The sequence below is a fragment of the Artemia sp. Qi Xiang Cuo genome, chromosome 4, assembly GCF_049724085.1.
Source record: "Artemia sp. Qi Xiang Cuo chromosome 4, ASM4972408v1, whole genome shotgun sequence".
NCBI lineage: Eukaryota > Metazoa > Arthropoda > Branchiopoda > Anostraca > Artemiidae > Artemia > Artemia sp. Qi Xiang Cuo.
Genome location: NC_142797.1, coordinates 4000131 through 4072219, shown reverse-complemented (window position 1 = coordinate 4072219; position 72089 = coordinate 4000131). Strand labels below are relative to the sequence as shown.

At 35.8% G+C, this 72089-nt stretch overlaps 2 protein-coding genes across 2 annotated transcripts in view; both read left to right on the top strand.

The window, feature by feature from the left end:
- Positions 1–8609, top strand: part of LOC148952695 (transforming growth factor-beta-induced protein ig-h3-like) — a 16602-nt gene extending 7993 nt beyond the window's left edge. Inside the window, exons 3-6 of the mRNA XM_089088047.1 lie at positions 159–358; positions 3929–4121; positions 6564–6773; positions 8471–8609. Coding sequence (XP_088944173.1) covers positions 159–358; positions 3929–4121; positions 6564–6773; positions 8471–8559 — 692 coding nt within the window. The 3' untranslated portion in view covers positions 8560–8609. The remainder of the gene's footprint in view (positions 1–158; positions 359–3928; positions 4122–6563; positions 6774–8470) is intronic.
- A 6791-nt stretch (positions 8610–15400) lies between these two features.
- Positions 15401–63284, top strand: LOC148952694 (transforming growth factor-beta-induced protein ig-h3-like). Its single transcript, XM_089088049.1, has 6 exons — positions 15401–15540; positions 34405–34528; positions 48650–48849; positions 54351–54543; positions 56377–56586; positions 63131–63284. The coding sequence occupies exons 1-6, from the start codon at positions 15481–15483 to the stop codon at positions 63217–63219; spliced, it is 876 nt and encodes a 291-aa protein (XP_088944175.1). The 5' UTR covers positions 15401–15480; the 3' UTR covers positions 63220–63284.
- Positions 63285–72089: the final 8805 nt, after the last annotated feature.

Below are 72089 nucleotides of genomic sequence, written 5' to 3'. Positions count from 1 at the left end.
CATTCCTGGATATCTCTGCTATCGGATTCCAGAATATCTCTGTAGAAGGCAGCCTCTACTCCCGCGATTAGTTATCACTAACAAGTCACTCAGCCATGATTTATCCGAAAGCCTCATATGTCAACAACCCTAATTAAAACAAGATATTTTGTTTTCAGACGTTTACACAGTTTTTGCACCTGAGGATGCATCATTTGACCAAGCCTTGCTGGACAGCCTTTTGGCTGATGCTGACCTCCTCACCAATTTTTTGAACTACCACATGGTTGCTGCTAGTGTCACCTCTGATGCTCTTCAGAACGATGTCACTGTCGCTACTGTTCAAGGATCAACTATTCGCACCAATATCTATGGACAGGTAAAGAAAATGTGTAGTCTTTAAACAGATATAATTAAAGGTTAACAGAACGATTTTCGATTTCAGGGTTTTTGTAATATATTTAAATGATAATAAGTATCTATGGAAAAGGTTGCCAAGACCCCAGAAATTTTCAATTTACTCCAACGACGAAGTTTCCTTTGGTATAGAAAAAAAAATACTTCTAAGTGATAAATTTTAACTGCTTAATAGATTCGGTGCCTTTTTAAATCATAAACACCAGAAACCTTAGTTTTGTGGTACAATTTTTACTCAAGTGGCTTACATTCGTTTGGAGAAAGCTTTCACATTGAGCCAACATCATCGTGGATGGCATAGATTGCATGGCACACACATGTCACTTAATCTTGAGTGTTTGATACCCATCCATCTAATCCAGTGCTGAGGGTTTTATTTACTTTATATATGTGGTGAATGTTCAGTTAGAAACAAAATCTATATAGATAAGATCTATATAGAAACAAAATCATGAACTTAGGAGGTTAAAATTTCTTACGTCATTTGCTTTTAATTCTTATGCATAAAAATTCATAGTAGATTATATTTCGTAGGACTACTTTAACTCAATTGTGTGTACAGAAGGAGGGCTCCATATAAAACTTGACTCATCAAATCGAACGAAACAAAATTCATACTTTTTAAGGATGTAAGCTTTATTAAAACTTAATAAGCCTATCTCCAGTATAAAGCACAAGAAGTGGAGTTTTTTTTCTAAATTTATGGGAAAGAAGGTTTCAGCTTTTAGCTCTCAATCATTTATTCGAAACAAAATCAATCATATAGAAACAAAATCATGAACTTAGGAGGTTACAATTTCTTACGTCATTTGCTTTTAATTCTTATGCATAAAAATTCATAGTAGATTATATTTCGTAGGACTACTTTAACTCAATTGTGTGTACAGAAGGAGGGCTCCATATAAAACTTGACTCATCAAATCAAACGAAACAAAATTCATACTTTATAATGATGTAAGCTTTATTAAAACTTAATAAGCCTATCTCCAGTATAAAGCACAAGAAGTGGAGTTTTTTTCTAAATTTCTGGGAAAGAAGGTTTCAGCTTTTAGCTCTCAATCATTTATTCGAAACAAAATCAATCATGTAGAAACAAAATCATGAACTTAGGAGGTTACAATTTCTTACGTCATTTGCTTTTAGTTCTTATTCATAAAAATTCATAGTAGATTATATTTCGTAGGACTACTTTAACTCAATTGTGTGTACAGAAGGAGGGCTCCATATAAAACTTGACTCATCAAATCAAACGAAACAAAATTCATACTTTTTAATGATTTAAGCTTTATTAAAACTTAATAAGCCTATCTCCAGTATAAAGCACAAGAAGTGGAGTTTTTTTTCTAAATTTCTGGGAAAGAAAGTTTCAGCTTTTAGCTCTCAATCATTTATTCGAAACAAAATCAATCATATAGAAACAAAATCATGAACTTAGGAGGTTACAATTTCTTACGTCATTTGCTTTTAGTTCTTATTCATAAAAATTCATAGTAGATTATATTTCGTAGGACTACTTTAACTCAATATTGTGTACAGAAGGAGGGCTCCATATAAAACTTGACTCAACAAATCAAACGAAACAAAATTCATACTTTTTAATGATGTAAGCTTTATTAAAACTTAATAAGCCTATCTCCAGTATAAAGCACAAGAAGTAGAGTTTTTTTTCTAAATTTCTGGGAAAGAAGGTTTCAGCTTTTAGCTCTCAATCATTTATTCGAAACAAAATCAATCATATAGAAACAAAGTCATGAACATAGGAGGTTACAATTTCTTACGTCATTTGCTTTTAATTCTTATGCATAAAAATTCATAGTAGATTATATTTCGTAGGACTACTTTAACTCAATTGTGTGTACAGAAGGAGGGCTCCATATAAAACTTGACTCATCAAATCAAACAAAACAAAATTCATACTTTTTAATGATGTAAGCCTTATTAAAACTTAATAAGCCTATCTCCAGTATAAAGCACAAGAAGTGGAGTTTTTTTTCTAAATTTATGGGAAAGAAGGTTTCAGCTTTTAGCTCTCAATCATTTATTCGAAACAAAATCAATCATATAGAAACAAAATCATGAACTTAGGAGGTTACAATTTCTTACGTCATTTGCTTTTAGTTCTTATTCATACAAATTCATAGTAGATTATATTTCGTAGAACTACTTTAACTCAATTGTGTGTACAGAATAAGGGCTCCATATAAAACTTGACTCATCAAATCAAACGAAACAAAATTCATACTTTTTAATGATGTAAGCTTTATTAAAACTTAATAAGCCTATCTCCAGTATAAAGCACAAGAAGTGGAGTTTTTTTTCTAAATTTCTGGGAAAGAAGGTTTCAGCTTTTAGCTCTCAATCATTTATTCAAAACAAAATCAATCATATAGAAACAAATATAGAAACAAAATCATGAACTTAGGAGGTTACAATTTCTTACGTCATTTGCTTTTAGTTCTTATTCATAAAAATTCATAGTAGATTATATTTCGTAGGACTACTTTAACTCAATATTGTGTACAGAAGGAGGGCTCCATATTAAACTTGACTCATCAAATCGAACGAAACAAAATTCATACTTTCTGATGATGTAAGCTTTATTAAAACTTAATAGGCCTATCTCCAGTATAAAGCACAAGAAGTGGAGTTTTTTTCTAAATTTCTGGGAAAGAAGGTTTCAGCTTTTAGCTCTCAATCATTTATTCGAAACAAAATCAATCATATAGAAACAAAATCATGAACTTAGGAGGTTACAATTTCTTACGTCATTTGCTTTTAGTTCTTATTCATAAAAATTCATAGTAGATTATATTTCGTAGGACTACTTTAACTCAATATTGTGTACAGAAGGAGGGCTCCATATAAAACTTGACTCATTAAATCGAACGAAACAAAATTCATACTTTTTAATGATGTAAGTTTTATTAAAACTTAATAAGCCTATCTCCAGTATAAAGTACAAGAAGTGGAGTTTTTTTCTAAATTTCTGGGAAAGAAGGTTTCAGCTTTTAGCTCTCAATCATTTATTCGAAACAAAATCAATCATATAGAAACAAAATCATGAACTTAGGAGGTTACAATTTCTTACGACATTTACTTTTAGTTCTTATTCATAAAAATTCATAGTAGATTATATTTCGTAGGACTACTTTAACTCAATTGTGTGTACAGAAGGAGGGCTCCATATAAAATTTGGCTCCATCTAATCGAACAAAACAAAATTTATACTTTCTCATGATGTAAGCTTTATTAAAACTTAATAAGCCTATCTCCAGTATAAATCACAAGAAGTGAAGTTTTTTTTCTAAATTGCTGGGAAAGAAGGTTTCAGCTTTAAGCTCTCAATCATTTATTTGGATCTCTTACCCAAGCTCTAGAGGCTATGGCAAGACCACCACATCAGTCCTAAATAGTTTGGCCACACAAAATAGAATGTTTATAACAGACGAGATAAGGCGATCCCTTAAGGTAGCGTATCACCTTAAGAATAATGTTTATTTTCACCTACCAATCAAAAATTCAATTTTCTCAGATTGCCACTATCAATGGAGCTTCCGTCACAACTGCCGATCTGATGGCAGATAATGGTGTCGTCCATGTGATCAGTCGACCAAATCAAATTCCAGCTGGAAATATCCCCGAGGTTCTCACTGCTGACGCTGAGGGTAGATTCTCAACTCTTTTGACTGCTGTGGGAGTTGCTGGCCTAGGAGACACTTTATCTGGTAAGCATTTGTTTATTCTTTATGTGGTAATTTAATTATCAAGATTATATTTTGTAAACCAGGTTGTAGAGTAATTATTTTTAATTACTTTTGCATGTGATTTATTTTATTTATTGCACTTTCGATTTTATTTGTTTAATTTTCTGTTACATTAAATATTCATTGTTTATTTTGATTAAAATTTAGTTCTCAATTTACATCATTTGTTTATTCGGTTTTTTATGTCTCCATCACTCTTTTTTTTCAATCCCTTTAAATATTATTTCTCGCATTTACATTTGGACTGCTAATACAAAGAGTGACTTTCTGAAAATAAAGAAGCAATAAACATAAATAATTGTTTACATATCTGGAAGAAATCCTGAAAATAAATTACGGGGTACAATAAAACCTTTTGTCTTTTAGTCGTTTTATTATCAGTAACAGGAAATGCCATATAACTAATTAGTAACAATGCAATATTGTCAATAACAAATATAATATCAAATAATCTAGCAAGCTCCAATTCCTTTTGGTCTCCTTTATGTGAACTCTGAACTCTGTCGCAATTTTAGGTATTTTGTCACGCAAACGCAATATCAGGTCGCTGAAGACTAACACAGGGCTCCTGAATCTAAATTTCAAATTAATTCTATTTTTTATTATTATTATTTTATTTTAAGTAGAACTAAAAATTAACTCTATATTTGTTGAGTTTTTTCTGCTACGTTTTTACTAGCATTTTGCTCCTATTTTCATCTCACCAGGAAATTACAAAAATTAAATAGACAAGAATTGTAACCACTGGAAAAATACATCCATGAAAATTTGCTCTCAAATAGAGTAATTTTTTTAATCTTATTAAAGAAAAAAAATATATTGTTATTATATACCTTTGCGTTAAAAAGTATGATGTAAATCCATTGCTTTATTTTCGTGACGTTATCATTTACTTTTTTTAGCCAATTACACTATTCCTTAAGCTTAAGGGCTGGAGAAACGTAGCTTTTTCAGCACCGATTAATCCAATCCGCGCCAATTTGCAAGGAAAACGGTGCCGATCTAGGCTTGAAAAGTTTCTAGTTTTTGACATCGATTTACAAAAACGGCGCCGAATTTCATCATAATGATCAGAGAAAAAATCCTCAATCGTTTCTTTCTCTTCAAAATGAAGAAAACTGAATAATAATAATAATAGTTAGTTATTTAATAACTAAAGAATTTCTTAATTTAATAGTGAAAGAACTTAAAAACTTTATTAAAATTCCTTTAATGCAATACAAATTTTAAGAATAAAAAGCTTAATAATAGCAGTAAAGAACTTAATAATAATAATAATAGCAGAACCATATGATAAGTTGAGATCAATCGTGCAACTGTTGATAACCTACAGTTGACTATTGATGTCCATGATCTTTGGTTTTGAAAATCTCGCGCAAAAGACATTGTCTTGTCCTCTGTGTTGCTGAACTCGGGGCCCGAAAAAAGCTACGTGTTTCTAGCCCTTTATGTCATAAAGAAGGCGAAATAGCCACGCCGTTCTGTCCGTTCTGGTAATTACTGTTGGTATGTCGAATTCTGAGGTAGTAAAGCAAACACAAAACATGATTTTTTTTCTATAAAGTTGAAATTAATCTAGAAGAGTGAAAAATTTCAGAGTCACACTGTTTCTTTACATGTAAATTATCTGTCTTTTTTGTTCTTTTGCTTACCATATACACGCATGAATGTAAGAAGTTTTAATGCAGTTTTTGGGGCTATATTGATAGGTTATTAAACATTACAAGTAAGTAGGGAGTTTAGGCAAGAACTATAAAGAACCTTCATCCCACCTAATTATAACTCCTCGTCTGTTGCAGAAAGTTTATTTTTTCCTTTTCCTTTTTTTATTATTATACAGATTTCAGAATCAGCGATGCTTTTGCCATTTTTCTGGTAGCTTTTTGTAGACTTTTTTCCCTACTTCTTACTAACTACTTATAGAATAAATTCACCAGTTTCTTGGATTAATTTATAAAACCTGTTGAGAACTGCAAAATATCAAATAATTAATTAATTTAAAGAAGTTAGGGTTATTTATGCTATTTAAAGACCTTGGAATTTTATCCGGGTTCGCATTTGTTCCTTATAGCTCTTTTTTATTCTTTATATCCATTTTAGTATTTATATTTTATTTATAATATTCATTGTATTATCATGTTAAGTGCATTTCAGCTCAATGTGTCATAAATTAATCATTACCTTAATAGCATGCTCATATTCAAACTAACTGTAAAAAGAGATAATTCCTATTAACGATTATTTGCTTAGCTCCCAAGAATAATGCTGTGGAGGAAACAAAAATATATAACAAAGAAGAAGAAACAGCTTACCAAATGAGGTTTAGTGTAATAAATCTTTGATTACTAGTCTGTCAGACTTAATGTTCTGGATAATATAATAATCCTATTCTTCATATTTCAGGCGAAGGCCCGTTCACTCTTTTCGCTCCAACCAATGCCGCTTTCGATGCCCTCCCAGAAGGTGTCCTTGATAGCCTGCTTGCTGACCCAGCAGCTCTAGGTCAAGTTCTTCTTGGTCATGTTGTTACTTCTACTGTCTTCGGTGCTGGAGTTGCAAGTGGGGAAGTCCCGTCTGCTGCTGGAGATAATATTCTAATTGTTGTCAATGCAAGTAAGTGTTACTTTTGTACAAATTAAGTTTTTGTTTTTTAATTGTTAAAACATAATTTTTTAAATTTTGGCGATATAAAAAATACATATACTTAGTATGATTGGATATAAAACTAAAAACCTGTTAAAATTCTGTTTTATGGAAAGTCCACTTGACAATAGGTTTTTCAAGGTAATTGTCCTTTCTAAAGCAAATAAATAGAAAATTAATTAGTTAATTTTTATTGACATTTGCACTTAGTATTTGGTCTTTATGAAAATGTAGGCCTACGTTTATTGTGAATATTTAAAATACGTGTTTACTTATGATTAATAAAAAAAACTTTTCGAAAAAGAAGTTTTTCAAAGAAAACTAAAGGCCTCATTAAACTTAAGATCAGAAGAAATAAAAAAAACAAAAAATAATTCAAAATCAAAACGACAAGAAATTACTATTAAAGGATAAATGAAACTAAAACGAACAGAAATTAAATGAACCATCATAGTAAAAGACGTAAAATACGTACCAATATAAATGAATAAATAAAACTTAAGGCGAATAAAACTTAAATTGAATACGCAAATTAAGCTTAACATGAATAAAAATCACTATAAAAAAGAGTTTGGGCACTGCCTCTTTTCCTAACTCTAAAAGTCTAAAATCTGCTGCGTCATTGGCACTTTACTAAAATCTATATGTGTGTTGACCAGTCTTGGAAAGAACTGATAGATAAAACCAAAATCAACATAAAATCAAATTGGAAAGTAAGACAGTCAAATTACCAACTATAGTGGAAATGAAATCTAATGGTTTTAAGTACCACCAACATTACAACACCGAAATTACCAACAACAGTGGAAATGAAATCTACTGATTTAAAATGGTTAAGTGGAAACTTAGACAACATATTAGAAAAAAATAATTCGGGAACACAATTTACAATTAAATAAAACTTCACATACAGTTCTCCAGTTGTATGCAGTAACGGTTTGTGCAGTTATTTGCAGTAAAGTTAAAAAATTGATAAAATGATAAGCTATAAATACATGATACAAAACAAATTGAGAAGGTATAGTTACCCTTTGAAGGTTTTGTATGTCTTGAGGATCAAAATATTATTAATGTCTGGATTCCTATGGACTAAAAGCGTCAGAAATGAAATCTCTCATTTGTCGAGACAAAGACTCTCACACGTACAAGTTTGTTTTATTTCCCCCGGGTGGGCCTTATCCATCCAATAGTAGTAAATTATCGCGATTACTGACCCGACTGATAATCTGAACATAGAGTGTTCCTCATGAGTACCAAAATAGATCAAGTTTTAGGAAAGTATGGATTTAGCCTGTTGTCCTGCAATCAGTCAATTTCGCCAGAGCAGGGCTAAATATTATTGAATCAAAATAATGAAAACTATTGGATAGGGTTTACACACTCTCCAAGCTTTAAAAACACCATACTGAAACGCGCCATTACGAATGTAATTACGAACAAGAGTTTATTATATTTTCCTTGTTATTAAAAAATATATTTTAAACTGAATTCTAAAATATCTATAAAAAAGTTAGGATGGATTATCAGGCTCTCAGAAGATAGATTTTTCTTTTCGTCATAAATGATATGGAGTTATCTAATGCCTTTAAGTGAATATGTTGTAAAAAAAAACTATACCATTGCTTACTCTCCTTTGTTAATTATGTCATCACTTATTATCTTTGCAGATGGCATCCAAGTCGACGGTGCTAACGTCATCGAGGCCGATCTTGTTGCCTTCAATGGTGTCGTACACGTTATTGATGCTGTTATATAAGCAGTTTATTTGATGTTTTTGTAACCTACTTTAATAAAAATGTGCACCTATTTCCTCGTTTGTTTATTTTAGATCTTTATTGTTTGGCTCAAAGAAACTACATAAGAACATATTCATAGGGCCATAATTTGCACAAATTGGACTGTTCCTGGTAATTAACGATGAACTAAAAGCGGCCGGATTTCAACAGAGGCCAAAGCCCTGAAATACTGAATTTTGATAAGAACCAGTCTGCTTTTGATGGTGATTCCTAATAATGCAAAGTCAGTTAGGTTTAAAAGTGAACAAAGCCTATTGGTATAGATTATTTCAGAAAAAGGGAAAAACACCCGTACAAAGGAGAATGATCTTAATAGAAATTAAATATAAAAACAAGTTTTCTCAAATGAAAGTAAAGAAGGAAAGTAAAAATTACAACAAAACGGAAATTATTACCCTAAGCGAGTCAAGATGCCCCTCACTCAACTCCCCGCTTTTTATACTAAACTTTTATAGTACTTTCAAAATTCTTCTTATTTCAGTTCAACGGCCCTTGTGTGAGCAGTCATTCTTGAAGAATTTGGAAAAAAAGGTCAAAATGTGGCGTAAAAAGCGAATGTCGAGGACGTGGCACCCCTCCTCCTATTTGGAATACTTAATATTCGTTTCAATTTTTATTGTCACTCTTTGGTTCCATTTGAGAAAACTTGTTTTTTTTAAATAAATGTCTATTCATCAAAAAGCTCGTGGTAACGAACTGTAAGTAATGAGCGACCCGGCTCAATAGTAACCAAATCTCTAGAAAACGTGATTTGATACAAATAGATACATCAAAAGAGTCAGATTTTAATGCTGATTTCAAATATATAAGTTTGATCAAGTTTAGTCCTACCCATCAAAAATTACGTGCCTGAGAAAATTTGGCTGATTTTCAAAAAAGGAGGAAAGACCTCTGAAAGTTATAGAACCTTAATGGAAATCATACCATCAAATTCAGCGTATCAGAGAACACTACTGTAGAGGTTTCAAGCTCCTATCTACAAAAAATCGGAATTTTGCATTTTTTGCCAGAAGAAAGATCCTATGCGTGTTTATTTGTTTTTTTTTTGTTTTTTTTCCCAGGGGTGATCGTATCAATCTAGTGGTCCTAGATTATTGCGGGAGGAATCATTGGAACGGAAATTAAAAGTTCTAGTGGCCTTTTTAAGTGACCAAAAAAAATTGAGGGCAACTAGGCCACCTCCCACGCTCATTTTTTTCCAAAATCACCTGATCAAAATTCTGAGATAGCCATTTTGTTCAGCATGGTCAAAAATATGAAAACTATGTCTTTTGGGATTACTTAATCCCCCGAAGTCCCCGGAGGGAGGGCTGAAAGTTATGAACTTTACCCAATGTTAACATGCAGTATTGGTTATTGGGAAGTATACAGACATTTGCAGGGGGTATTTTTCTGTTAGTGGGTGGGGGGGGGGGGGGTTCGAGGGTTATGTGGGAGGATCTTTCCATGGAGGAAGTTTTCATGGGGAGAGGAACATTGCTATGAATGAGGCGCCGGATTTCCCAGCATTATTTAAAAAAAATATCAGAAATTGAATTAAAAAAACAAGGTTTTCAACTGAAAGTAAGGAGCAACATCCAAACTTAAAACGAACACAAAATATTACCAATAAGATTGGGTTCGCCCCCTAGTCAATACCTCGCTCTTTAAGCCAAAGATTTTTTAGTACTTTCATAAGAGCTATTTATTCTAATTAACGTCCTTGGTGATTAAGGGGTCATTTTAAAAGAATTGGAACAAAATCCGAGCTATAGCGTAAAGAGCAAGGAATTGACTAGGGGGCGAACCCCCTAATATACGTATTGAAAATATATGAATATAGAAGTTCGTTACGAAAGTTAATTCGTAAGTTACATATATTTATTACTAATAAAAACGTTCGTAAATAAAATCAAACAACTTTCGAGAAAGCCATTTAACCAAATAAAAGTAAAATTAAAACGAAAATTTTGTTGTAATTATTCATGTGCGGTGAGCCAAAATCAAAACCTGCGTTAATTCAAAGACATTCAAAAATTAAATTAAAAAAAGTTTTTTTTAACTGAAAGTAAGGAGCGACGTTAAAACTTGAAACGAACAGAAATTATTCCGTATATGAAAGGGGCTATCCCCTCCTCAACGCCTCGCTCTTTACGCTAAAGTTTTCTATTGTTTAAAAAAAATAGAGTTGTGAGAAAGTCAAACTTTAGCGTAAAGAGCGAGGCGTTGAGGAGGGGACAGCCCCTTTCATATACAGAATAATTCCTGCTAGTTTTAAGTTTTAACGTCGCTCCTTACTTTCAGTTAAAAAAAATAGTTTTTTTTAATTAATTTTTTAAAAGGAATACCCTGGGCAACCCTAAACTCTAGGGGGCAACCGCCTCTCAAACTCGATTGTATCTACTTTCTTTAAATGAGCAATAATTGTTTATTTACTTATACAAATATTTATTTTTTCTCGAAATTGACTCCATGTTTTTTTTCGTGAAAAATTTTGAGAATTTTTCAAGTTTTTTTTGGAAAGTTCGAGAAAATTCGTTAGACATTTAAATTTTGAAAAAATATAATTTTTGAGTGAGGTCATATTTTTGAGCATATTTCAAGAACATAATTTACATCATTTCCTTCCCAGGGTTGGCCGTATCATTCTTACTACCTATGAAACACGCAAAATAACATAAGATGAATTTCGACTGCTTTACACAAAACTACAATTGACTATTGAACGAGTTTTTTTAGTAGGCTATCTGTAAATGATAGAAGGAAAAATTAATCACACGTGGAAAATTACACAAAACAACAAACGACTCTGGGAAAGAAAAAGACATAGAACAAGAAACGACAACAAATCATACTGAATTGCTGCTTAAAATTAAAGAATAACACAATAATTAGGCTATTACGGAAAATAGATATTTCATAAAATTTTGATTGAATAAGCATAGATTCGAAGTCGATCTCTACTCTCTTCCACAAGCCTCATTTTATTTTATGTAGATACACTGAGTTGGAAAATTTTGACGTAAAAACGTATTTTTTAGGCTATAGACACACTGCCTCCACCTACATAAAGATCCCTAAGCCCTCCTTTGCAGTCACTGTTGAAGGAAGGGGCCATTTCCTAAGCTCTATATAATTTTGTCAAGCTAAAAAAGAATAACTTTAGCAAAATGAAGCTTTGGAACTAATATTTTTTTTTAAAGTTTTTTTTTTACATAGAGTAAGTGCATCTTTAGAACAAGTATGCCAGCCCGTGGCATTACTGTTTCTGAAACTAGATAGCCTCAAAGTTAATTTTTAGATAAATATAAATCGACGGAATAAAATTATCGTTTTAATCGACTTGGTAAAAGGACGCCCAAAATGGCATAAAATCCTACTTAGCTCGGCACAGTATCTTCTGGTAAATGTAAGGGCCACTCGCAAATTCAGTTTTCATTCTAATGAACCATCTTTCAATATTCTTGGACAATTGGTTCAATAATATCACCCCTAGGGAAAGAACAAACAAACAAATACTAAACACACATCTAAGGCCACCTTTCTCTGAGAAAAACAAATTTCACATTTTCGTAAGTAGGGGTTGAACCTCTACACCAGAATTCTTTTATATGCTGAATTCGATGGTATAATTTCTCGAAAATCACTCAGCCTTTGGAGTGTTTTCCTCTTTCTTCAAAAATGTTTCCCTCCTTTTTGCACATTTTCTCAGACTGGTGGCTTTTGGTGAGAAATTTTAAACCTAAACAGAATTACGTTGCCTAGGCAATCTAAGGGAGGTATTTTAAAATACCGTATTGGCTATAGAGCCATTTAAAGGTATATGTGTAATGTCCACTTAAATGTACTGAGAACAAAACATTGACTTTGTAGCCGTTTGAACCCTAAATGTATATAGCTTATGTAATGTACCCTTAAATGTCTCAGAGACAAATTAACGTAGACAAAATGGCACAAGTATCTAACCTCTTGCTTTAGTTTTTTTTTTCTTCGCTGTAGATTATTTTACTATAGATTACCCAGTTGATTTTTTTTAATCCTTGGCATAACACACATTAAAATTTACAATATCAGCTGATAGAGTCTAGTTACTGCTATTTATCTATCCCTAACATTTTAGAATCCTATTGCTGTAGCTAGTCTTTACTAAAGCAATTGCAACATCCCATCATTGTGATAGATTTTTAATTGTTATAGATGCACAGCCGCATGAAGACACATTTGCTTACCCTCAAATGTATCAGAAACAAAGGGTATGCAGACAAATTATTTTTCTTAGCCTATAATACATGTCAAGAACCAATAATAGGCACACCAACTAGCAAAAGCTGCAAGCCCGTTATCGAAAACCACGGTCGGACAGCCGATTATTACTTTCAAGTCTCTAAATTGTCTCAGAATTTTAATCCAAATTTTTTTTTTTAATACGTACACACAAACCTAGCTTGTTGATCCCTCGATACTATAAAATCTATCCATCGCTTTTCATAGTCTTACTAATATAGGTGGATGTAGCTAAAAAAAGAAAAAAAAAAAAAAAAGGACCAAAACAGGAAGTTTGAGATTGTAGGGCGTCTATCAGCTTTATTTGCCATGTGTCCACGTATACAAACTTCTTGCTTACTTAGTTCTTCTATATGTTTTTTTTTATATTTTAACATTGACAAAGCCCAGACAGCAGTCATTGCTGCAGAATCATAGATTTATGGAGTGTAAGGGAAATTTACGACATGAGTCAGCCAAATTGTCCACCTGTTGACAGAGGAATGATTGTTAGTTGCTATAGGCGTCAGCTGCTCAACAAATGTCGTTTTTTTGGCGATGGCAGGCTGGCTAGCCACCCCTACTCTATGCAGTCGTATGCCGTTGTATTCAACATAGTAGCTTTGACTTGAGCAATATGTTTCCCTTGTAATTCATTTTTCCCAGCGTCATGGCATAGAACAGTTGGTCAAAGAAATTTGGAAGAGGGTAAATTTAATAAGAAAGTTAATTTTTATCACCATTTTTAGTGCTTGAAGTTATTGAAAGCTAGCCTGACAATCCTCCAACATCTCATTGGCCCATGGGCATCCCCAAATATCCACATGGCGTTAAATCAAAACCAAAGAGAGTGATTTTAATCAAAGAGGTTGAACGATCAAGAGCTCTACTTTGAGGGGTAACGAGATAAGTTCACCCCTAGGGTAAGGGTTCAATTGTGGAAATGGCATATGTAGAAATGGAGGCGTCATTGATACATTTTCAGAGGTAAAGCTTGAGCGTTGCTTATAGTAAAGATCTATGTACCTTCAAAGTATTTTTCATTTCTTTTTTCTTCTGACCTCTTCTCTTGCGAGGGACGATGGTTGAAACTTCGGAGTTGACTCCTTCGGTGGGGAACTGGAATTTCTATTGCACTTTTTAGAGAGTTAGGAGTAATTAGAAGGCAACCACCCTCCTAATAGGTCTTGTTTTGCTATTTGGCCCCCTCCCTCCCGTAAGCTCGAACACCTCTAATAATCTTTTATTATCCATTTCCCTCAGAGTAGTCAAAACATCTATTAAAAATTCCCCCAGGAACACGGTGACCTTTTTTTATCCCCAATTATTTAAAACTTAAATCCTCCGTTCTTTGGACCAAGAAAACGCCTAGTGCAAAAGAAGAAATTGTAAGGAAAATTTTGATACCCTCCGAAAAAGGGCCATAAGACTTGAGGGCAACAAAGACCATACAGGCTTAAAACATTGCACCTGGAACTTCCAGGGCCAAGAGAGCCGTAGTTTTAAAAATTATCCAGATTGGAGGCATGTACGCCATAAAAATGGGATAAAGAACTCGTTTTTTTGGAGACGACACAAACAAAGAAATGACACACACACACAGAGACGTCAAACACACAGAGACGAAACACACACATAGACGACACGCACACAGAGACCACACATACACACAGACGACACACAAACAGAGACGACACACGCGTAGAGAAAACACACACATAGAGACACCACACGCACAGAGACGACAAACACACAGAGACGACAAACACACGGAGACGACACACACACAAAGACGACACACACACAGAGACGACACGCACACAGAGACGACATACACACAGAGACGACAAACACACAGAGACGACGTACACACAGAGACGACACACACATAGAGACGACACACACATAGAGACGACACACACAGAGACAACACACACAGAGAGACGACACACACACAGAGACGACACACACGGACAGACGACAAACACACAGAGACGACCCACACACAGAGACAACACAAACACAGAGACGACACACAAAGAGAGACGACACACACATAGAGACTACTCACGCACAGAGACGACACACACACATAGAGACGACACAAACATAGAGACGACACACACATAGAGACGACACACACACAGAGAAGACACAATCACAGAGAAATTTTGGCAATAGTGCCCGAATTTGAGAAAAAGCAAAAAATATTAGCCAAGTTTCTTTCTTAGGAATGAACAAAATTTAAGAAACTCATTTTTGCACCATTTTTTTTGGAAATCTTCCTCTATTTGCACGAATTTTAAGAAGCTTGAAGAAAGAGTAGATTAATTAACTGTCGTTATAGATAATCACTTTTTATATAATAATTATGTAATTTAATATTCATGCATTTAACATGAGATGTTGCAAATCACGTTAACGTTATCTTCTTTTCTTTGTTTGCTTTGGATTTTACCTCAGGACCTCCAAGACTCGCTTATCATATTTTCTAGCTTAAAATTAGATCTATTCTCTCTCCTTTTATAGGTCTAATAATATTATATAAACACGGGCGTTTGGACCGTCTTATCTGCTAACGCTAACTATATAATAGCAATGCACAAACGATTTTACAACCAGTTGAATAAAGCAAAAAGATGAACAAATTGGCAGTTCTTTTTCTTTGTGTAGCTGTTGCAGTTGCAACCCCCTTGACTGTAAGTTTAAATTTTCTTTAATATTTCATATTGGAATAAATTCAAGAAAAATTGGACAATTATCAACCCTTTCATGTGTTTTATATCAGTTTAATTTTTTGTACATTATAAGTTCATTATGGGTTTCGTTTTATATTAAGCCTAATACCTGTTCTTTTCACTTTAATATTTGTCTTTTAATATTTGTTATTTAAAACTATAATCGAGGTACAAGGTTGACGACTTTCTATTTCATATATCTAGCAATATCTGTTTGTTTTGAGTTTGAATAAAAAATCAGAATTATTTTTGCTATATTTTAAGTTCATTATTGGTTTCATTATTTATTAACTCTGATATCTATTTCTTTTAACCTTTAGTTCATTGTTCATCATAATTTCTGGTAGTTTTTTCTGCTCTGATCAAGACATAACTTCGCTATTTACTTTTGTTGAGAAAAAATTTACGTTTTATTTATTTGATCGCATGAAAAATTGGAAAACTGTAAGTCCTTCAATGTGTGTTATAGCGTTCCATATAAATAGCCAATATACTCAAATTTCTTTATCATCATTGGAATATGATTTGAATTATTCCTAGAAGTAATAACATATAATTTAAATCCAATATTTTTTTTAAGCATAACTTCTTTTATTTTAAGAAAGCCAAAAAAAAAAAAATCTTATTTTGCGGCCTTTGAGCCCTATTCTAAAACATTGTTCTCAACGTACATACTACACAAACGCGAAATATCATAGCTATTTCCCGACTCCTTTGTAACCTAAGGAGGGCTAATCTAAAACAAAATATTCTGAGCAGCTGATGCCTCTCTTAATTAACATAGGCAGTAAGTATCATTTACTGCCTAAGTAAAGAACGATGTGGGCACAATATGTTTTTTTTTGTTTGTTTTTTTCAGCCGGACACTTCGTATCGAAGGAGTTGTCGTAGAAACTTCGAAAAGGGCTCATTTGATTGGAAATTGGAATGGCTAGTGCCCTTTTTAATATTCGAAAGTGATTGGAGGGCAACTAGCCCCCAACGCCCTTCATTCCCCCAAACACATCCAGTCAAAATTTTGAGATAACCATTTTGTTCAGCGTAGTTGATTTCCAGAGAGAAAATATGTTTTTGAGGAGGCCACTCCCCCAAAACCCTCGGGGCAAGAGTTTTAAGTTATGCCCTGAGGGCATATAAGAGCGATGGTGGCACAATATACTATTTATTTATTTTTTCCTTTAGAGTAGGGCACTCCATATGGAAGGGGACGTCGTAGAAACTACAAAGGAGCTCATTCGGTTGGAAAATGAGAGTTCTAGTGCCATTTTTTATAGTAGAAAGTGATTGGAGGGCAACTAGCCCCCCCCCAACGCCCATCTTTCCCCCAAACACATCCAATCAAAATTTTGAGATAGCCATTCTGTTCAGCGTAGTTGAATTCCAGATAGGAAATAAGTTATTGAGGAAGACATTCCCCCACAACCCTCGGGGCAAGGGTTTTAAGTTATCCCCTGGGGGCATATAAGGTTTTTATAGAAGTCGTTGTCATAGAAACTTCAAAACAGGCTCATTTTATTGGAAATTCAAAGGGCTTTTTAATAGTCTAAAGTGATTTGAGGGCAACTAGCTCCCCCCTCACGCCCATCATTTCCCCAAACACATCCAATCAAAATTTTGAGATAGTCATTTTGTTAAGCGTAGTTGATTTCCAGATAGAAAATATGTTTTGAGGAGGACACTCCCCCACAATCCTCTGGGCAAGGGTTTTAAGTTATACCCTGGGGCATATAAATTCTTTATAGAAAGCGTTGTCGTAGAAACTTCAAAAAAGGCTCATTCTATTGGAAATTCAAAGGACATGTGCCCTTTTTAATTGTCGAAAGTGATTGGAGGAAAACAAGCCCATCCCACGCCCATCATTTCCCAAAACACATCCAATCAAAATTTTGAGATAGCCATTTTGTTCAGTGTAGTTTATTTCCAGATAGAAAATATTTTTTGAGGAGGACACTCCCCCACAGCCCTCAGAGCAAGGGTTTTAAGTTATGCCCTGCGGGCATATAAGGTTTTCAACGAAGACTTTGTTATAGAAACTTCAAAAAAATCTCATTCGATTGAAAATTCAAAGGGCTAGTGCCCTTTTTAATAGTCGAAAGTTATTAGAGGGCAACTTGCCTCCCCCCATACCCATCATTCCCCCAAACACATCCAATAAAAATTTTGAGATAGCCATTTTGTTCAACGCAATTGATTTCCACAAACAAAATATATTTTTGAGAAGGGCACTCCCCCACAACCCTCAGGGCAAAGATTATAAGTTATGCCCTGGGGGTATATAAGGTTTTTATTGAAATCTTTGTCGTAGAACCTTGAAAAGGGGTCATTCGATCAGAAATTCAAAGGGATAGTACCCTTTTTAATAGTCGAAAGTGATTTGAGGGCAACTAACCCCCCTCTCATGCCCACATTTTCCCAAAACACATCCAATCAAAATTTTTAGATTGCCATTTTATCCAACGTAGCTGAAGTTTGGAAATTAGGTCTTTAAGGATGACAACGTCTCCCCCCACATCCTTCAGGGCAAGAGTTGTAAGTTATGCCCTGGGGCATATAAAGATTTTATTGAAAGCGTTGTCGTAAAAACTTCAAAAGGGCTCATTCAATTGGGAATTGAAAGGGTTGGTGCCTTTTTAAATAGTTGAAAGTGATTGGATAGTGACAAACACCCCCTCTCACACCCATCATTTTCCAAAACACATCCAATCAAAATTTTGAGATATCCATTTTGTTCAACGTTGTTGAAAGTTCTGGAAATTAGGTCTTTTAGGATGATAACCCCCTCAGAGCCCTCAGTGCAAGGGTTGTAAGCTATGCCCTGGGGGCATATAAAGTTTATATAAAAAGTTGTTGTATAAATCATAGGCAGCAGGATCGCGCTGCCTAAGTAAAGAACGGGGACACTCGAGAACGAGACAATAAACGGGGACTAAGTAAAAAAAAAGGACACTCCCCCACAAACCTCAGGGCAAGGGTTTTAAGTTATGCCCTGGGGGCATATAAGAACGTTGTTAGCACAATTTATTATTTATTAATTTTTTCCTTTAGAGCAGGGCACTTCGTACCGAAGAAGTTGTCGTAGAAACTTCAAAAAGCACTCATTCAATTGGAAATTGGACTGGCTTGTGCCCTTTTTAATAGTTGAAGGTGATTGGAAGGCGACTAACACCCCTCTCATGCCCACCATTTTCCCAAATACATCCGATCAAAATTTGGAGATAGGTATGTTGTTTAACGTAGTTGAAAGTTCTGGAAATTTTGGTCTTAGAGGATGACAACCACCCTAACAGACCTTAGGGTAAGGGTTGTAAGTTATGCCCTGGGGGCATATAAGGTTTTTATAAAAAAAAGCGTTGTCGTTTCCAAAAGGGCTCATTCGATTAGAAATCGAAAGGCCTAGTGCCCTTTTTAATAATTGAAAGTGATTGAAAGGCTTGACATTTTATAGTGAAGATCGAAGTGGGTATATTGTATTATTTTTTGTTGTCGTTTTTGTTTAGACCAGGGCACTCCGTATCGAAGGAGTTGTCGTGGGAACTTCAAAAAGGGCTCATTCGATTGAAAATAGAAAGGGCTGATGCCCTTTTTAATAGTCGAAAGTGATTTGAGGGCAACTAATCTCCCATCCACTACAACCCTCCCACGTCCACCCTCCTACGCCAATCCTCCCATTTCTTTAAAATTTAACCAAATGAAAATAGCCTGAGTGTATCCAAGCTATCAAAGAAAGTAAACAGATTTTTTTGCGAATGGCATCAATTTTTCCATTTCAGGCCAACTAGAGGAGGTATAAAACTAAATTAAACAGTACTATTTATGTCCAGAAATATAAATGTAGGCTTGCGGTAAAACTAGGCTGAAAGGTTTTTCCAAGAATGCAATTTGAAGGCAAAACTACTAAGTCTTAAAAAACGAAATTTATAAAAATGTCGCATTATTTTTCCCTGGCTAGACTATACCGATATAAAACGAAGAAAATTTAATTAAAAAAACTTTTTCCACAAAATAAGTTTTTCAAAGAAAAGTAAAGAACTCCATTAAACAAAAAATGAGCAAAAATAAAACCAAATAATCTACCAAGCGTGAAACTACCACAAATAAGCATCGATAACTAAATGAAATCCAAAACGAACGGAAATTACAATAATTAACCGAGTCAAACTCAAAACGAGCAGAAATTAATATAAGTTAGGCGCAAAACCCCTATGCCTTCCCAAGGCCAGAACAAAATTTGCACTTTACTGAAAAAATACAAATGAATGTGCTTTGTCAGTTTAATATACATATACTGATATTTAGTAATCAAAATTTTAATATTACTTGGTTTATTAAAGTTATAAAAGTAAAAATATTTATATTTGTCATATATAAATGTATTATATTTGTCTCATCATAGGCAGCGCAATCTCGCTGTCTAAGTAAAGAACGATTTAGGCACAATGTTTTATTATTTTATTGTTTTATTCTTTTTCCATACCAGGGCACGTCGTATCGAAGGAGTTGTCGTTGAAACATCGAAAAAGGCTTATTCGATTGGAAATTGGAGTGGCTTGTGCCCTTTATAACAGTCGGAAGTGATTGAAAGGCAGCTAACAACCTCTTCCACGCCTATCATTTCCACAAAAACATCCAATCAAAATTTTGAGACAGCAATTTTGTTCAGCGTAGTTGATTTCCAGATAGAAAATATGTTTTTGAGGAGGTCACTCCTCCACAACCCTCAGGGCAAGGGTTTTAAGCTATGCTCTGGGGACATGTAAGAACGATGTTGGCACAATGTATTATTTATTATTTTTTCCCTTTAGACCAGGGCACTTCGTACGTAAGCAGCGTAATCGTGCTACCTAAGTAAAGAACGATGTTGGCACAATGTATTATTATTTTTTTGTTTTCTTCTTTTTCCATTCAAGGGCACTTCGTATCGAAGAAGTTTTCGTAGAAACTTCGAAAGGGGCTCATTTAATTGGAAATTGGAGTGTCTTGTGCCCTTTTTAATAGTTGAAATTGATTGGAAGGCAACTAACACCCCTTCCACGCCCACCATTTCCCGAAACACATCCAATCAACATTTTCAGATAACCATTTAATTCAGCGTAGTTGATATCCAGATAGAAAATATGTTTTTGAGGAGGTCACTCCCCCACAACCCTCAGCGCAAGAGTTTTAAGTTATTCCCTGGGGGCATATAAGAACGATGTTGGCAAAATGTATTATTTATTATTAATTAAAAAAAACTTTTCCACAAAATAAGTTTTTCAAAGAAAAGTAAAGAACTCCATTAAACAAAAATGAACAAAAATAAAATCAAATAATCTACCAAGCGTGAAATTACCACAAATCAGCATCGATAAATAAATGAAAACCGAAAACGAACAGAAATTACAATAAACAACCGAGTCAAACTCAAAACGAGCAAAAAATAACATAAGTTGGGCTCAAAACTCCTCTGCCTTCCCAATGCCAGAACATAATTTGCACTTTACTGAGAAAAGTATAAATGTTTTTACTTTCATAACTTTAATAAATCAAATAATATTAACATTTTGAAAACTAAATATCAGTATATGTATATTAAACTGACAATGCACATTAATTTGTATTTTTTCAGTAAAGTGCAAATTATGTTCAGGCCTTAGGAAGGCATAGGAGCTTTGAGCCCAACTTATGTCAATTTCTGCTCGTTTTGATATTGATTCGGATAATTATTGTAATTTCTGTTCGTTTTGGGTTTCATTTATTTATCGATGCTGATTTGTGGTAGTTTCACGCTTGGTAGATTATTTGATTTTATTTTTGTTCATTTTTGTTTAATGGAGTTCTTTACTTTTCTTTGAAAAACTTATTTTGTGGAAAAAGTTTTTTTTAATTAATTTCTGTTCGTTTTATATTGAAATAGTCTTTTCAGGAAAAAAGAAAATAATACTTTAAATCTTGTCGTTTTCTTATGACTTTATAGTTTGGCCTGCTATTTGTATGCTGGAGAAAAATTTTCAGCAATTTTTAACAGCATACACCCTTTTAAAAATCTGGACACGTATAGTAGTGTTTAATTTAGTTTCATACCTCCTCTAGTTGTCCTGAAATGGAAAACTTGATACCATTCGCCAAAAAAATCTGTTTACTTTCTTTAATAGCTTGGATAAATTTACGGTATTTTGATTTGGTTAAGTTTTAAGAGCAGAAGTAGCCCCAAATGTTTTAATACCTTCAGTCGTTTTGGGATACTGCTGAGATGACTTATTGGGAATTATTATTAACACAGTGCATTTTGATTTAATCATAAGACAACATTTAGTTTTTAAACATAATGGGTAAATAGGAGGGTGGGCGAGAGAGGAGGATTAGTTACCCTCCAATAACTTTTGACTATTAAAAAGGACATAAGCCCTTTCTATTTTCAATCGAATGAGCCCTTTTCGAAGTTCCTAGGACAACTCCTTCGACACGAAGTGCCCTGGTCTAAACAACAACAACAACAAAAAGTAATAGCCTACATTATACCCACACCGATCTTTACTATAAAATGTCAAGCTTTCCAATCACTTTTGACTATTAAAAAGGGCACTAGGCCTTTTAGTGTCCAATCGAATGAGCCCTTTTTGAGTTTCTACGACAACGCTTTCTATAAACACCTCATAAACCCCCATGGCATAAATTACAACCCTTACCCTAAGGGTTTTTTCGGTGGTTGTCATCCTCTAAGACCTAATTTCTAGAATTTTCAACTACGTTAAACAAAATGCTATATCAAAATTTTGATTGGATGTGTTTGGGGAAATGGTGGGCTTGAGAGGGGCGTTAGTCGCTCTCCAATCACTTTCAACCATTAAAAAAGGCACTAGCCCTTTCAATTTCCAATCAAATAAGCCCTTTTGAAGTTTCTACGACAAAGCTTTCAATGAAAACCTTATATGCCCACAGGACATAACTTATAACCCTTGCCCTGAGGGCTGGGGGGGCTGTTATTCTCAAAGAGCTAACTTCCAGAACTTCCCACTACGTTAGAAAAATGGCTATCGGATAATTTTGATTGGATGTCTTTTGGAGAATGGTGGGCGTGAGAGGGGGGTTAGGTAAACTGCAAACGCTTTCGAATATTAAAAAAGCACTTGCTCTCTCAATTTCCTATTGAGCGAGCCCCTTTTGAAGTTTTTACGACAGCTCTATCTTTGAAAGTCTTATATGCCCACTTGGCATAACTTACAACATTTGCCCTGGGGGCTCTGAGGGGTTTGCCATCCTTAAATACATAATTTCCAGAACTTTCAACTACGTTGAACAAAATGGCTATCTCTAAACATTTATTGAATGTTTTCAGGGAAATGGTGAAAGTCAGAGGGGGGTTTCGATTACTCTCAACTCTCTTTCGACTATTAAAAAGGGCAATTTCAATTTCCGATCAAATGAACCCTTTTTGAAATTTCTGCAGCAACCTTCTATAAAAACCTTATATTTCTCCAGGGCATAACTTAAAACCCTTGCACTGAGGGCTCTGAGGGGGTTATCATCGTAAAAGACCTAATTTCCAATACTTTCAACTACGTTGAAAAAAAAATGAATATCTCAAATTTTTGATTGGATGTGTCTAGGAAAATGGAGAGCGTGAGAGGGGCGTTAGTCGCTCTCCAATCACTTTCAACTATTAAAAAAGGCACTTTTGAAGTTTCTCCGACAACGCTTTCACTAAAAACCTTATATGCCCCCTGAGCATAACTTACAACCCTTGCCCTGAGGGCTTTGGAGGAAGATGGGTTGTAATCCTTAAACAACTAATTTCCAAGACTTTGAACTACGTTGAATAAAATGGCTATCTAAAAATATTGATTGGTTGTGTTTGGGAAAAAGGTGGGCGTGAGAGGGGGGCTAGTTACCCTCAAATCACTTTCGAATATTAAAAAGGGCACTAGCCCTTTGAATTTCCAATCGGATTAGCCCTTTTACAAGTTTCTACGACAAAGATTTCAATAAAAGCCTTATTGGCCTATGCCCCAGGGCATAATTTAAAACCCTTACTCGGAAGACTGTGGGGGGAGGGTCCTGCCCAAAAGTATAATTTCTTGAACTTTAAACTGCGTAGAACCAAATGGCCATCTCAAAATTTCGATTGAATGTGGCTGGGGAAATGGTGGGCGTGAAAGGGGTATTAGTTGCCTTCCAATCACTTTTGACTATTAAAAAAGGCACAAGCCATTTTCAATTTCCAATCGAATGAGCCCTTTTTGAAGTTTCTACGCCAACGCCTTATATAAAATCCTTATTTGCCCCCAGGGCATAACTTACGACCCTTGCCCTGAAGGATGTGGGGGAGTGTCCTCCTCAAAAACATAATTTCTATCTGGAAATCAACTACGCTGAACAAAGTGGCTATCTGAAAATTTTGATAGGATGTGTTTTGGGAAATGGTGGGCGTGGAAGGGGTGTTAGTCGCCTTCCAATCAGTTCCGACTGTTAAAAATGGCACAAGCCACTCTGATTTCCAATTGACTGATCTCTTTTTGAAGTTTCTACGACAACTTCTTCGATACGAAGTGCCCTGATATGGAAAAAAAAAATAAAATAATACATTGTGCCAACATCGTTCTTTACATAAGCAGCGTGATTGCACTATCTATGATTGCGTGATTGCGCTACCTAACCTAGACGTTTCAATTTCCAATTGAATGAGCCCTTTTCGAAGTTTATACGAGAACTTCTTCGATACGAAGTGCCCTGGTCTAAAGGAAAAAAAAATAATAAATAATACATTGGGCCAACATCATTCTTATATGCCCACAGGGCATAACTTAAAACCCTTGCCCTGAGGTTTGTGGGGGAGTATTCTCCTCAAAAACATATTTTTTATCTGGAAATCAACTACGCTGAAAAAAATGGCTGTCTCAAAATTTTGATTGGATGTGTTTGGGGGAATGATGGGCGTAGGGCGAGGGGCTAGTTGCCCTCCAAACACTTTCGAATATTAAAAAGGGTACTAGCGACTCCAATTTCCAATCGAATGAGCTCTTTTCGATGTTTCTACGACAACTCCTTCGAAACAAAATGCCCTTGTCTAAGACCACGAAAAAAAATGCATTGTGCCAACATTGTTGTTTACTTAGGCAGCGGTATTGCACTGCCTATGATTCTTTTCCTTTAGACCAGGTTGATTTCCAGATAGGAATTAGGTGTTTGAGGAGTACACCTCCCCCGAGCCCTCAGGGCAAGGGTTGTAAGTTATACCCTGTGGTCATATAAGGTTTTTATAGAAAGCGTTGTCATAGAAACTTCAAAAACGGCTCTTTCGATTGGAAATTCAAAGGGCTAGTTCCCTTTTTAATAGTCGAAAGTGATTGGAGGGCAACAAACCCCCCTCTAACACCAACCTTTTCCTCAAACATATCTAATCAAAATTTTAAGATAGCCATTTTGATCTACGTAGCTGAAAGTTCTGGAAATTAGGTCTTTGAGAATGACTACCTCCCCCCAGCCCTCAGGGCATGGGTTGTAACTTTTGCCCTGGGGGCATATAAGCTTTTCATAGAGCGCATTGTCGAAAAAACGTAAATAACGGCTCATTCGATTGGAAATTGAAATGGCTAGTGCCTTTTTTAATAGTCGACAGTGATTGGAAGGCAACTAACACCCCTTCCACGCCCACCTTTTGCCCAAACACATGCAATCAAAATTTTGAGATAGCCATTTCGATTCACGCAATTTAAAGTTCAGAAAATTATACCTTTGAGCAGGATACTCCCTGCACAGTCTTCAGGGCAAGGGTTATAAGTTATGTCCTGGGAGCATATACGGTTCTTTTTTAAAACTTTGTCATAGAAATTTGAGAAAGGTCTCATTTGGTTGGAAATTCAAAGTGTTAGTACCCTTTTAATAGTCGGAAGTTATTTGAGGGCAATTAACCCTCCTCTTACGCCCACCGTTTCCTCAAACATATCCAATCAAAATTTTGAGACAACCATTTTGTTCTGCGTAGTTTATGCCCAGATAGAAAATATGTCTTTGAGGAGGACACTCCCCCAAAACCCTCAGGAGAAGGGTTTTAAGTTATGCCCTGGCCGCATATAAGTACGAAGTTAGCACAATGTATTATTTACTATTTTTTTTTTCCTTTAGACCAGGGCACTTCGTATCAAAGAAGTTGTCGTAAAAACTTCGAAAAGGGCTCATTCAATTGGAAATTGGAGTGGTTTGTTCCCTTTTTAATAGTCGAAAGTGATTGGAAGGCAACTAACACCCCTTCCACACCCACCATTTCCCGAAACACATCCAATCAAAATTTTGATATAGCCATTTTGTTCAGCGTAGTTGATATCCAGATAGAAATTATGTTTTTGAGGAGGACACTCCCCCACAACCCTCAGTGCAAGGGTTTTAAGTTACACCCAGGAGGCATATAAGTTTTTTTTTATAGAAAGCGTTGTCGTAGAAACTTCAAAAAAGACTCATTCGATTTGAAATTCAAAGGGCTAGTGCTCATTATAATAGTCGAAAGTGATTGAAGGGATACAAACACCCCTCTCACGCCCCTATTTTCCCCAAAAACATCCCATCAAAATTTTAGGATGGCCATGTTGTTCAACGTAGTTGAAAGTTCTTGAAATTCATTCTTTAACCTTGACAACCCCCCCCCCCACAGCCCTCAGGGCAAGGGCTGTAAGTTATGACCAGGGGGCCTATAAAGTTTTTATGGAAAGCGTTGTCGTAGAAACTTCAAAAAGGTCTCATTCGGCTGGAAATTGAAAGGGCTAGTGCTCTTTTTAATAGTCGAAAGTGATTAGAGGGCAACTAGCCCCCCTTCCACGCCAACAATTTCCCCAAAAACATCCAATCAACATTTTGAGATAGCCATTTTGTTCCACGCACTTTAAAGTTCAGGAAATTGTACCTTTGAGTAGGACAACCCCCCCCCCCCCCACAGTCTTCAGGGCAAGGGTTATAAGTTATGCCCTGGGGGCATATAAGGTTTTTATTGAAATCTTTGTCGTAGAAACTTGAAAAAGGGCTCATTCGGTTGGAAATTCAAAGGGTTAGTGCCCTTTTAATAGTCAGAAGTGATTTTTGGGAAAATAACCCCCCTCTTACGCCCTCCTTTTCCTCAAACACATCCAATCAAAATTTTAAGATAGTCATTTTGTTCAGAGTAGTTGATTTCCAAATACAAATCATGTTTTTGAGGATGACAGCCTCCCCCAAGCCATAAGGGCAAGGGTTGTAAGTTATGCCCTGGGAGCATATAAGGTTTTTATAGAAAGTGGTGTCATAGAAACTTCAAAAAAGGCTCTTTTGATTGAAAATTCAAAGGGCTAGTTCCCTTTGTAATAGTCGAAAGTGATTGGAGGGCAACAAACCCCCCTCTAACGCCCACCTTATCCCCAAACGCATCCAATCAAAATTTTAAGATTGCCATTTTGATCTACGTAGCTGAAAGTTCTGGAAATTAGGTCTTTGAGTAAGACAGCCTCCCCCCAGTCCCCAGGGCAAGGGTTGTAAGTTTTGCCCTGGAGGCATATATGGTTTTTATAGAAAGCGTTGTCATAGAAACTTCAAAAAAGGCTCTTTCGATTGGAAATTCAAAGGGCTAGTTCCCTTTTTAATTGTCAAAAGTGATTGCAAGGCAACTAACACCCCTTCCACGCCCACCTTTTCCCCAAACACATCCAATCAAAATTTTGAGATAGCCATTTTGATCCCCCCACAGTCTTCAGGGCAAGGGTTATAAGTTATGTCCTGGGGGCATATACGGCTCTTTTTGAAAGCTTTGTCACAGAAATTTGAGAAAGGTCTCATTTGGTTGGAAATTCAAAGTGTTAGTGCCCTTTTAATAGTCAGAAGTTATTTGAGGGCAACTAACCCTCCTCTCACGCCCACCGTTTCCTCAAACATATCCAATCAAAATTTTGAGACAACCATTTTGTTCTGCGTAGTTTATGCCCAGATACAAAATATGTCTTTGAGGAGGACACTCCCCCAAAACCCTCAGGAGAAGGGTTTTAAGTTATGCCCTGGCCGCATATAAGAACGAAAATAGCACAATGTATTATTTACTATTTTTTTTCCTTTAGACCAGGGCACTTCGTATTAACGAAGTTTTCGTAGAAACTTCGAAAAGGGCTCATTCAATTGGAAATTGGAGTGGCTTGTGCCCTTTTGAATAGTCAAAAGTAATTGGAAGGCAACTAACACCCCTTCCAGACCCTCCATTTCCCGAAACACATCCAATCAAAATTTTGAAATAGCCATTTTGTTCAGCGTAGTTGATATCCAGATAGAAATTATGTTTTTGAGGAGGACACTCCCCCACAACCCTCAGTGCAAGGGTTTTAAGTTACACCCAGGAGGCATATAAGTTTTTTTTTTATAGAAAGCGTTGTCGTAGAAACTTCAAAAAAGGCTCATTCGATTTGAAATTCAAAGGGCTATTGCTCTTTATAATAGTCGAAAGTGATTGAAGGGATACAAACACCCCTCTCACGCCCATCTTTTCCCCAAAAACATCCCATCAAAATTTTAGGATGTCCATGTTGTTCAACGTAGTTGAAAGTTCTTGAAATTCATTCTTTAAGCTTGACAACCCCCTCCCCCACAGCCCTCAGGGCAAGGGTTGTAAGTTATGCCCTGGGGGCATATAAGGTTCTTATAGAAAGCGTTGTCGTAGAAACTTCAAAGAGGGCTCATTCGATTGGAAACTCAAAGGGCTAGTGCCCTTTTTAATAGTCGAAAGGGATTAGAGGGCAACTAACCCCCCTTCCACGCCCACAATTTCCCCAAACACATCCAATCAACATTTTGAGAAAGCCATTTTGTTCCACGCACTTTAAAGTTCAGGAAATTATACCTTTGAGCAGGACGACCGCCCCCCCCCCACAGTCTTCAGGGCAAGGGTTATAAGTTATGCCCTGGGGGCATATAAGGTTTTTATTGAAATCTTTGTCGTAGAAACTTGAAAAAGGGCTCATTCGGTTGGAAATTCAAAGGGCTAGTGCCCTTTTAATAGTCGGAAATGATTTTTGGGGAAATAACCCCCCTCTTACGCCCTCCTTTTCCTCAAACACATCCAATCAAAATTTTAAGATAGCCCTTTTGTTCAAAGTAGTTGATTTCCAAATACAAATCATGTTTTTGAGGATGACAGCCTCTCCCCAGCCATAAGGGCAAGGGTTGTAAGTTATTCCCTGGGGGCATATAAGGTTTTTACAGAAAGTGGTGTCATAGAAACTTCAAAAAAGGCTCTTTCGATTGGAAATTCAAAGGGCTAGTTCCCTTTTTAATAGTCAAAAGTGATTGGAGGGCAACAAACCCCCCTCTAACGCCAACCTTTTCCCCAAACACATCCAATCAAAATATTAAGATAGCCATTTTGATCTACGTAGCTGAAAGTTCTGGAAATTAGGTCTTTGAGGATGACAGCCTCCCCCCAGTCCCCAGGGCAAGGGTTGTAAGTTTTGCCCTGGGGGCATATAAGGTTTTTATAGAAAGTGTTGTCATAGAAACTTCAAAAAAGGCTCTTTCGATTGGAAATTCAAAGGGCTAGTTCCCTTTTTAATTGTCAAAAGTGATTTCAAGGCAACTAACACCCCGTCCACGCCCACCTTTCCCCCAAACACATCCAATCAAAATTTTGAGATAGCCATTTTGATCCCCCCACAGTCTTCAGGGCAAGGGTTATAAGTTATGCCCTGGGGCCATATACGGTTATTTTTGAAATCGTTGTCATAGGAATTTGAGAAAGGTCTCATTTGGTTGGAAATTCAAAGGGTTAGTGCCCTTTAAATAGTCGGAAGTTATTTGAGGGCCGTATATAAGAACGAAGTTGGCACAATGTATTATTTATTATTTTTTGTTTAATGTAGTTCTTTAATTTTCTTTGAAAAACTTATCTTGTGGAAAAAGTTTTTTTAATTAAATTCTGTTCGTTTTATAGTGACATAGTCTTTTCAGGGAAAAAGAAAATAATAGTTTAAATCTTTTTCTTTAAACTTTATAGTTTGGCCTGCTATTTTGATGCTGGAGAAAAATTTTCAGCAATTTTTAACAGCATGCACCCTTTTAAAAATGTGGACACAAATATTAGAGTTCAATTTAGTTTCATACCTCCTCTAGTTGACCTGAAATAGTAAACTTTATACCTTTCGCAAAAAAATCTGTTTACTTTCTTTGATAGCTTGCATAAACTTACGCTATTTTGATTTGGTTAAATTTTAAGATTAGAAGTAGCCCCTTAAGTTTGAATATAATACCCTCAGTCGTTCTTGGGATACTGCTGAGATGCCTTATTGAGAATTAGCATAAACACACTACATTTTGATTTAATCTTAACTTATAACCTTTGCCCTGGGGACTCACGGGGGTTTGTCTTCCTTAAACACATAATTTCCAGAACTTTCAACTACGTTGAACAATTGATGGAATGTGTTTGATTGAACTTTGATTGAAGGTGTTTGGGGAAATAGTGGGCGTAAAAGGGGGGTCAATTACTCTCCACTCACTTTCGACTATTAAAGAGGACCATTTCAATTTCCAAACAAATGAGCCCTTTTTTAAATTTTTACAACAATTTTCTATATAAACCTTATATGCTCCCAGGGCATAATTTACAACCCTTGCACTGAGGGTTCTGAGGGGTTTATCATCCTAAAAGACCTAATTTCCAGAACTTTCGACTACGTTGAACAAAAGGGATATCTCAAAATTTTGATTGGATGTGTTTGGGGAAATGGTGAGTGTGAGAGGGGGTTTAGTTGCCCTTCAATCACTTTCGACTATTAAAAGGGCACTAGCCCTTTCAATTTTCAATTGAATGAGCCCTTTTTGATTTTTTTTTACAAAATCGTTTTCTATAAAAATCTTACATGCTCCCAGGGCATAACTTAAAACCCTTACCCTGTTGGTTGTGGGGGAGATGGGTTGTCATCCTTAAAGACCTAATTTCCAAAACTTTCGACTATTAAAAAAGGCACTAGTCCTTTAAATTTCCAATCAAAAGAGCCCTTTTTAAAGTTTCTACGACAATGATTTCAATAAAAACCTTATATGCCCCCAGGGCATAACTTATAACCGTTGCCCTGAAGACTTTGGGGGGAGGAGATCTTACTCAAAGGTACAATTTCCTGAACTTTAAACTGCGTGGAACAAAATGGCTGTCTCAAAATTTTGATTGGATGTGTTTTGGGAAATGGTGGGTGTGAAAAATGTGTTAGTTGCCTTCCAATAACTTTCGACTATTAAAAAGGACACTAGCCATCTCAATTTCCAATCCAATGAGCCCTTTTTGACGTTTCTACGACAATACGTTCTATAAAAATCTTATGTGACCCCAAGCCATAACTCACAACCCTTGCCCTGAGGGCTGTGGGGGAGTGTCCTCCTCAAAAACATAATTTCTATCTATAGATCAACAACGCTAAACAAAAAGGCTATCTAAAAAAATTGATTGGATGTGTTTAGAGAAAAGGTGGGCGAGAAAGGGTGATTAGTTGCCCTCAAATCACTTTCGACTATTTAAAAGGGCACTAGACCTTAGAATTTCCAATTGAATGAGCTCTTTTTCAAGTTTCTATGAAAAAGATTTCAACAAAACTTATATTCCCCCAGGGCCTAATTTATAACCCTTGCCCTGAAGACTGTGGGGAGAATGTCCTGCTCAAAGTTATAATTTCCTGAGCTTTCAACTGCTTGGAACAAAATAGCTATCTCAAAATTTTGATTGGATGTGTTTGGGGAAATGGTGGGCGTGGAAGGGGTGTTAGTTGCCTTCCAATCACTTTGGACTATTAAAAAGGGCACAAGCCATTTCAATTTCTAATCGAATGAGCCCTTTTTGAAGTTTCTACGATAACGTGGTCTATAAGAACCTTATATGCCCCCGGGCATAACTTACAACCCTTGCCCTGAGGGTTGTGAGGGGGTTGTCATCCTCAAAAATCTAATTTAAAGAACTTAAAACTACGCTGAATAAAATGGCTATCTCAAAATTTTGATTGGATGTGTCTGGGGAAAAGTTGGGCGTGAGAAGGGGGTTAGTTGCCCTCCAATCACTTTCGACTATTAAAAAAGGCACTAGTCCTTTGAATTTCCAATCGAAAAAGCCTTTTATAAAAACCTTATATGCCCCCAGGGCATAACTTACAACCCTTGCCCTGAGGGTTGTGGGGAAGTGTGCTCCTTGAAAACATATTTTCTATCTGGAAATCAATTAAGCTGAACAAAATGGCTATCTCAAAATTTTTATTGGATGTGTTTGGGGGAATGATTGGCATGGGGGGCTAGTTGCCCCCCAATTACTTTCGACTAGTCAAAAGGGCACTAGCCCTTTGAATTTCCAATCGAATGAGCCTTTTTTTAAGTTTCTATGACAACGTGTTCTATGAAAAGCTTATATGCCCCCAGGGCATAACTTAAAACCCTTGACATGAGGGTAGTGGGGGATTGTCCTCCTCAAAAAAATATTTTCTATCTGGAAATCAACTACGCTGAACAAAATGACTATCTCAAAATTTTGATTGAATGTGTTTTGGGGAATGATGGGCGTGGAGGGGGCTTGTTGCCCTCCAGTAACTTTTGACTAATAAAAAGGGCACTAGCCCTTTGAATTTCCAATTAAATGAGCCTTTTTTGAAGTTTCTACGCCAACGCCTTCTATAAAAACCTAATATGCCCCCAGGGCATAACTTAAAACCCTTGCCCTGAGGATTATGGGGGAGTGTGCTTCTCAAAAACATAACATCTATCTGGAAATCAACTACGCTGAGTAAAATGGCTATCTCGAAATTTTGATTGGATGTGCTTGGGAGAATGATGGGGGCGGGGGGAGGGGGCTAGTTGCCCTCCAATCACTTTCGACTGTTTAAAAGGGCCTTATAACTCTTGATTTCCAATCGAATGAACCCCTTTTGAAATCTCTACGATGACCCCTTCTATAAGAAGTGCCCTGCTCTAAAGTAAAAATATAATATATGGTACATTTTACCAACATTGCCCTTATATGCCCTCACGGCATAATTTAAAACCCTTGCCCCAAATGTTTTGGGTGAGTGTCCTCCTCAATAAGATATTTTCTATCTGGAAATCGACTCTGCTGAAACAAATTGATTTCACATAATTTTGTTGGGAGGTGCGTGGGGGAATGATGGGTGTGGGGGGGCTAGTTACCCTCCAATCAGTTTTGACTATTAAAAAGGGCACTAGCCACCCCAATTTCCAATCGAATGAGCACTTTACGAAAGTTTCTGCGACAACTCCTTCGATACGAAGTGCCTGTCCAAGATAGAAGAAAAAAAACACATTGTGGCCACATCGTTCTTTACTTAGGCAGCGCTAGCGCGCTGCTTATCAAAGCGTTGTCGTAGAAATTTCAAAAAAGGCTCATTCAATTGAAAATTCGAGGGGCTAGTGCCCTTTACAATAGTCAAAAGTAATTGGAGGGCAACTAACACCCCTCTCACGCCCACGTTTTACTCAAACACATCCAATCAAAATTTTAGGATAGCCATTTTGTTCAACGTAGTTGAATGTTCTGGAAATTAGTTCTTTGAGGATGACAACACCCCCCCTCTCCCCCACAGCCCTCAAGGCAAGAGTTGTAAGTTATACCCAGGGGGTATATAATATTTTTAAAGAACGCGTTGTCGTAGAAACTTCAAAAAGGGCTAATTCGATTATAAATTGAAATGGCTAGTGCTTTTTACTAAAAAAAAAAAAAAAAAAAAATACAAATGAATGTGCATTGTCAGTTTCTTAGGCATATACTAATATTTAGTAATAAAACTGTTAATATTATTTGATTTGTTAAAGTTATAAAAGTAAAAACATTTATATTTTTTTCAGTAAAGTGCAAATTATATTCTGGCTTGGGAAGGCTTAGGGGGTTTTGAGCCCAAATAATGTTAATTTCTGCTCGTTTTGAGTTTGACTCGGTTATTTATTATAATTTCTGTTCGTTTTGGGTTTCATTTATTTATTAATGCTGATTTGTGGTAGTTTACGCTTGGTAGATTATTTGATTCTAGTTTTGGTCATTTTTAGTTTAATGAAGTTCTTTACTTTTCTTTGAAAAACTTATTTTGTGTAAAAAATTTTTTTAATTAATATTACTAATAAGTTCCATATTTCCTATCCTAAGCTAAAACTGTTTTTGACGACGCAAAATATTGTATTTTCTGAATCATCGCGGGAATCTGAATCCATAGAAGAAAACAAACTAAAACAGAAAAGTAAACACTCAGATTTAAATTGTTGCTTCAAGTCTGTCAGCTTTGTTTATTTTGAAATTAAAGAAGATTTAATTTTGGAAAAGGGTTATTTAATTTTTTTTTTTTTGATAGCCCCCTCTGGTTCTGTGCATGGAAGCTATAGTTGTTTGAATATTATTTTAAAATTGGTTGTCTTGAAGGATTTCTCAATGAAAATTGTCTTTCCTTTTCCCTCCAAAAAAGAAGTAAGTGGAAATTTTATTACATAAACAATACGAACAATCGCCATCCTTAAATATAATCTATTTTTGTTCGATCTATCAATTGCAGAAGGTTCTGATGAATCACAAGGCTATTACTATTAAAATTACGACTTTCTGTGTTGCCACTGTCAGGGATAAATTCAAGTGGGATTTTAAAGGTTTTTGGCCCTACCCTAGAAGGTCCAAGCTGCAGTAGATATGGGGTTTGAGAAGCAAAAAGATATCAATTAGGGAGTCAAAGTTTTGTTGGTACCCCCTCTCCATCAAGACACTATCCACTACTCATCAGAGGGGAAGAAGCTGATTGTCCTATAAATGACCTATAAAATGACAAGAAGGTCCTTAAATAATTTAATTACAGCCTATTATTCATTTATCATTTATAGAAAGTCAAGACAAGTGGCGAAACAAGAGCGAACAGTCTTCTTAAAATATTGGAAAGAGCAGGATGCCTTGTGATGGTTGATTTGTATACCCAGGCTAACTACCTTGACGTCTTGACTGGAACAGGTAATCAATTTATTTAAAATTTAAATGATAAATCTAAAGAATTTCTAAACCTTTCTAATACGTATTTTGCAAGTGAGTCTATGAAGTGGGTGCTATAGCATCCCTTAATTGATAGATTTGATCTAAAATCAAGTAATATCTAAGTTTGTTAGATTATCAAGAAGGTCCCATTATATGCGAGATTCTAAGTCCAATTATACAAAGGACACAATAAAATGTGGCTATCTACAAGGTCTACAAAGAAGGTTTTATAGCATTTCTTAACTGATAAAACCATCCAAAATCATTCAAAATACGAAATAGCTTTTGGATCTGTTCGTAGGCTGCTCCTTTAGGACAAAAACACACTATTAGACTAAATATTTTAGATTCAACGACCACCTCCACCTTTCCCTGAAGTACTTGAGCTTAGTTGCTGAGAAAAAATAACGAAAGAAACTTAAAATACCTATAAACCTTGTAGACCGAATGTCAGCATAAATAGCACAAAATTATAGGAAAAGAAAATATGGCAAAACCCTAACTTGCCGGAATTATCAGCGATACCCTTAACTAGAGAAGATCCATTTATATGAAAAAAACCTTTGCTTCCTTATAAAAGTTAAATTAAAAAACAAGTTTTTTTAACTGAAAGTAAGGAGTGACGTTGAAACTTACAACGAACAGAAATTATTCCGTACATGAAAGGGGCTGTCCCCTCCTCAACAACGCCACTTTACGCTAAAGTTTTTATTTAATTTAAAAAATAGATTTGTGAGAGAGTCAAACTTTAGCGTAAAGAGCGAGGCGTTGAGGAGGGGACAGCCCCTTTCATATACGGAATAATTTCTGTTCATTTTAAGTTTTAACGTCGCTCCTTACTTTCATTTAAAAAAACTTATTTTTTTATTTAATTTTTGAACGTTTTGAATTAATGCAGGTTTTAATTGTGGGTCACCGTATATTAATAATTAAAACAAAATTTGTATATTAATTTTACTTTTATTTGGTTAAATGGCTTTCTCGAAACTTGTTTAATTTTATTTACGAACGTTTTTATTAGTAATAAATATATGTAGGCTAACTTATGAATTAACTTACGTAACGAACTTCTATATTCATATATTTTTAATACGTATATTACGGGGTTTGCCCCCTAGTCAATACGTTGCTTTTTACGCAAAAGTTCGAATTTTGTTCCAATTCTTTAAAAATGACCCCTTAATCACAAAGGCCGTTAATTAGAATAAATAGCTCTTATGAAAGTACTAAAGAATCTTTGGCTTAAAGAGCGAGGTATTGACTAGGGGGTGAACCCAATCATATACGTAATATTTTCTGTTCGTTTTAAGTTTTGATGTTGCTCCTTACTTTCAGTTGAAAAACTTGTTGTTTTTTTATTTAATTTCTGATAATTTTTTTTAAATAATGCTGGGAAATCCGGCGCCCCCTTCATAGCAATGTCCCTTCCCCCATGAAAAGATCCTCCCACATACCATGGGAAGAAAATGAGCGTGGGAGGGGACATCGTTGCCCTCCATTTTTTGGTCACTTAAAAATAGCACTAGAACTTTTAATTTTCGTTCCAATGAGCCCTCCCACGATATTCTAGGACCACTGGGTCGATACGGTCACCCCTGGAAAAAAAATAATAAATAAAAAATAAACACACATCCGTGATCTTTCTTCTGGCAAAAAAAGCAAAATTCCATATTTTTGTAGATAGGACCTCTACAGTAGGGATCTCTGTTACGCTAAATTTGATGGTGTGATTTTCATTAAGGTTTTATAATTTTGAGGGGGCTTTCCCGCTTTTTTGGAAAATCAGCCAAATTTTCTCATGCACGTAACTTTTGACCGTTGTGACTAAACTTGATGAAACTTAAATATTTGAAATCAGCATCAAAATCTGATTCTTTTAATGTATCTATTGAATTCAAAATCCCATTTTCTAGAGTTTCGTTTACCATTGAGCCGAGTCGCTCCTTACTTACAGATCGTTACCACGAACTGTTTGATACACTAAGGTTGTAAAACTAACTAACCAGTTACGATAGTTAGGTCAGCTGATAATGGTGATTTTTAAAACTCTTGATGACAGAGTCATGGATTCAAACCCCACGCTGGGCATTTTAAACTTAGGTATTTAAATTTTTTCTGGTACAAGTGTAATTTCTAGAGTAAAAATTTATATCCGACAGGTGTGCAAATACATAAAGAATTTAACTAAACACGAAGAAGGATTGTTTTCCTTTCTAAACTATTATTTCAGCGTTAATACGTCTTACAAAATGGAAAGGTAAAACATTCTTAGACTTAGATGATGAATGGCTAAAAATATTAGAAAAAAGAATGAAAATTTTGAGATTGGAGAGTTAAGGGTGCAAGAATAGGTTTTAAAATTAATATTATGAAGTCTAATTCACTTAAATAAGACAAATATTAACGTGAAAAAATTATGTTAGGTAGCAATAGAATATATCAAGAGGAAAGTTTTCTTTAACAGTATTATTTGCAATCATAGTGGATACAGTGAAGATGTAAAAACTTGAATTACCATGGTGCTGTTTTTCTGGTTTTTCTTGTAGTTTGAAAAAAATTGGAAGAATGTGAAGATAAGACTTCGTATAAAGATTAGAATATTCAAAGTCATGGCAGTGAGAACAGCCAAGTATGGCTTAAAAACAGGGGTGCTTATGAAGGCTGAAAAAGATAAATTAGATATAATTCAGGGGAATTGTCTAGCAGTAGTTTCAGGTAGGCTTTTCACTAACCATTTACCAAATAACAAGCTGTACAAAAGTTGTGGTTCTATCCCACTCTTTTGGCCAATAAAGAAAGAAGGTTAAGCAGCATAGGCCTTGTTTTATGGACAAAGGATTATAGTTAAGATTGGCCACCCATTTTTGGCCACCCATTTTAGACCAAACCAAAAACATAGCGTACCAGGGCTGAGTGGCGAAAAGCTATTAAAATTATTTATAGGAAACTCAAAATTTATGGGCTGAGGAAATGAGCGAAGCTTTTAAAAGGTTAGAGAAGGAGCGTGCAATGCTATGTTGGCCTCCAAGGCCTGTTTCTGTGATGTTTTATCAGTATTAGCATCAGTATTTTCGTTTTTGTAGGTCTACTCAATTTTGTCTCACGGGAGGGGGGGAGGGTACGAACAACCTTGAATTCTTAGGGTGTACCCATGTACCTCTCTGCTTGCTAGCATATACCGGGTATATGTTTAAATCTCGGGACTGTTTTGATTGTATTTTTTTTCATCAGTTGGCTAAATTTACTAATTTACTGCCTATCCTTACTCTATAAAGCTATCGATTATATTTCAGTTTTGTTTATCATAATACTAAATTGTTACTTTTTATAAGGAATTATGGTCCTTTCACACATAATTTCATTTCATACTTAAACACTAAGTGTCAACGCTTACAAATAGATGGCAGTGGAAAAAATTCATTGTATTATCAGAGGCAACGCTATAGCGTTGCCAATAGTAAAGGCCATACGGCTCCACTGTTAATTATTATATATTATTTTTTTCCCCAGAGGTACTTCATATGGAAACGGTCGTCGTATAAACTTCAAAGGAGGCTCAATCGATTAGAAATCGAGAGTTCTAGTGCCGTTTTTAAGGGTCAAAAGGGATTGGAAGGCAACCAACACCCCTTCCACGTCCACCCAGTGGCGGATCCAGGGGGCGAGGGGTGCGCCCCCCTAGAGTAGTCTAAAGTAGTGTAATTTACTTAAATAACTCAAGTTTAATGCAAGTTTACCGGATCAACCCATTTTGAGCCCCCCCTAAAAAAATTTTTTTGGATAAAACTTTTTTGCCCCCCCCCCTCCTCCTAAGAAAATCCTGGATCCACCCCTGCGCTCACTATTTCCCGAAACACACCGGATCAAGGAGGCACACTTGTGCCTCTTTAAAGAGGCGACCCATGACAATGTTAAGCGATTTCCGGTCCAAGCGGTCGCAGAGAGACGGCGGTGATCGGATTTTGTAGCCTAAGCTCAAACTAAGAAACATGCAAAATTTCAACCCCCCCCTCCGACTTTATCGTCATGGGGGAAAGTGGGCCGGAAGTTTCAACCCTCCCACCACAGCCCCCCTTTAACGTTATCCGATTGGGCTGAAATTTAGAGGATAAGCTTTCCTAGGGCTTGGAAGCTTATCCTAAAAATTTCAGCTCAATCCGATCACACCTTCCTGTTTTCCAAAAACCAAATATAGCCACTTAATGTTCATCAAATTATTTTTTTATCTGGCACGCCTATAGGCCACAGTTGGCAACAGATCCGGGTGAATGAGGGCTCATTCGAAGCGGAATTCGACTTGTTAGGGAGTGGGAGATTTTCAGACCGAAAAAATTATCCCCCGAATTTACATTTACGAAAAACCTCGTTTTCCTATCAGAGCCCATGTTAATTTTCCCCACCACAGCCCCCCTTTAACGTTGTCTGATCGGACTGAAATTTAAAGGATAAGCTTTCCTAGGGCCTGGGAGCTTATCCTCAAATTTCAGTTCAATCAGATCACTCCTTCCCTGTTTTCCAAAAACCAAATATCAAGTTATTTTATTTTTTTTTAGCCACGCCTACAGGCCACAGTTGGCAACGAATCCGGGTTAATAAGGACTCATTCGAAGCGGAATTGGACCTGTTAGGGACTTTTGATATTTTCAGACCAAAGAAATTATCCCCCGAATTTACATTTACGAAAAACCTTATTTTTTTTTACTCCTTCCTCAATCAGATCACTCCTTTCACTCCTTTCACTCAATCAGATCACTCCTTCCCTGTTTTCCAAAAACCAAATATCAAGTTATTTTATATTTTTAGCCACGCCTACAGGCCACAGTTGGCAACGAATCCGGGTTAATAAGGACTCATTCGAAGCGGAATTGGACCTGTTAGGGACTTTTGATATTTTCAGACCAAAGAAATTATCCCCCGAATTTACATTTACGAAAAACCTTATTTTTTTTACTCCTTCCTCAATCAGATCACTCCTTTCACTCCTTTCACTCAATCAGATCACTCCTTCCCTGTTTTCCAAAAACCAAATATCAAGTTATTTTATATTTTTAGCCACGCCTACAGGTCACAGTTGGCAACGGATCCGGGTGAATGAGGACTCATTCGAAGCGAAATTCGACCTGTTAGGGCTTTTTGATATTTTCAGACCGAAAAATTATCCCCCGAACTTACATTCACGAAAAACCTCGTTTTCCTATAAGAGCCCATGTTAATTTTTGAAATTCCTTAAAGCATAGTATTTCATTATTAAATTAGATCAAAATAGTCCTCTTAACCTGACAAGACCGACTGCAAGCTTCCAAAAACTCCAGCTCTTTCCCAGAAGAGACTTTGACAAAAACACCGTTGAATTTTTTCTGTTGCCGAGCCAATAAAAATAACTAAACAAGTCTCTGATAGTACAGTGGTCAGTATACCTGTATGGTGGAAGACCCGGGTTCGATTTCTCGTCAGAGTAAATTTTTGTAAATATTAAATTTAAAATAGTATCTCTTAAATTTAAAGTTTAAAAAGGAAACTCAGTTTCTTTTTAAAATTCAACCTATTAAATTCTTAGAATCAACAGGCGTCTCCAGAAAAATATCACAGTCGGCCTTCAGCTTATAGGTAAGTCTCCCCTGCTTTGATGAAATGCCGTATACCCACATGCTCGAAGAAAAGTTGAAAAAAGAAAATCTTACTGTGTATTTGATTTTGAGTATTCAGGAATTAAAAGCCTTGACACAAGAATCTTCAAAAGCGGGGGGTTTGGGGGGGGGGCGGGGCAGCCTCCCAACTTTAACTCCTGACACGATCAGCTAACAGTTAGTCAAGCAATAATAAGTAATAAACTGTACAAAAACGTGCAGAAATTATTTGAAAAAACTACGTTTTCTGAAGAGTTAAAGAGGCTGAGTCACAAGTTCGAACCTTAAAACATACAGAAATTAGGAGGTACAGTTTGGGGGCTGCCCCCCCAAACCCCCCCCGTTTGCAGCCTTTAAATAAAAAAAACAAGTTTTTTAAACTGAAAGTAAGGAGCGACATTAAAACGAACAGAAATTATTCCATATATGAAAGGGGCTGTCCCCTCCTCAACGCCTCGCTCTTTACGCTAACGTTTGATTTTCTCAAAACTCTATTTCTTATAGATATAAAAAACTTTAGCGTAAAGAGCGAGGCATTGAGGAGGGGACAAAGAGCAGGCGTTGTAAGTTATACCCTGGGGGAGTATATGGTTCTTATGGAAGGGATACTCGTAAAAACTTCAGAGATTGCTCATTTTCTTGAAAACAAAAAGATCTAGTTCAGTTTTTGAGAGTCAAAAGAAATTGGAGGGCAACTAACCCCCCCCCCCCCCAGGCCTTTTTTTCTCCAAATGCATCCGATAAAAGTTTTGATATAGCAATTAAGTTAAACAAATTTCAAGATTCAGATAACAAAAACCCAGGTGTCGACCCCCCCCCCTCAGGGCCTAGGGGCAGGTGTTATTAACTATGTTGTGGGGTATTTATGGTTTCGAATGAAAGGAATGATTGTATAGACTTTAAAGAGGGTTTACTTGATTTAAAATTTAAAGTTCGACTTCACTTATTAGGAGTAGATATATATCCAAGGGCAAATATCCCTCCCACACCTTCTTTTTCCGATCCCATCTGATGAAAATTTTATCTTATTAAAAATAGTTCAAAGGTCGAATAAGAAAAACTCCGGTGTCAATACAACCCCTCAGGGCCCGGGGGAAGGCGTTCTAAGTTATGCCCTAAAGAAATGTATGGTTCTTAGGAAAGTGATGCTCGTATAAACTTCATAGAGGGCTCATTTGATTTGAAATTGAAAGTTCTAGTTCACTACTTAAGAGCAAATAGCTGCCCCCCCCACTCAGCCCTTTTTTCAAACAACCCATCAGCTACAAATTTTGAGATATTCAGTTTTTTGAAAATTGTTCAAAAATAAGATATTAAAAACTCCAGTGTCAACACAACCTCCCAGGGCTCGGGGGTTAGGCGTTGTAAGTGCTGTCCTGGGGGTGTATTTGGTTCTTATGAAAGGCATGCTCGTATAAACTTCAGAGAGGACTCATTTGATTGGAAATTGAAAGCTCTAGTTTACTTTTTAAGCATCAAAAGATAACCAAGGGCAACTAGCCCCCCCCCCCCTCACATCCTTTTCCCCCAAGCCCATCCGATAAAATTTTTAAAATAGCTGTTTCATTAAAAATAGTTCAAAGGTCAGATAAGAAAAACTCCTCTGTCGACGCAACCTCCCGGGGCCTGAAGGCAGGCGTTGTAAGTCATGTTCTGGTAACATATATAGTTCTTATGGAAGGGAAGCTCGTACAAACTTCGGAGAGGGCTCATTTGATTGGAAATTGAAAGTTCTTGTTCACTTTTTAGGAGTCAAAAGAGATCGAAGGGAAATTGGCTCCCCCTCCACGCCCTAAATGCATCAGATAAAAATTTTGAGATAGACATTTTGTTAAAATTAGTACAAAGTTCAGATAACAAAACCTCCAGTGTCAACACAACCCCCCAAGGTCCGGGAGTAGACGTTGTAAGTTATGCCGTGTGACCATATATGATTGTTATGAAATAATGCTCGTATTAATTTCATAGAAAGCTCAATTGATTGGAAATTGAAAGTTGTAATTCACTTTTTAAGAGTCAAAATTGATTAGAGGGCAGCTAGACTCCCCCCACACTCCATTTATTTTTTTCCAGAGGCACTTCATACAGAAGGGGTCGTCGTATAAACTTCAACAGAGGTTTATTCGATTGAAAATCAAGAGTTCTTGCGCTCTTTTTAAGAGTCAAAAGTGATCGGAGGGCCAATAGCCCCCCCCAAGCCCTTTTTCCCAAATGAATTTGATAAAAAATTTGAGGTGACCATTTTGTTAAAAATAGTTGAAAGATCATATAACAAAAACTCCTTTACGCATGGCCATTTTGTTAAAAAGAGTTCAAAGGTCAGATAACAAAAACTCCTGTGTTGACGCAAACCCCCGGGGCCTGGGACAGGCGTTGTAAGTATTCCTCTGGGGGCATATATGGTTCTTATGGAAGGTATGCTCGTATAAACTTCGGAAAGGTCTCATTTGATTGGAAATTGAAAGTTCTAGTTCACTTTCAAAGAGTCAAAAGATATCGGAGGGCAATTAGCCCCTCCCTCTCCATTCCCTTTTTTCCTCAAACCCATCAGATAAGAACTTTGAGATATCCATGGTTTTTAAAATGTTCAAAGATCATATAATAAAAACTCCGGGCCTGACGCAACCCACCAGGGCCCGGAGGCAGGCGTTGTAAGTAATATTCTGGGAGCATATATAGCTCTTATAGAAGGGATGCTCGTATAAACTTCGGGGAGGGCTCATGTGATCAGAAATTGAAAGGTTCTCGTTCACTTTTTAAGATTTGAAAGAGATCAGAGGGCAACTCCCCCCCTCTTTTAGCCCTATTGTCCTCAAACCCATCCGAAAAGAACTTTGAGAGAGCCATTTTTTTCAAAATGGTTCAAAAGTCATATAACAAAAACTTCAGAGTTGACACAATCCTTCAGAGTCCGGGGTAGTAGTTGTAAGGTATGCCTGGGGGCATATACAGATGTTGCGGAAGGGATGTTCGTATAAACTTTAGAGAGGGCTCATTTGATTGGAAATTGTAAGTTCTAGTTCAGTTTTTAAGAGTCAAAAGAGATCAGAGGGCAACTATCCCCCCACGCCCCTTTTCCCCCAAATGCATCCGATAAAAATTTTGAGATAGCCATTTTGTTAGAAATAGTTCAAAGGTCAGATAAAAAAAACTCTGGTGTCAACACAACCACCCAGGGACCGGGTGCAGGAGTTGCAAGTTATGCCCTGTGACAAAATATGGTTCTTATGGAAAGGATGCTCGTATAAACTTCAGAGAGGGCTGATTTGAATGGAAATTGAAAGTTCTAGTTCAATTTTTAAGAGTCAAAAGAGATCAGAGGGCCCTTAGCCCCCCACGCACTTTTTTCCCCAAACCCATCCGATACAAATTTTGAGATAGCCATTTTTTAAATAGTTCAAAAGTCAGATAACAAAAACTCCGTTGTCTACACAGCCCCCCAGGGCCCGGGGGGCAGGCATTGTAAGCTATATCATGGGGCCATATATGGTTTTTATGAAAGGGATGCTCGTACACACTTCAGAGAGGGCTCATTTTAATGGAAATTAAAGTTCTAGTTCATTTTCTCAGAAAAAAAGATCGGATGGCCACAAGCCCCTCCCGCCCTATACGCCTTTGGGTTTATGGGATGGATAAGTCCATCTGATAAAAATTTGAGGTGACCATTTTGTTAAAAATAGTTCAAACATCAGACATTAAAACTCAGGGGTTGATACAACCCCCCAAGGCCAAGGGACAAGTGTTTTAAGTTATACTCTGGGGGTATATATGGTTTTTATAGAAGGGATGCTCGTATAAACTTCAGAGAGGGCTCATTTGATTGAAAATAGAAAGTTCTAGTTCACTTTTAAAGAGTAAAAAGAGACCGAAAAGCAATTAGCCCCCCCCCCTATGTCCTTTTTCTCCCAAACCCATCCGATAAAAATTTTGAGATAGTCATTGTGTTAAAAATAGTTCAACCATCAGATAATAAAACTCCGAGGTTGACACAAACCCATTTTTTCACTTTGATATTGTTACTTTGATACCAGTTTTGATACTTTGATGAACATTTAATTTTTTTTAAGTTTGATTTTGAAATAAGGAATTTTGAATATCTTGAAACTTTTTGCAATCAAAAACGAACAAAAATTAATTAAAAGAAGTTTCCGAAAAATAAGCTTTACAAACAAAAGAGAAGACCATTTTAAACTTAAGCTCAGCAGATACAAATACCTGTTAAAACTCAAACTCAAAACGATAAGAAATTAGTATTAAAGAATAAATGAAACGCAAAACGAACAGAAATTAAATAAACAATCATAATATAAAACATACAACACGTAATAACATAAATGAATAAATAGATCTTAAAGCGAGTAATGCTTGGATTAAATATGAAAATCAAATTTAAAACAAAAAAAAATATTTTGCTATTGAAGTATAAATGAAACTTAAAACAAACAGAAATTAAATAAACAATCAATGCAACCAAACATACAATAGATATTAATGTAAATGAATAAATAAATCCTAAAACAATAAATCTATAAATCTTAAAATATATAGCCAAAATTTTTTTTTAAGTTTGATTTTGAAATAAGGAATTTTGAAAATCTTGAAACTTTTTGCAATAAAAAACGAACAAAAAATTATAAAATTTGAAAAATGATTGAATATGAAAATCAAGCTTAAAAGGAAAAACAAAATATTTTCCTATTTAAGTATAAATGAAACTTAAAACGTACAGAAATTAAATAAACAATCAATGCAAACAAAAATACAATAGATATTAATGTAAATTAATAAATAAATCTTAAAACTAGTTAAACTTAAATTGAATATGGAAATCAAGCTTCAAAATCACAAAATCAAGGAAATCAAAATCACTACAAACAAGAGTTTGGGTATCACCTCCTTCTCTCACTGTAAAAGTCTAAAACCTACTGCGTCATTGGCGCTTTACTGAAAACTATGTGCGTCCTGAACAGTCTTGGAAAGTCTAAACAACATCTAATTGAATGTTTGATATATAACAATATTAATTTTTGAACGATCCATCAGTTCAAGAATTCATTTAACTGTAATTTTATTTTTATTTTCAATGCTGTAAGAACTGAAAAAGAAAATATTTGTAATATAATTCGTTTTCAGTAAAGCGCCAATGACACAGTGGGCTTTGGGCTTTTATTTACAGTTAAGGAAGGGGGCAGTATCAAAACTGTTGTTTGTAGTAAAACTATATTTGTCTTGAACAATTTTAGATATAACTAGTAAATTAAACTGAATATTTGATGTATAATGATATTAATTGCTGAAAGCTCATCAATTCCAAATTTTACTGTACTTTAAAGTTTATTTTCAATATTAAATACTAAAGAAAATATTTGTAATAAAATTGGTTTTCAGTACAGTGCTAACGACGCATAAGGTTTTAGACTTTTACAGTGAGAGAAGGAGGCAGTACCCAGACTCTTGTTTGTAGTGATTTTTGCTCGTTTCAAGCTTGAATTACATATTCAGTTGAAAATTTACTCGTTTTAAGATTTATTTATTAATCTACATTACGGTCTATTATATGTTTGTTTGCATTGGTTCTTTATTTAATTTCTGTTCGTTTTGGGTTTCATTAATACGTCAATAACAAAACATTTTTTTAGTTTTAAGCTTGATTTACATTCAATCTAATTATTACTCGCTTTAAGATCTATTTATTCATTTATGTTGATACTTGTTGTATGTTTTTTGCTATGATTGTTTATTTAATTTCTGTTTGTTTTGGGTTTCACATATTTTTTTAAAGTAATTTCTGCTCGTTTTGAGTTTGACTCGGCTATTTGTTGTAATTTCTGTTCGTTTTGTGTTTCATTTATTTGTCATTTTTGATTTACGGTAGTTTCTCGCTTCGTAGATTATTTGATTTTATTTTTGCTCATTTTTTGATTAATGGAGTTCTTTACCATTCTTTGAAAAACTGATATTGTGGAAAAAGTCTTTTTAATTAATTTCTGTTCGTTTTATATTGACATAATCTTTTCAGTCAAGAAGAAAATAATACTTTAAATCTTTTCGTTTTCCTAAGACTTTATAGTTTGGTCTGCTATTTGTATGCTGGAGAAAAATTTTCTGCAATTTTTAACAACATACACCCTTTTTAAACTCTGGACACAAATAGTAGTGTTTAAGTGTAATTTTGTTTCATACCTCCTCTAGTTGACCTGAAATGGAAAACTTGATACCATTCGCAAAAACCTGCTTACTTTCTTTGAAAGGTTGGATACACTTACGCTATTTTGACTTGTTTCAATTTTAAGAGCAGAAGTCACCCCGAAAGTTTGAACATAATACCCTCAGTCGTTATTGGGATACTGCTGAGATGCATTATTGGGAATTAGAATTATCACAGTGTATTTTGATTTAATGTTAAGGAAACATTTAGTTTTTAAACATAAAGGAAAATTGGAGGGTGGGGTTGGAAGGGGGATTACTTGCTCCCTAATCACTTTCGAATGTTAAAATGGGCATCATCCCTTTCTATTTTCACTAAAATGAGCCCTTTTCGAAGTTCCTACGACAACACCTTCGATACGAAGTGCCCTGGTCTAGAAAACAACACCAACAAAAAAAAATAATACATTATACCCACATCGAAATTTTCTATAAATATTTCAAGCCTTCCAATCACTTTCGACTATTAAAAAGGGAACTAGCCCTTTCGATTTCCAATTTAATGAGCGCTTTTTGAGTTTCTACGACAATTCTTTCTATAAACACCTTATATGCTCCCAGGGCATAAGTTACCACCCTTACCCTGATGGATATAAGGGTGGTTGTCATCCTCTACGAAATAATTTCCAGAACTTTCAACTACGTTAAACAAAATGGCTAGCTCAAAACTTTGATTAGATGTGTAAATGTTTGGGAAAATGGTGGGCGTGAGAGGGGCGTTAGTTGCTATCCAATCCCTTTCAATTGTTAAAAAAGGCACTAGCCCTTTCAATTTTCAATTGAATGAGCTCTTTAGAAGTTTCTATAACAACACTTTCAATAAAAACTTTATATGCCCCCAGGGTATAACTTACAACCCTTGCCCTGAGGGCTGTGGGGGAGGGGTTGTAATCCTTAAAGATGTAATTTCCAAAACTTTCGACTACGTTGAACAAAATGGCTGCATCAAAATTTTGATTGGATGTGTTTGGGGTAAAGGTGGGCGTGAGAGGGGGGTTATTTGCCCTCAAATCACTTTCAACTATTAAAAAGGGAACTAGCCCTTTGAATTTCAAATCGAATGAGCCCTTTTCAAGTTTCTACGACAAAGAGTTCAATAAAAAACCTTATATACCCTCAGGGGATAACTTATAACCCTTGCCCTGGAGACTATGGGGGGAGTGTCCTGCTCAAAGGTATATTTTCCTGAACTTTGAACGTCGTGGGACAGATTGGCTATCTCAAAAATTTGATTGGATGTGTTTGGGGAAATGGTGGGCGTGGGAGGGGGGTTAGTTGCCCTACAATCACTTTCGACTATTAAAAAGGGCACTTGCCATCTCAATTTCCAGTCAAATGAACCTTTTCTGAACTTTTTACAACAACCCGTTCTATAAGAACCTTTTATGTACCAAAAGCATAACTTACAATCCTCGCCCTGAGGACTGTCGGGGAGTGTCCTCCTCAAAAACATAATTTTCATCTGGAAATCAATTACGCTAAACAAAATGACTATCTCAAAATTTTGATTGGATGTGTTTCGAGAAAGGATGGGCGTGGAAGGGGTGCTAGTTGCCTTCCAATCATTTTCGACTATTAAAAAGGGCACAAGCCACTCCAATTTCCAATTGAATGAGCCCTTTTCTAAGTTTCTACGACAACTTCTTCGATACGAAGTACCCTGGTCTAAAGGAAAAAAAAATAACAAATAATACATTGTGCCGACATCGTTCTTATATGCCCTCAGGGCATAATTTAAAACCCTTGCCCCGAGGGTTGTGGGGGAGTGTCCTCCTCATAAACATATTTTCTATCTGGAAATCAACTCCGCTGAACAAAATGGCTATCTCAAAATTTTGATTGGATGTGTTTGGGGGAATGATGGGCGTGGGGGGGCTAGTTTCCCTCCAATCCCTTTTGACTCTTAAAAAGGGCACTAGCCACTCTCATTTCCAATTGAATGAGCTCTTTTCGAAGTTTCTACGACAATACCTTCGGTACAAAGTGCCCGGGCATGGAGAAAAAAGAAGAAGAAAATAATAATACTGCCCACAACGTTCTTTTTTTAGGCAGCGCTATCACGCTATCTATGATAACTAGCTTCTAATGTAATTTCACATACCTATTTCCATTCCCTTTCTGAATTGCAAACTTTATTGGTATGCCATGACGGGCTGCCCCTCTTAAGAGCTTACCGGTGACGAAAATTGACATCCCTCTTTAGGGATTCATTGGGGAAGTCCTGTGTGTAAAAACTCCACAGTACAACATTATAATCTACTTTTAGATGTTTACACAGTATTCGCGCCTGAGGATGTTTCATTTGACCAAGCATTGATTGACAGCCTTTTGGCTGATGTTGACCTCCTCACTAATTTTTTGAATTACCACATGGTTGCTGGCAGTGTTACCTCTGACGTTCTTCAGAATGATGTCACTGTTGCCACAGTCCAAGGATCAACTATTCGTACAAAAATTTATGGCGAGGTAAACCATAATTTTAGTGTTTATGCATATATAAGAATTCATATTTCCGGTGAGAAAAACCCTACACATTTTTTTTAAAAGTGTAACACGGACAAAAAAATGCTTTAAAAGAAGTTCACTCTTTAAAGGACAAAATATTGAATCACTATGAAGCTGCCCAAAGCTAAGGTAAATGGCGACCTAGATACACTAGCGGTAGAAATCTTGTGTAGGGATAAAACTTGCCTTCCACAAGTATTTTGTCCTACATAGCAGTATAAGTGTATATCCAGGAAGGGGGGCTAGGGGTGTGCCCCCCCCCCCCAAATGTTTGTCTAGCTCGTAAAAACGTAATGAAAATACATTTAAACCAATTTTTGGTGCGTTTTTTTGGTTTTTTGTCACCTTCCCCTAGGAAAAAACATCCCCCCTCCCCTCGAAAAAGCTATCCTAGATAGGGCTTTGTAGCAGCATCATCACAACTTCCTTTCAGATCACATCTTGGTGCTCCTATTCCATTTCAATCCAAAATTTTGACATAACACAGATAAAGCCTGTTCTAATGTCTTTCAAGTGATTTTTGCAGGACAATTAAATTATGGGTAAAAGCCCCATAAATAATAGATTAGAAAAAATCATATCTTGGCAATGTATCACACTTATTATAAAGCCAGGTGTAGACGATTGATACATTAATCTGCTGTTTCAATTTAAAAATTATAATGCATAGCATGTAGTCTTAAAAAATTTAAGAAAATTAAAAAAATTTATTCTGCACGCATATGCATAATAAGTAGAATAAAACCTCCACCTGATGATCCTACCTCTTACTTGGGAAAACTGATGAACACACTTTAATGTGTGTTAATGCACTTTAATATTTGAGTTGCAGAATCAAAATTAGATGGTGACGCCTAAATGTTGTTGTAAGGAATTGGGTTGTAAAAGACCTTCATAGTAACTTTTTTATATAATTTTAATTGCCTTGTCGTTCGTAATATTTAAATCATTTGATCTCTCCCCTTCCTCACGATCACTTGTGATATTGATACTTGCACCAATTACAAAAATTACTTGGACTACAATCTGATTGCAGGATAAATTTGAATTAAAAACTACAGAATGTCTTTAGCAGAATATGAGCTGAATTCTATAAGAAAGTGGGATAACCAAAGACTAGAAAAAAACCATCAAACAAGACTCTGGTTGATTTTTTATTTCGGAAGGGAGAAAAAAAGTCTACTTTTAGCTGTAATTCTTAAGTAAAAGTTAATCACAATAATATTAATTTAGCAAAAATCAAACAAGGAAAAAATTGTTCGCTTGAACAAAAAAATTTGATAGCATTTTCCCAATAGGAAAAAAGTTCTTGAACATTAACATAGTTTTCTTTAAATGCTATTAAACTTTAAGTTTGTCCACTTTCTATTTTTTTCAACTTTTCAACTTTTTTCAACTGTAAGCCAATTTCTTTTATATCTTCCACTTGGCCAAAAACAGGTCTTTTGGCGTAAGTTCTGCGCTTCTGATGCAGTTTCAAAGTTGTAGTTATAGGAGATCTGGAAAGCTTATACTTCAAGAAATTTCGTGTAACATCTTAATTTCAGATGCCAGATAAGGGTGTAAATAGCCTGGTCCTACTGTAAGTAGTAGGAGAAGGACAAGTAACTTTCAAAGTTATAGGTTACGCCAAAGAAACGTCTCCGGTATGCCTCATTTTTATGCCCGTTAATTTTCTTACCATCGTTTTATTTGATTTCTTTGTTGAGTATGTGGCTTTCCCTGTCTTTTTACTATGTTCCTCAACCATAATATACTATTCGATTTTATAGGCTATAACCATAATTGAGAAATTAATTAACTACATCTCCCAAAAACCTCTATTTGTATCAGATAAACTAACAAATTGAAAAGTAACCTGGAACTTGAAATTCTTTTTTAAGAGAATGATCTTGAATCAGTTTCGTCAAATTTTTATTTTTGTCACGTTAAACTAAAATAGCTAAGTTAGTTTTTTATTGTGCAAAAACTACTTATCCTCTGATATATTTTTTATTTTTGTCACGTTAAACTAAAATACCTAAGTTAGTTTTTTATTGTGCAAAAACTTCTTATCCTCTGATACATTTTTTATTTTTATCACGTTAAACTAAAATAGTTAAGTTAGTTTTTTATTGTGCAAAAACTTCTTATCCTCTGATATATTTTTTATTTTTGTCACGTTAAACTAAAATACCTAAGTTAGTTTTTTATTGTGCAAAAACTTTTTATCCGCTGATACATTTTTTACTTTTGTCACGTTAAACTAAAATAGCTAAGTTAGTTTTTTATTGTGCAAAAACTACTTATCCTCTGATACATTTTTTATTTTTATCACGTTAAACTAAAATAGTTAAGTTAGTTTTTTATTGTGCAAAAACTACTTATCCTCTGATACATTTTTTATTTTTATCACGTTAAACTAAAATAGTTAAGTTAGTTTTTTATTGTGCAAAAACTACTTATCCTCTGATACATTTTTTATTTTTGTCACGTTAAACTAAAATAGCTAAGTTAGTTTTTTATTGTGCAAAAACTACTTATCCTCTGATACAGTTTTTTCTTGGTTCCTATGTCTGCACTAACAAAGTGAATTGAATTCTCTATTGTATTGTGACAAAATGTTGGAATTGTTAACATAGCTAATGTTAGAATGTCACAAATCACAATTTTGAATCGTATAAAAACAATTTATATTAATATCCTCCCCTTCTTGCTCCCCTTCTAGCATACTAGCAAAAGTTATACTAGCAAAAGGAGCAGGAGGAGTCGTATTGTTTAAGTCGTTGTCCCAAAGATGTTCGTTCTGGACAAAATCCTCAAAGTTAAAATTGCTGTTTTGAAATTTAGGCAAATACAGCGAAGGAGAATCTTCCTCCTCCCTGTTTTTTTAGCTTACACTGGCTCTCTGTATGGGGAGCCAAGTGCGAGGCTAAGATATTTGATAAATTAGGTACCTAGTAGAAAGATAACCCCATAGAATAAGTGAAAAACACTATTAAAGAAAATGATCTGTAGCCTCTAAAAATTCAATGAGACTCTGACCAGTAAGATTTTGTCTCTAAGAAGTTGGAAACAGGAAGGAATTTATCTTCCCTGGACAGGAGAGAATGAGAATCCAGGTTTGATTGCTAGAACCCCTGGTATTCCCTACAATTATTTAAAGAATACCTTCCTATGTTCGCCTTTACCAGTTGTATTGATTATATATATGTAATAATTTTTGGTGTATTTGTCGACTCCTTTGTTTTGTCATGTTTGGGATTTTTCTTCAGTTTTTCTTTTTGCTGTTTTCTTTCTTCCATGAGCATTTTATTTTCATTCGACAGGTAATCAATAAATTCATTCATTCATTTATAGTTTAAGAACCTGCTCTGGCATTGGAGTCAGTAAGAGAAAGATACACTATTCATAACATAAGTTTTGTTGTTTCCTGACAAGGGAAAAATAAAGAGCAAAACAAAGAAACAAGCTACATGAAAAATAAACACTTCAAACATTATTTAATAGTTTTGGCCAGAGTTTATAGAATTAGCAGTATGATCATTCCCTATCTCACCCATTATAAAAACCCGGACCGAGGTGCAAGTGCTCCGAAGAACGTAAAAACATAAGCGGCATTAGATCTTTTCACGGGTAGACAAGTCAGATTTCTCTTGAACGCGAAACTTGGCGTCAACGTTGGAACCACAGTTAATAGAATTAGCAGTATGATCATTCCCTATCTCACCCATTATAAAAACCCGGACCGAGGAGCAAGTGCTCAAAAGAACGTAAAAACATAAGCGGCATTAGATCTTTTCACGGGTAGACAAGTCAGATTTCTCTTGAACGCGAAACTTGGCTTCAACGTTGGAACACTAATTTTGAAGAAACTAATTTTAAATTAATTTATTCCAATACATACATGAAAATCGGTAATTAGTAGTGGAATGTTATTATTAGATGGTTTTAGGAATTAAAAATAGGTTTCGAAGTCTCAAGTTGGTTTCAAAGGCATTTTGAGAAAGTTTCTGCCAAAATACGTGTTCCAGGGTAATTGGAGTGCTAATAGCAGATCAAATGAAAGGAGCTGTTTGTACGCGGCGATATATATATATATATATATATATATATATATATATATATATATATATATACACACACACACACACACACACACACACACACACACACACACACACACACACACACACACACACACACACACACACACACACACACACACACACACACACACACACACACACACACACACACACACACACACACACACACACACACACACACACACACACACACACACACACACACACACACACACACACACACACACACACACACACACACATATATATATATATATATATATATATAAATATATATATATATATATATATATATATATATATATATATATATATATATATATATATATATATATATATATATATATATATATATATATATATATATATATATATATATATATATATATATATATATATATATATATATATATATATATATATATATATATATATATATCACAAGCTGGAAGAATATTCTATAATAGTTCCCTAAGAATTTTACGAAAAACACTTCTTAACAGACGTTTGGTATTTTCTTGGATAGGGCTATTGTGGCAAATTTTACCACAGCAACCAATAATTAGAACCCAAGTCCTAAAATTGGTCTCATTCAGAACCCTTATCGCTATCTAAATTCACAAAGTGCAAAGATTTTCAAACAGAGGTGTTTATTGTTTAAAGTTCAGGAAAGGTATGTCCATTTCATACGAAAACATTGATTGAAAACGAAACTAGTCTTATCTAGAAAATGAATATCGTAAAAAAATAAACATCACGACGTTGAAAAAAAAATGATAAACCATCCAGTGGCGGATCCAGAGGGGGGGGGGGCGAGGGGGGGCCCCCTATAGTAGTATAAAGTAGTGTCATTTAACAAATTAAAGCAACTTTGCATTAATTAAACTTGCTCCTAACGTAAGTTTATCGGATCAACCTATAGAGGCCACTGTTTGTAAATAATAGATTAAGTCATAATTTGTATATAAATTAAGTCATACCTGTGAGATGGGATACTTGCAAACCACTTGGCTGGCTCACCAAGTTTTTTTCTGCTTTCACAATTATGAATGATACAATTTCGAACCATTTCTCATTGATTGACGCATACAGACTAACCCGCTAATCCATGAATAAGCGGGAGGAGCTTTTTGTTCGCACCGAGAATGAAGACCAGAAATGATCTGCGATAAACTTACTGGATAATTCTATAAACTGTGGTTTTGGCTCTGAATAATTTTGTTTTCAATTTTTTCCCAGGGAATGTTTAGTTTCAGGAGTTCATTAAAAAACTGCAGCTCTGTTGCGTGATTTAGACAAGGATCGTCTACAGTTAAATTCTACTTATAAAACATTTCAATTAGACTTACAAATGAAGTCGCTCATTTTCCCCAGGCTGTCACCATCAACGGAGCCGCTGTCACAGCCGTCAATCTTATTGCAGACAATGGTGTCGTCCATGTGATCAACAGACCAAACCAAATCCCAGCCGGTGGCATTCCCGATGTTCTTACTGCTGATGCTGAAGGAAGATTCACAACTCTTTTAACTGCTGTTGAGGTTGCTGGTCTAGGAGAAACACTGTCTGGTAAGCAATTGTTTATTCTTGATTCAGTGGTACAATTATCAACCAAAAAATGGTACCCTGTAAACATTAGATGTTGCAGTTATATTTTCATCTGTATATATATGAAACTCTTACCATTAAATTATTGTTGAATTCATCTTTTTAATTATTATTTTTATGTAATCATCAATGGGCGAACGAAGCTTCTTCTCTAAGGGGGGGGGCAGCAGATTCTGTGATGATGGGTGGGGGTGGGGGGTGAAGTAATATTGGTAGTTCACAAAACCTTACATTGCCAGCAGGTTCTATCATACCTATGAAATCATTATTAATAAGCAATCAATATTAATAAGTAATCACTAAAAATCATAAGTCATCAATAAGCTTCAGCATTAATCAATCTTCTGGGATTAGAGCTAAATCTGTCCAAGACACTATGGATAATTGCTTCTTGTTTCACTTTTATTCTGTCATTCCGGCTGTTTATTTCCAGCGTTTCAACCATTTACTTCTTATCAACTGCTTTTTTTGCCATCTACCTTTTTTCAACTGCCTTTTGAACCATCTGCTTTTTCAGCCACATCTAGTGTAAATTTAAAGGTCTTGGGGGGAGGGGCATCTGCCCCCCTCTGCCCCCCTTCCGTACGCCTATGTACGGAACAAATCATCAACGCTTTCCAAACTTTGAAGATTGAACTTAATTGTCCCTTTAAATTTTACTTACTAACAAAGATTTATAAGGATTACTAGTAACCACTTTTTTGACGTAAAAATAAAACATTCTTGGTTCTGATAAAATGTTAGTAAAATAAATGAATTGCGTCAGGCTCTTTGAGTCCAAAGTGCAAAACATGTTTGAAACCAAATGTTAAAAAGACGAAGTAGAAATAAATGAAAGTAAAGTAGCGATACCAGACAACGAGAATATTGACTAGGTTCGCTTACGGGGTTAGTACTGTTAGTGAAGGCAGTGGATGCAATGAAGGTTTAAAAAGTATTATATCCAAGGTGCAGGATGTTTCTTCAATGTTGAAAAAAGCTAGCAAGAATAGGAAGGTAAGTTTGTGAACAAAAGTTAGAATATTGGAAGCCACAGTAGTAACAGAACTTACATATGGCTTTGAAATGTGGGCACTTTGAAAGGCCGATGAAGATTTGTCAAATGCTTTCCAGAGAAACTGTCCGAAGCTAGCCTTAAGTACTTGTTTAACTGACCTTATATAAAACGATAAATTGAAAGATAAATGTGGTTCGATTCCATATTTTAGAAAAAAATTATCAAGAAACAAACAAGCGAGGGGGGGGGATTTTCAGCCAGTCAGTAAAATTAAAAAAATCTAGAAGATATTTTGGCAAAGACTTGCACTGAGCCGTCCTCAGTGCAAAAGAAAAATCAAACACTCTGAAATAACCCCTGAAATAGTAAAACAAAATCGATGAAAGAGCAACCGAAAATGAGAGGGAATTCAAAAATTGGACAGGGTATGGAATCTTTCACTTGTAATTGATACTGCTTGCCCGATTTAAAGGAAATTGGAGCTTTGTAGGAGTTAAAAAGTGAAGTTTTAAATAGATTTTGAATGAGAAGGATAGTACAAGCTGCCTTTAAAATTTTTGGTTCTCATTTTTTTATATACTCAGAATCCAAAATTAATTTTTTTCTTCATATCTTATTTTATAGTTTCTAGCAAACGTTATCAAGTCTTGTTTTCCATATGTTCATAGAAAATTTTAACTGGGTTCTTATTTAATTCCTTATATATATTTATATCATGCTCTGTAATAGCTTTTTAGCAAGTAGACTGTCCGGATTTTGCTGATAGATGAAATGATAAGTCTATTCTTCATACTTAGGCGAAGGCCCATTTACCCTTTTTGCTCCAACAAACGCTGCCTTCGATGCCCTCCCAGAAGGGGTCCTTGACGGTCTCCTTGCTGATCCAGAAGCTCTTGGTCAAGTTCTTCTTGGTCATGTTGTTCCCTCTACTGTCTTTGCTGCTGGAGTATCGAGTGGTGAAGTCCCAACCGCTGCCGGGGATAATATCGTTATTGTTGTCAGCGCAAGTAAGCATTTCTTTTTTAATTTCAAGATTTCTTTACGCAGGTTATTTTCTCTGTTGGAATATAGGATATTTGCATTTAAAAAAGAATTTTTTTAAACTCCAGATTTAAGTAAAATACCAAATATTTATTTTTCAAATCAACTTGGTAATCTTTATTCAAGACTAAGTAGATCTTATTTTCAGTTTTAACGCCACAAAAAAATTAAAAATATTATTAATTAACTCCTTTCATTGACAATGCTCTTTTTTTCTTACGGTCAGGGATTTCAAGGTGATATGGTACAAAAATGCACACTTCTACAAAATATGGATTTATTACTTACATATTTCAATTTTTGTTGATTTTTCAAATGCTACGATAAAGCCTCAAAACCTCCAGTGAACACAGAACTGCTAAGAAACTTTACAATTTGAAACTAAAATATGCTGTTGAAAATACATGGCCTATATACAAAGTACTTAATGTAAAAAGAACAAATATGTTTTGTATTAACTTACTGTATCAAACAGTTCGTTGTAACGAACTGTAAGTAAGGAGTGACTTGACTCAGATTTTAATTCTGATTTCAAATATATAAGTTTCATCAAGTTTAATTGTACCCATCAAAAGTTAAGCGCCTGAGAAAATTTGGCTGGTTTTCAAAAAAAGGGGGAAACAGCCCCTAAAAGTTATAGAACCTTAATTAAAATCACAACATCATATTCAACGTATCAGAGAACCCTACTGTAGAGGTTTCAAGCTCCTATCTATAAAAATGTGGAATTTTGCATTTTTTTTTGCCAGAAGAAAGATAACGGATGCGTGTTTATTTGTTTTTTTGTGTTTTTTTTTTGTTTTTTTTCAGGGGTGATCGTATCGACCTATTGGTCCTAGAATATCGTGGGAGGGCTCATTGGAACGGAAATTAAAAGTTCTAGTGCCCTTTTTAAGTGACCAAAAAAATGGAGGGCAACTAGGCCCCCTCCCACACTCATTTTTTTCCCAAAGTCATCTGATCAAAATTTTGAGATAGCCATTTTGTTCAGCATGGTCGAAATATTCTACGGGTCTCAATTCAGGAATTTGCTAAGTTTTTAAGATCCTGCTCAAATTTTGAAGTAATTGTAAAAAAGGAATTAATAACTAAAGTAAAACTTGGAAGTCTTATTAAAGTCATTAGTGCAATACTTTGAATGGACCGCCAAATACCACTAGCCATTAACCATTTCTAATATTGAGCTGGATTCACTTTCTAAATTAAGCTAATTCTTGTCTTCTCACGAATTACGGTCTGATAGCGTTCCAGTATTTACAAATAATGAAAATAAACAACGCAAAGCTAAGCCGGGGTCGCTTTCTGGTTCTCGAAAAGACGTTATAAGTAGTGACAGGCTCTTTCTGACAAACAGGTAAAGTTTTCACTCAATAATCTCAATTATAACTTACTCGCCGGGTCACTACCGGCTCCTTTGCTTTGGCTATTGTATTGTGTATTATTTATATGGAAATTATTCGGGTGCGGCATGAGATTCACAGCCTAGAGTTATTATTTTAGTTTGTTTGCTATGCTCCAGTATTATTTCTAGGTGATCCTGCATGAAGGTTTCCCTGCTAAGGAAACACGTAGCAGCTAGACCCCGAAGCCGCGCCGAAAATCAGCGGCGCGCCACCAAAAAAAAACGGCGGCGCGCCGCCGAACTTGCATCAACGCGCTGACGCCACCGCTGATTCTATCGGCGGCGGCGTCACCAATACGCCGCCGTTTTTTTTCTCTTTTTTGGTTATCGATATCGACCTCCGGGCTTCAACCGTCATCCCGGCTAATCTGTTTCTTAAAAATAAATACTGTCATCTTGGGCTCGCCATGTATATCGGTTCATAGGAAGGAGAAGAAGAAATTTTTCTTGAAACAAAAATTCTACCTTCCACTTTAAAATTCTGTTCATTTTTCTTTCTGATTTTTCGGATGAAAAGAGGTAGGTAAAAGAGCATTAGGCAATTCAGGATGTTGTCAAAGGCAGCGCAATCGAGATGTCTAAGTAAAGAACAATGTTGGCACAATGTATTATTTTTATTTTATTTTTTTCCATACCAGGGCGATTCGTATCGAAGGAGTTGTCGTAGAAACTTCAAAAAGGGCTCATTCGATAGGAAATTGGAATAGCTGGTCCCCTTTTTAATAGTCAAAAGTGATTGGAAGGCAGCTAACACCCCTTCCACGCCCACCCTTTCCCCAAACACATTCAATCAAAATTTTAAGATAGCCATTTTGTTCAGAGTAACTGATTTCCAGAGAGAAAATATGTTTTTTGAGGAGGTTACTCGCCCACAACCCTTAGGGCAAGGGTTTTGTAGTTATGCCCTGGAGGTATATAAGAACGATGTTGACACAATGTATTATTTATTATTTTTGCCTTTAGACCAGGGCACTTCATATCGAAGAAGTTGTCGTAGAAACTTCGAAAAGGGCTCATTCAATTAGAGATTGGAGGGGCTTGTGCCCTTTTTAATAGTCGAAAATTATAGGAAGGCAACTAAAACCCCTTACACGACTACCATTTCCCGAAACACATACAAACAAAATTTTGATATAGCCATTTTGTTTAACGTAGTTGAAAGTTTTGGAAATTATGTCTTTTAGGATGACAACCACCCTCACATTCCTTAGGGTAAGGGTTTGTAATTTATGCCCTGGGGGCATATAAGGTGTTTATAGAAAGCGTTGTCGTAGAAACTCAAAAAGGGCTCATTAGTTTGGAAGTCGAAAAGCCTAGTGCCCTTTTTAATAATCGAAAGTGATTGAAAGGCTTGACATTTTTATAGTAGAGATCAATGTGGATATAATGTATCATTATTTTGTTGTTGTTTTTGTTTAGACCAGGGCACTTCGTATCGAAGGAGTTGTCGTAGGAACTTCGAAAAGGGCTCATTCGATTGAAAATAGAAAGGGCTGATGTCCTTTTTAATAGTCGAAAGTGATTGGAGGAAACTAATCCCCTCCCACGCCCACCCTCCCATTTGCCTTTATGTTTAAAAAGTAAATGTTGCCTTAAGATTAAATCAAAATACACTGTGTTAATGCTAATTCCCAATAAGGCATCTCAGCATTATCTCAAGAACGACTTAGTGTATTATATTCAAACTTTCGGAGCTTCTTTCGGTTTTAAAATTTAAACAAATTCATATAGCTTAAGTGTTTATAATCTATCAGATAAATGAAACAAATTTTTTTGCAACTTTTATGCTATTTTCCGATTCAGGACAAATAGAGGAGGAATGGAACAAAATTAAACACTCTTATACGTGTCAAGAATTTTAAAAGTGTCTATGTTGTTAAATTTTGCTGAAAATTGTTTTCCAGCATACAAATAGCAGGCCAAACTATAAATTCTAAAAAAAAAAAAACATTTGAAGCATTATTCTCATTTCTCCTTAAAAGACTATGTCTATATAAAACTAAAAGAAATTAATTAAAAAAAACTGTTTCCAAAAAATAAATGTTCTCAAAGAAAAGAAAAAAATTTTATTAACCCAAAAATTAGCAAAATTTAAGTCAAATAATCTACCAAGCTTGAAAGTACCGCAAATCAGCATCGATAAATAAAAGAAACCCAAAACGAACAGAAATTAAAATAAATAACCGATTGAAACTCAAAACAAGCAGAAATTAATATAAGTTTGGCTCAAAAACCCTATGCCTTCCTAAGGCCAGAATAAAATTTGCACTTTACTGAAAAAAATACAAATGAATATGCATTGTCAGTTTAATATACATATACTGATATTTAGTAATCAAAATGTTAATATTATTTGATTTATTAAAGTTATAAAAGTAAAAACATCTATATTTTTTCAGTAAAGTGAAAATTATGTTTTGGCCTTGGGAAGGCAAAGGGGTTTTGAGCCCAGCTTATGTTAATTTCTGCTCGTTTTGAGTTTGACTCAGTTATTTATTGTTATTTTTGTTCGTTTTGGGTTTCATTTTATCGATGCTGATTTGCAGTAGTTTCCCGCTTGGTAGATTATCTAGAGCTAGTATAGAAATATATCTATAGAAATGAATTACGTTTTTTTGCACAGTTAGCAGAGCACACTGAAGTTGAAGTAGCCTTAAACTTTGACTTGAAACGTTATATATTGACCACTTCTTTCAGAAAAGAATTTCGGAGGTTAAATCCGTGTTGATAAGAAAAGAGGGTCAAGGTGCAGTTTGGTTCCTCCTGTAGTGTAGTGCGCAGGAGCCCTATGGTGAAGGTGCAGGTTTGTTCTCCCTTATAAAACAACTTATGTCAGCAGATACAAAGAAGAAGCCCAATTGCGGCATTCTGTGGGACCCCAAGGTCCAGTACTAGTATCAGATCCCGCGAGTGGCAGTTTATGCTCGTCAAGTTCTGGCTGTACCGGCCACATGTGCCCCAGCTAAACGGGCCCCAGCGATCTTATTCCGTGTTGATAAGAAAAGAGGGTAAAGGTGCAGTTTAGTTCCTCCTGTAGTGTAGTGCGCAGGAGCCCTATGGTGAAGGTGCAGGTTTGTTCTCCCTTATAAAACAACTTAGTTCAGCAGATACAAAGAAGAGGCCCATTTGCAGCATTCTGTGGTACCCCAAGGTCCAATACTAGTATCAGATCCCGCGAGTGGCAGTTTATGCTCGTCAAGTTCTGGCTGTACCGGCCACATGTGCCCCAGCTAAACGGCTTTTTAACACGACAGGACTGATAGTGACTGCAAAAACATCAATGGCTCCATGCAGAGTGAACAAACTGACTTTTGTTACATCAATTGTAACTGAAGTGATTTAACCGCTGATTTAAAATTGTTGGTGTTGTTAAGCCATGGTATCTGATTTGTATACAGTGTTTTTTCGATGTTGTTATTTGTTTTTTTTTTCACTTCCTTTTCGTATGTATTTGATGAACAGGGGAAGTTTCAACTTCAAACTTTGAAAGTTATACACACATTAGCCCAAATCATTAACAAGAAGGAAATGACTAAACACGGGATTTTATAGGAACAATGCGATGTTAAACATAAACACAATATAGGTTTCCCTGAGTCTAGTGGCTAAAAATGAGAATTCTACTTGGTCTGATGGACGGTGAACATAAACACTTTCCGCACGGCCCAAAAAATTCCTGTTTTGTCATATTGTTCTTGTATGTTTTTAGCTAACCATTTAAAAATCCTTACTAAAATCGAGGTTGAACGTGCTTGGTGAAGTGGAATTTTAATTATTATTTTTAATTAGAAAAATCGGCGGGCCGCCGCCGATACTGAATCACACATTCGCCGCCGTCATTTCGGCGTGGCACGGCCTCGGGGACTAGTAGTAGCATTCTTATATTCTTTGTCCAGCACTCTTTCTAAATGTTATGGTTATTAATTTGATGTTTATGACCTATCAGCGCCCTTACCTTATATAGGCATATACAGTACCGTGATATCAATATTTTCCTTAAAAATCCTCAGGAAGTTCCTATTATTCTGATTTTTATGCATTCTTCCACTTTAATCCAAGTTTTATTATCTTTTTAAAAAAATAATATGTACATAATTTTGTTCATTCTTTCACATTGAGGTGATACTATAGAGTGAGTAAAAGTGAAATGTCGGTTTAACAAATATTTGATTATTTTATCAATCACCAAGCTGTATAAATCTTAGCGTGCCTTTTCAAAAGCTAATATACAAGTATTTGTCCAATAAGAGAGTCATAATTACTTCCACCGTTTACCCATGCCATTGAACCAAGGACTTGGAAAACTGTAGGTTTCACAGTTTGTCTGCAAAAAGGGGACTTGTTGGTCATGTGTCAATCCTGTGCCACGTTATTCCATCTTTAGACTACAAGCGGCCAAGCCTATTAAACTTAGGTTTCACTTGTTTGCCACTTGTAAGTCCCACCAAATTCAGTCCCAGACTTTGCATACAATTCCAGTGGACATTGTTCGTCACGCGTCAATCCAAAATCAATCCAATTGTTCACCCCTTAATTCTATGACTATCTACCTTAGTTCTGCCCTAGGAATGACCTATGGATGGATGATAGATAGACATATCTATTAACAATTGATGTTATTTTTATACAATCCGAGAAAGGGCTTATCCCAGTTTTGACAATCAATCACTCGGACTATCTGTCTTGAATTTGTCTACAATTAGCCATGTCTTGATTCCTGCAATATATAATATTTTAATTCAAAAGGCTGATTCACAGGGACCCTCTTTTTGCATATATACCTACATGTAGCCTTATGTGTTTTAGCGATCTATATGTTATACATGTAGATCAAGCTACATGTAGTTTGATCTGCCATCTTTAACAGTCATTTGTGTTTAAAAAAAATATGCACTGAGGTGGGAGTAATGAACATTTCTTTTGTTGTGCATATAGTGTGGAACAGATTTAAAAATAGTTCTGGAGATCCTACAATCTTGTGTATTCCTTAGAATTTTATATTTTTTTATTTAGTCTTTTTACTGCACAGAATGTTAAAGTTAAAAACTTCAACTGCTATTCCTGTAACTGTTCCTTGTCAAGTAAATAATCAGTTCTTATCTTTGCAGATGGTATCACAGTCGACGGTGCTAATGTCATCGAAGCCGACCTTGTTGCCTTCAATGGTGTCATACACGTTATTGATGCCGTTATATAAGCAATTTGTTTGATGTTTTTATAACCCATTATAATAAATATAAGCTGTATAGCTTACTTCGCATATTTTTATTAAGATCTTTTTTGTTCATTTTAAGTAACAACATAGTAATATAGTTCTATTACCACCATTTTTGTAAGCTAAACCGCAGATACGTAAAGAGTTCACTTTTAAAAAGTATCGCGATTTAAAACCTTGATATTAATTAAAGTAATTAAATATACTAATTAATTTATCCAGAAATTCCAGAAGTTCTCCAGAAATTCCAGTTACATGTTACGCTATATTTGTGATTGAACATCAGTTAACCCAAAAAATGTGTTTAATAACATCTAAGGGGATAGGCCTGTTCGTGGTTATGATGGATTTATAGCGTCACCGTGGATGAGCCATCAAAGCTCTTTGATGGCTCATCCAACAAAGCCTTGTTGTCTTCAATGGTGCCGTACAAGTTATCAATTAAATTAAACCTAATTAATGAATACTTAAATTTATTTATTCAATCAATTAAATTAAACCTAATTTAATGAATATGAGCTATAGTTCATCACTGAGTATTGTTCTGAGTCTTCTGAAAAAAAAGTGCATACTCGTACTGTTTAAAGGGGATAATAGCACATAATGGACAAACATAACTGGCGGAGTCCCTCAAGGAGAATATGTTTAATTTTGTAAATAACATATTCTTTAGTCTCAAGTATTCAGTATCTCAGTATTCAAGCTTTCAATACGAAGTGTTCTAGCTGAAGTTCAGTGATAACATTTTAATCTCCTTCTTTAATGATTTCAAAGAACGTAGATCGACTCTCATCCACTCCATATCAAATAAAATAGGCCTTTGCCCCCCTCCCTTCAAAGGTGACGTTGGTTATGGTTAATAAATTCGTACCTTTTTCATGCACCTTCATTTCATTTCAGTTGAATTGCTAGCAACAACATATTTTTTTGGCTATTAATAAATGAGGTAAAGCGTTCCATAGCGAAAATAAGATTATATAAATTGAAAAATTTACAAAGTATTTTCAGTGTCCGTCTTTAGTTTTGAAAATAGAGGGTAAAAGGGAAACATTATTTAATAATAGAATAAGATATAAAGAATAGTATTAGTCTGAATAAGTAAGGTAAATGAGTTATTTAGGATAGGTAGGTATTAAGTGTGAATATGAAACGTCACTAAATAGTGTATATTTTGTAGATTTACATGGACCACTTGGTAGCGTGCAGAGAGTGTTTCGTAGATTTGAGTGGCCCGCTAGGGAGCGTGCAGAGAGTGTTGAAATAAAGTATTTAATCTGGTAATTGGCTAAATTTGTTTTTTTCTTTTTGGAAGTTTTTTTAATTATGGTTTTTGTTTTTGTTTAATAGTATTTTGTTGTTTGCTTTGTTTTTGTGTGTGTGGGCTATTTTACTTATTTAGTTTAATTACTCATGTTCAAAGGATTGTGAAAAAGGAAAAAAAAGATGAGTTATCGAAGAATTATAGAAAAATATTGGAAAAAGTTGAAATATGTACAAAAAAAATATAGGATTTATTAGTTTCGACGAATTTACAGATGAAGAACTGCCAACTGAACTTGAGATACATAGATGGATAAAACAGTAAGTTTTGCGAAAAGAATATGTGGAAGGCATAGATGCGTCAGGTTTGAAGTTCAAGAAACCTATTTTATTAAAATTTACATACTGTGAAGAACTTGAGAAGTTTTTGGAGCAAATAAGAAATGGAATACTCCAATTCGCAACGACAGGTGGAGAAGTAAAATATTTAATTATTGAAAGCTGCAAAGATAGACCTAGCTACGTTAAATTGGAAGGAGTGCCCTTTGAGATGGAATGGTCCAAAGTGCAAATAGCATTGACTTGGTACGGTACGGTGCAACAGTGTAAAAGGGATGTTTATCAGGGAGGTGAATATACAGAAACATCAAAAACAAGATTTACAGCGAAAATGAAAATAACTATGAACATTCCATCTTTCGTTTTTGTGGATGGACTACGATTGCGAGTATGGTACGATGGACAGATAAGAACGTGCGCCAGATGCAACCAAGAAGGACATATGGCGACAGACTGCTCTGTATCTCCATCAAAACCAGCCACAAATCAAAGAAAAGAACGGGAGATAGTTGAACTGGATGCTTATGTGTCATATCCATCATTGACAAAAGAAGTAAAGCGAAAAGATTCAGAGGTGGATAAGGACTTAGTCAAAGATGAAAGACAAATTGAACAAAAATTAGAGCAAGAATAGCAGAAAATGAGAGAAGAACTAGAAAAGAAACAGAAAATTGATACAGAAAGAATAGAGGGTACGAAGAAAGAAATAAGAAAAAAACATAAAAGAAGACAGCTAATACAACAGTAAGCGACGAAGATAGTGAAAAAGAAGAAGAGGTCACAGATATGTGACCTCGTAGCCAATCTACACCAGGAATCAAAACAAGGGGGATGAAAAGAAATAAAAACAGACATTTCAAGAAAAGCGAAGAAAAAGAGAAAGAATCTGGTACGTTGAAATATATCGAAAATATGGAACCTATACTGAATAGGATTACACCAGTACTGACGGTGGACGAGTACGTGGATAATACATTGGTGAATATGGTAGAAGTAGAAATAAATACGTCAACATCTTCTAGTGGCTAAGAAAAAGAGAACAATAAAGCGAAAACTGGTGAAGCAGAGGATAATAAAACGAGATTAGAATTGGAGCAGAATTATCAGTTTAAATTTAAATGAACTGAAGTAAAGAAAGAGACAACAGCTTTTAAGAGACTTTCTGATGACAAAAAGTATAGAATTAGCTTTTTAGCCCAGTAAATCTACGGAAAAAATCGACGATCCGGGACAAATTTGCAATATAAATGATTTTTACACCATATTGTAGTGAAAAAAGGCTGTACAACATATCAAAAGTCCCCAAGAATCCCCTTGAGGGAACAGGGTGAAAAACGGGGGGAAAGGGGAAAATCCAGGGGAAAACTCGAAAATCTATGAGCAATAGTTTTTTATTCTCAGAATGGCGTCCCTAGTACGCTTGGGTCCAAAAAGATTGAATATGCGTTTTTATTGCTGTGTAATAAGTCGTTCCCCCGTTTCCCCACTTTCAGGGGGAAAAGCAGGAGTAAATAATGATTCGATACAGCTGTTTACAAGACTAGTTTTCTGGGGTTTCCCAGTGTGAGAAAAATAAATATGTCACATAGATTACTCTGTCATTAGCCTTCACCCTCTTTTCCAGTTAAAGGGAAATAGAGGTGGAGATCAAGATATCCTCTGAAGGGAAAAGATAGTCAGACGGCTCTACAGAATTTGGAGAAGGGAAAAAGATCTAACATCTCGGTTTTAAAACCCTCTAACACCGTTTTGACGAGAACTTAACATCATCTTCCCTGGTGCTTATTTTTTCCTGTTTGCTGGAGATTCACTACCTACAAGTAGGTTCAATCGGTCAAGCAATAATGCAGGCTTGCCGTCCCCTATCTTTGATCGCTACTTTGAAAGTATACCTTGGAGTCCAGCAACACCAGCAATCTGTTTCACGTTTTCTCATTGACCATCTAAATAGGTTAGGTTTTGCCTCGATTTGAGCGATCTGATGCAGTAATTCATGGCAGGGGCGTCCCGAGGGGTAACACCCCCCATCTTTCTTGGCATTTGTCAGAAATTTTGAGAAATCAGCCGAAATTTAGCAGAATCCTTTATTTCTGCGGAAAATTGAGCATAAATCAGGTAGTGATTCGGTAAAATTTATGAAGATAGCCCCCCCCCCCAATAAAATGAGCCACGGGAAGCATCTGACTCATGGCACAGAAATTCCAGGGATGACTTCTAAGACTATCATCTAGTTCATTGGCGACATTGTCGACCGCGATATTTGCACTATCGACGGAAAATGCACTTTCCATAGGATGGGCATGCTAGCTGCTGCCACACCAAGGCTACCCAAACTTGCAATTATAATCCCAAGAGCAGTTGTACACCTTGAAGTACTTCAGCAGGTTGGACAAGTGCCTTTCTTTTTCTACACCATAAGCCAACAGTAGAACAGTCTTGTGTACAAACCCATCCTGACCATCACCTTCAACGACAAGATCGATGACATTGACCTACTATAACATGCAAGCTGGATATTTGACACAAAACTGGTGGGATGGAATGGATTTATGCAAGCAATTCACCATGAGTCATACAAAGAGGCTTCGTCGATTTTTTTTTCTGCCTATGATCGATTAAAATCCCTCCTATCTTTCTTGTGTATACACGACCTTACATTTTATCTCCGATAAATTACGCCAGTACGGAATGGTACCAGCTGTGACTTTCGACCAACCTGTATACATGAAAGCGGTGAACTTCACCAATGCTGAGCCTGCTGATATTCAACTCAAGGCAGTAGTTCCAGTGAACGTTGGTCTCCATTGCCGTATGCGCTTTCTCGGAGCGATCGGGCACTTGATGATGGAAACAGGAATAAAAGAATTGCTTTAATGTCTATATGCCGGTAAAACTATTAAGCATAACCTTAGCGGTAGGACTGTTTCAAGAGCCATGAGAGCGCGCTAGCTTATAGATTCAGCATTGCAGATCACTCTCATTTGCAAACCGTATGATTATGACTGCAAAGATGACACACGTGCGAGTCGTCAAGACTTTGCAGTAGCTTCGGCAATATGTATAGCTGGAAGTAACTGAATGCAGAAGTAACCCTTGAAGACGCATCAAACGCAGACGTAGTGCGTCGAATCCAAACGCGAATAATGGAGTTTCAAGACACGCTGCAGAACAACAAGACAGTAAAAATATGGCTTCAGTATACACAAAATGTTCGGATTGCTTAAGAAGGCCTTCAGGGAAGAACGGACCGGAAACTGGGTGCAGTATCTTCAAGCATTCTCAGAGATACTCTGTAGCGTTACTCTGTAGCTGCAGGCCAAAACCTGTACACGAAATCGATGAGAATACTTCTTCAGCAAATGGAAGAGCAAAAAGAAAGTAACCAGAAGTTGTATAAAGACGTCACGGATGGGATGTTTGTCATTCAAAAAAGCGATAGATTTTGGGCCGAGATCTCTCCCGACTTAGTAATTAAGCAATTACTGATAAGGTTGCTGAAAACAAGAATGGGACTCACGAGAGAAAATGGAATGAGTGAGACGCGAAGGTTGATCTGGACAATTTCAATACCAATGCGAGCTGAAATTAATGAGCATCATGCAGTCACTCACCGGCGTTGAGCACGTGTCATCTAACCAGCACGTTTCTGCAAGACCAGCTCGGATAGAAAGAGATAAAAAGGACGTAAAGGCTTTAATAGATTTTTTGCACAGTCCTGTCCCTGCGACAACGGCACTCAATTGCGCAATATATTGAACGGTATGACAACAGCAAGGGATTTCAACGAGGATGCAACAAAGGCGATAGGAAAAAAAAAATTCTGAAGTCAATGGACGACGTCAATGCAAATCGCTACATCTTCAAGCGCAAAAGCAAAGTGATTACGATTGCCTTTTAACGATGAATTTTCGAAGCTAACGGTGAAGAAATGCAAATTGACGCAAGTCTTCTGTTCCTACGTCTTGCAGCAGCGGCAACTACAGCCAGAGGGGATATGGAAGAAACACTCAGATTTGACTATGTTACTGCCCTTGTTGAATCGTCAAGCCTTCCGCGACAGCCAGATAAAGTGGAGCTAGCGAAAGATATTTGGAAATTGGCCAAGGCAGAACATGTGAAAATCCTATCAAAATATGCGAAAAATACGTGATCGATCGTGGATGGCTGCTTCAACATTTTCCATGGAAAACAGGAATTACTTTCGAACGGGTTTGCAGCAGTTGCGATTCATTCATGACACAGAAGTATTCAAATGCTTCCGTCGTCTTTGATGGTTACACTTCAGGTCCATCTACCAAAGATGTCACCTAGCTTTCACGCTGAGTGTGAAGCTGTAAAGGAAGAATGAGAACTTATTGTGGAATCCCAACAATAAGCAGAACATTAGTTGAGCTATTGGTAAAAATCTTGTCCAAGCCGGCCTCACTGTCCTTCATGCAGATAGAGATGCGGACGTTCTGATTGGATTAACAGGTGTTAATGTGGCCAAGGAAAGGGTAACCGCAGTAGTCGAAAACTACACTGATTTATTGATCATTCTCCTCCATTACCTGCCTCCGGAAGCCAGGGATATCTACTTCTAAACCAGTACCAAGTCAAAAGCACAGTCAAATAAATATTAGCAAATCAACTTTATAAAAAGATTGTTGGGAATGGTTTGTCACTTTATCTTGTTGACCACACTTTTCTTGATTGTGAAACGACGTCCCGTTTGTTTATGATATGAAAGCAGGTTGTCATGCCAATCCCGAAAAGCCATGAAGATTTTAGGAATAACTGTGAAGTATTCCTTAATCCACGCTCTACGAGGGAAGAAGTCCAGCTAGATGGTGAAGATATTTTGCTGTGTTTCTACAAGGCTAAGAAAGGGGAGGGTCTCAGCAAAGCTAGGTACAGGGTTTTTCTTAAAAAACTGAAAAGCTCAAAGACATCAACTTTTGTGAACCCAGAGAGACTTTCACCAACTCCATCGGCTGCGAAATTTCATTCTTATAGAGTATTCTATCAGGTAATGGAATGGCGTAATACTGCGTTAGAACTCGACTCGAAAGACAGGGGTTAGCGATTGCGTGACGGACACCTCACTCCAATCATGACAGACATCGGACATAATCCGCCTCATCTGATAAATGTGATTCGTTGCAGCTGTATACTTTCCAACTGTGACAGTTCACGCTGTAGTTGCCAAAAAAAATAGGATTGCCTTGCACACTTGCTTGCAAAGACTGCCAAGGAATTGCGTGTTCCAATAAAGATGTTTTGGTTGATAACGATAAAGAAGACGATGTTTAGTACAAATCCTTGATCTTATCCCTTGTAGTTCAATCAAAACCGTAATTATCTTTTGCTGTGATTGCCGAAGTTACTTGATTTTTTTAATTTTTTACATTCAGTTTTGTCTTATGTTTCTATTATATAGTCGAAGTAAATTTGCCTAAGTATTCCGAAGGCCCGTTGCATTGTATCCCCTACGGTGAAAACACTGCAGAAAAGCAAGATACGAATCTAATACTATGTTTTTTTAAATCATCGAGTCAAAAACCTAGGGGGCAACATTTTGACCTGGCAAATCGGACAATTCTCGGGGATACTGTTTTTCCCCTCCCCTTCCCCGCTAAAGGGGGAAATCGAACCAAGTCCAGCGATAAAGCAATATAACTTTCTTTTTTCAAGTTCTCCGCGCAGAAAAAAAAGCTAACATGAAATTCGAGTGCACAATAAAACTGCCCCTGAATTTTTCCAATTTTACCCCTTTCCCTCTGTTTTTTATCCTGTTCCGCCAAGGGGATTTTTGGGAACTTTTGATGTGTTGTACAGAACATTTTTCTCTGCTAGACGATGTAAAAATCTTTTATATTGTATTTTCTTCCCAGAGTTTCGTAGATTTACTGAACTATTTTTAAAAGAAAGTGATACTGATAATTTAAAAAGCGTAGAACTCGGATACAAATACTTAGCAAAGACTTGTATTGGCGGCAGTAGTGTAGCAGTGGTTTATAAATGTCAGTTTGAGCCAAAAAATGTCAGAATCGACTAAGAAGACAGAATCATCAGTTGTGCGATAAATAAAAGAACTTATGCGCCATCTGGATCACAAAAAAGGAAAAACAGAGAGAAATTCTACCGGCAAGATATTGCAAGAGTTATCCTCAAAAATACTGATGAATTAATATTACTTGGAGATTTTAACTGTGTAACAAGCAAGAAAGATGCAATAGCCGGAGAAAAGAATATTTGCAGAACATTGGTTGAGCTAATAAATGGACTGGAACTGGCAGATGTCTGGGAGGAACTTGAGAGGATAAACAGCTTTACAAGAATAAACTGGGTAGGAAAACATGGAGGTGGAGCAAGATTTGACAGAGCTTATGCATCAAAAGTACTGTTACAAAGTATGGTAAACATAGAACACAAGATAGTTTCTTTCAAGGACCACAATACAGTGTTAGTGACAAACAAAAAGGAAAAAATTCAAGAAGAATACAAGAAGAAATGACAAACAAGGAAGAATAAAGAAATCTTCATTGACAATGAATACTGCAGTCTTAAGAAGTGATGAGTGTAAGACAAAGATAGGGAAGATATTGAAATCGATGATGGAAATACATCCCAAGCTGCTACCAAAATACTGGAAACAGACGATGAAGTCCAGAATTACGCAAGAGGTAAAGACAATTTCACTAGAAATATCAAAAACTAGTGAGGAGTATCTGAAAATTCTTTACAGAATGGCTTATGAACTAAAAAGAAAGATAAATGAAGGGAGAAATTCAAATAAGGTATACTTCGAGACTCTATTAGAAAGAAGAGAAATAGAACAAAAGAAGGCAGAAGCCTATAGGATAAGAGCAAAATGCGAGGACCAGATAAGGAACAAAAAACTAACAACGACACTTATTTGCAAGGAGATATAGCAAGCAAAATAATCTAATCTTAAAAGAGTTAAAAGGGAAAATTGGGAAACTACTAAAAAATGGAAAATATCATGAAAGAAGTGAAATCCTCCTTCAAAAATGTATTTACAAGAGAGACAAAAGAAGAAAAGGAGAGAGAAGACGAATTCTCTCGGAAGATTGAATATAATCATGTGACAGAGGAAGAAAATAATATACTAACGGCATAATTAACAAAAGAAGAAATAAAAAAGCTATAAATGAGACGGATAACAATAAAACAAAAGGACTTGATGGAATACCTTAAGAATTTTATAAGACACATGTCCAAAAAATGGCAGAATATATGGCAGATGATTT

Coding starts and splice junctions, on each gene's coding strand:
- LOC148952694 (XM_089088049.1), top strand. CDS start 15,481: ATGAACAAATTGGCAGTTCTTTTTCTTTGTGTAGCTGTTGCAGTTGCA. Junction 15,541..34,404: donor CAGTTGCAACCCCCTTGACT/GTAAGTTTAAAT, acceptor TATCATTTATAG/AAAGTCAAGACAAGTGGCGA. Junction 48,850..54,350: donor GTACAAAAATTTATGGCGAG/GTAAACCATAAT, acceptor CATTTTCCCCAG/GCTGTCACCATCAACGGAGC.